Below are 72,089 nucleotides of genomic sequence, written 5' to 3'. Positions count from 1 at the left end.
ATCCACGATCACCCATATAGTATCATTCCCACGCTGGGATCTGGGTAGGCCTGTAACAAAATCCATGGAAATTTCTTCCCATTTCCATTGTGGTATCCTGGGTTGTTGAAGTAGACCCGTTGGTTTCTGATATTCAACCTTGACTCTCGCACAGGTCAAACACTTGCCGACGTAAGTAGCGATGTGGGCCTTCATGCTAGGCCACCAATATGTCGTTTTGATGTCGTGGTACATTTTGTCCGACCCTGGATGTACCGAGTAGCGAGACTTGTGTGCTTCGTCCATCACAAGCTCTCGTAAACCGCCATAAAGTGGGACCCAAATACGCCCCGTTACATAGTAGGCGCCGTCTTCCTTTTGTTCCATTCGTTGCCTTGAACCGCGTAAGGCTTCAGCCATGATGTTTTCGGGTTTCAATGCTTCTATCTGAGCAGCTCGTATCTGTGCAGGAAGACTGGACTGAATAGTAAGCTGTAGCGCTCGCACGCGCTTAGGTAGAGTGTCCTTTCGACTGAGGGCGTCGGCCACAACATTGGCCTTGCCTGGATGATACTTGATGGCGCATTCGTAGTCGTTCAGTAGTTCAACCCATCTCCGTTGATGCATGTTCAAATCCTTTTGCTTAAGAATATGCTCGAGACTCCTGTGATCGGTGTAAATCGTGCACCTGGTACCGTACAGGTAGTGTCGCCATATCTTAAGCGCGAAAACAACAGCTCCCAGCTCTAAATCGTGCGTCGTGTAGTTCCGTTCATGAATCTTGAGTTGACGAGAGGCGTAGGCAATAACTTTATCCCGCTGCATCAATACACAACCAAGCCCCTGTATCGATGCGTCACAATAGACTACAAAATCGTCTGTGCCCTCTGGCAATGAGAGAATAGGTGCACTGCAAAGCCTATCCTTTAGGTACTGGAAAGCGGTTTCCTGGGAATCTCCCCAACGGTAGGTGACACCTTTCTGTGTCAGCATAGTAAGCGGATGCGCGATCTTCGAAGAGTCTTTAATGAATCGTCTGGAATATCCCGCCAAACCCAAGAATTGTCGTATTTCCGTCGGTGTACGCGGTGCAGGCCAGTTCTTGATCGATTCCACCTTGGATGGATCAACATGAATCCCATCCCTGTTCACCACATGGCCTAAGAAGTGGACTTCACGTAGCCAGAAGTCGCATTTTGAAAACTTTGCGTACAGTTGCTCCTTTCGAAGAAGTTCCAAGATAAGACGTAAGCGCTGCTCGTGCTCCTCCTGACTCTTGGAGTAGATCAGAATGTCGTCGATGAAGACAATCACGAACTTGTCAAGATAGGGTTTGCACACCCTGTTCATAAGGTCCATAAATACGGCAGGTGCGCTCCATAATATCAAACCATCCATCATATCAAACATAAAGTATAGTAGTTAAAATAATTCATAAAACCCAATACAATTGATGTTCAAACCAAACTTTGTTTGAGTAGCGGAAACATAATAATGAAAACCCAAAATAAGTTATAAGTTCAAATATCGTTCATTGCGTCTCCTCGTCCTAACACGAAAACTCGACCTCTTGCCTCGTTGCCATTGTTGTTGTTGTTTCCCCCGTTGTTGTTGTTGTTCCCGTTGCCCTGGTTATTGTCGTGGTTCTGATTCTGGTTCAACTGAGGACAATCGCGTTTGTAATGACCTTCTGCCCCACACTGGAAACATCCCCGGTTTCCACGCTGTGGTTGCTGCTGCTGGTTCTGTGGAGCTGGCGGTGGGAGTTGCTGGTTCTGATTTGCTGGCCGTGAGCTTCTACAATCCTTAGCCTCATGACCCATCTTGAGGCATCTTTGACAACGTTCCCTGCGACATCTTCCGCTGTGGTGTCTGTTGCACTTATTACACAGTGGGTGAATTCCCCGATATCCACCCTGCCCCTGACTGCCAGATGATTGCTGACTCGAATTCTGGTAGTCATTTGTCTTGCGCTGCTGAGACTGAACAGAAACTGATCCCTTGCTGGAATCCCCCTACCATTTTCTCTTGTTGTCACTGGGAGTAACAGAAGTAGTGACAGCAGCAGTGGTAGCCTTGACACGTTTTGGCAGTCTATTCTGTTCCACTGCCTGATCTGTGATGCGATGAGCGAGGCGTTGAATAGCCTGGATGTTGTCAAGATTGGCCGATGTTACGTGGCTCTGGATTTCTGGCGCCAAACCCTTGAGGTACAACTCGATGCGCTTGTATGGAGGGTCCACCATAGTTGGACACAGAACGGCCAGCTCGTTCGACCTCTTAGTATAAGCTTCAATCTCTGACCCAACCATTTTCAAGTGATACAGTTCATCTTCCAGCTTGTGAATGTCTTCACGAGTGCAGTATTCCCTTTTGATCAATTCTTTGAAATCATTCCAAGGGGTGGCGTTAGCAGCTGCCAACCCTAGGATCTGTACTTGCGCGTTCCACCAAGTCAACGCGATTCCTTCCAAAGTGCCAGTGGCGTACTTGACCCTGCGAGCCTCAGGGCATTCACACATTTCAAACCCAGATTCCAACTTCTCAAACCAATGGAGGAGTCCCACTGCCCCCTCGGTGCCACTGAATGAGCTTGGATGACAGTCCATGAAGTTCTTGAAAGTGCAGACGGGCTGCTGAGCGTGTTGACCTATTGTGTACGAATAGGACAAGGTTAATCACAAGAGTTAATGTAGGATCTAAAGATCCTAGTGTGTGTCTATACTGCAGGGTATACTACCTGCTTGAGCAGCTGCAAGTGCCGCAGCAACTTGAGCTTGAACGAGAGCCTCTAGCTGGGCTTGAGTCATGTTAATTCGTCCGGCCATTGATCTTCACATCAAAGGCAACATAAGTGAGAAAGGTTCGCGAATAGTGCGATGACAGAAGAGTGTAAGCACGTAAGTGTTCTCAAGCAATAACAAGTAGTGAGCAAAGTAATGTAAGCATACTACGAGCAAAGTTCTATGCAGTTCTAGCAAGAAGGTAATAAACATAAACCTTATTACCTAGTATGTCGAGTCTTGCACGTGGAGCGAAGCGTCGTTGTGGATCGTTGAGAGCACTGTTCTGGTTATAGTCTGGTTTTAATAAAAACGTTTTCCCCATATTAAAACCAAGTTCTCTATAACCAATGGCTCTGATACCAATCTGTCACACCCCCAAAATCCACACGCGGAGTACCACCGCTTGGGAGCGTGACTGACCAGGATCAAGCCACCAATCATATTGAACATGTAATTAATATCAAGTATCATAAATGTAAACCAATCATTCAGTACGATAGGGGATCAATATATAATCATAGTTTTAAAGTATAGCGGAAGCATAAGTACGAAAACCCAAATGTGTAACATAAGTTCAATAAGTTTCAAAACATAATCCATGCTCCACAACGACCTGTTCCTCCCTGTGCAAGCTCCATAAGAATCTAACGACCTGCAAGGCATGTAACAGAGGATCAACAACTAGTTGAGCGAGTTCACAGTTAACAGTTCAGTAATAGTACAGTGTGAGTAGTAGTATGTTCGTTCGTTATGTCATGTATCGTATTAGTTTCCATCGCGGCCTCCCAGGCAGGTATGCGAAGATATTAGGGGATGTTCATCCCGTGTATTCTAGACTAGGTTTATCTGTATCGCGGCCTACCAGGCAGGTGTGCGAAGATTAGTAAATTCAGTTCGCGGCCTTCCAAAGGCAGGTGTGCGAAGTCAGTCATAATATCGCGGCCAACCCTTGGCAGGTGTGCGAAGATCAGTTCAATAAGTGTTACTAGTCTAGTCGTAGTTAAATCAGCGGAGTATGTACCATAGTTCATCAAATCACATCACTACGTTCCAGTATAGATAAGTACCAGTAATTAATCAAATCCCATTCCCACCCTGGGAACCCCATGCCTTGGCTGTGTGAACTCACCTTGGTTTGCTCGGTATGTTATTGCTTCTAGAGTTAGTTAAGTGTATAGGTCCGCTACACACGACCTAGGATGCATTGCACGTGATTCAATGTAAGTGTTACATTCAAGTAGGGTTTACATGTTACTTATGTCTAAACAGTTGTGATCTGTGTGAGGGTTGTGTACAGGATGAGATGATAAGAATTGTTCACACATATAAGATCATGTAGTACCATTCAATAGCATATAGTCACATATAGTACATGCAGTAAGCTTTAACTGTTTGTCCTAAACTCAGGCTACACATCACTTATAAAGTTCAGACAACATTATTCAAATCGTGTGCTCATCATCATCAAACTCGTTATTGATTATTAGCAGTTTATTATAATCGTTTTCTGCATGCATATCAGGAAACCGTATATATATATATATATATCATTCAGTATTCGATCATCAGAACAATCAAAACATCATTCTAAATGCAATACATCCATACTACATTATGAACCTCACACCAAGAGTTGATGTAAAGGTCAGACAAGATGTTCCTAACCCCACCAGAAAGTCGGACTAAGGAGCTCCCCCCCTTTAAACTCGGACAGGGGAGTCCCCATACAAAGCTCGGACAAGGAGGGGGTGGGGTCTTGGGCCATAAAGCTCGGACATGATCATTCCTGGCAAACTCGGACCAAGTGTGGGGGCTAGGAAACTCGGACTACATGATGTTTCATCAACAAACTCGGACAATACTTGTGCATAAGAAAACTCGGACATCTAGACATATAATAAAGAAATTCGGACCTAATACATCATGTATGAAACTCGGACTAGTGGGGCTGCCATGTTAAACTCGGATCAGGTAAGGGTTTCATGAAATTCGGACATGTTTGCTTCAAGAAACTCGGACCTTGTGCATGTATATCAACAAACTCGGACCTTTATACAACAAACTCGGACCTTTATACAACAAACTCGGACCTTGTGCATGTATATCAACAAACTCGGACCATCATGCACATCATATACAATTCGGATCCTTGATGCATTTCATAAACTCAGACTAATCATGAATCCCAAAAACTCAGACAGCCACATTAGGGTTACGAAACTCAGACATACATAGTCATTCACAAAACTCTGAGAACAATTCAATCATTCGCTCTTTGAGATTAAAGCAGTTACGTTTCTTGGTTTCTAACCCTAATCTCATACATTTTGATGGCAGAACCAATCATCAATCAACCTATGCTTAACAACAACAATCATCACAAAGATAATCTATCGAGCATGCAACCAAGCATCATCACAATCACAATTATCCGGAATCAAAACAAAATCACAGAATATTATATGAGGAACTAGGGTTTTCATGAACACATAATCAAGAATCAAAAGTTAATAAGAATCAAGCAATCAATACACAATAATCATTTACCTTGTGTTGATTCTAGAGAAATGTGGAATCGAAAGTGACGAATAGCTTGCCAAATGATAATGGTGATGATTGCTAGGGAATTAGAGGATGTAGTACGTGTTTTGATTTTGAGAGAATGATTAGTGAAAAGGGGATTAGGGTTAAGTATGGTTTAATTTTCACTAATTACCCTATACACCCTGAATTATTATATTTTACACAAGCATACCATCTTACAAGCATTTCACAGTTTCACCACCAAGTTCACATAATTGACAAGTCTATCACAATTAATCAAACAACCATGCACAATCACACAATACGATTTATTGCATCAACACGAATATCATTCCATAGCAATCAATTGTGCAACTAATTAACTACACGAACAATGAACGTGCAATAAATGCGAAATAGAATCTTGGAAATTCGAGTTGTCACATTATCCCCAACTTAGAAGAAATTTCGTCCCGAAATTTGGTACGCACTCACTGAGGAAGCTAGGTAAGTTATATCGTTCACTGGTTTTCCTGGGGTGTCACATTCGAGAAATTCTTAACTGACAACGAGAATTAAAGATAATCGTCCACTAGGGTTTACCTCCCCGGGTTTTAGGGGCCCTGATCCAGATTCCGATTATTCTGAAATTTTTAGAGTTTGTGCAGAATTACTTGGGTGTCTCAATTAGGGTTTCCTTATTGGATAATTATCATATTAAATATTATTTTTAGTGAGAGATGTTACACAATGTAAATAAAAGATTTATTTATAAACAACGATAACAACCGTTTCTTGGACCTTGACAACAAAAGAAAATAATACATAAGACGTGATTATTTCTAAACGATGTTGTCTTCTAGTCAGTCAGATGCTCATCCCTGTGCTGGATTTGCATTAGCAAGCTTTGGGCAATTTCTTCGGAAATGACCCATCTCGCCACAGTTGAAACAAGAACCTGGTAGAAAACGACCTTGAGCAGGATTGTTGCCAGCTGGGTTTGGCGCAGCTACAGCTGGGCAGACTCTTGCTGTATGGCCTATAAGTCCACAAGTCTGTCATTTGCGGCACATTACATTGGCATGATGATGGAGGCTACATTGGTTGCACAAGGGTGCAGTTCCATTGTATGGTTTCCTAGCAGGGGGTTGAGCTGGTTGGTTGGGGACGGCTTGACCATTGTGAGTAACCATGGCGAAGTTCCGAGAAGTCTTTCGCTTCTTTGACTTCTTAGAGGATCCAGTCTGTTCATCCATGGTCTTTGATTCCTCGATTGGCTTCGATTCCTCGACCGGTTTCTTGTCACCTTTTCGGAAAAATTTACCTTTCCTGATCTTTGATTCAGTCAAGGTTGCAGATAGCTCAATGGCCTGTCTAACTATAGTAGGGTTGCTACCAGTCACAATGTCTTGTATTGAGTCAGGGAGGCCATCAATGTACTTTTCGATTGCCTTATCCAAAGGCGTAACCATATCCGGGCATAACAAACTTAACTCCTCATAACGATCCGTGTAGGCTCGATGCTCACCGCTAACTTGCTTAAGATCGTCGAACTCCGTTTCCAAGGCCCTGATCTCGTGACGAGGACAGAATTCCTTCATCATCAGAGCTCGAAGCTCTTGCCATGTTTGAGCCAGTGCCACATCGGCACCCCTATCTCTCATCACACCATTCCACCACGTCAAAGCTCGTTTCTCAAAGACGCTAGATGCAAATTCTACCTTTCGCTCGTTTGGACATTGAACATGTCTGAAGGTGCTCTCTAAACTCTCGAACCATTGCAGAAGTGCAGTCGCTCCTTGAGACCCAGAAAACTTTGATGGCTTAGCCGAGTTGAACGTCTTGAAGTTGCAGGGGGCATTATTGTTGTTGTTGGCTTGGTTCCATTGAGCAAAGAGGTTTGGGAATTGAGCAGCCATTTGCTGCGCAATGATTTCTGCCAGTTCGGCGGTCGCTATCTGGTTTTCGCGTCGAGGAGGCATTCTAAAAGAGAAACAAGAAAGAAAACAAATGAAATGGCATTGGGTAAGAATAGGACGTTACAATGACCATAATCATGGTTGATGGTCATTTGTTTGAACCACGAAGCGAACAAACAACACAAAGGCTGAATCAAAGCAAATAGATCCTCATAGTGTGTCGCGGAGACATGCTCGCCTATAAGTGGACACTCACCCCAAGAGTTCCCAGGTAAGAGTGACTGGTCCGATTATGTGGATTTGTACGAACACTCTAGCCTTAGACAGAAAACCCAGGGTACAGGCATTCACTCTTCCAGTTTGCACGTGTTCACACTATTTAGGACCCAAAACTTTGACGAGAGTTTTGAAAATTCAAAGGGGTTCAAAACCTTATAACAGAGGGTTCAAAACCTAGTAATCAATCATCCTAGAACAGATGATTAGTTTTCTAAGCGGTTTTGAAATTTATGTTCTTGTTGTGGTCGTCGCCTAAGGATAGGTGACGGTATTGTTTTATGACTAAACGCAAGTAAACTCGCGTTAGGGTCCTAGGAAGGTTATAGACTAGGTCAAAGCATTACTAATAACCTAATTCCCTATACCCATTGGCTCTGATACCAACTTTTCTGTCACACCCCGACCACGAAGAACATACAAAACATGGCGGAAACGTCGGGGAGTGTTGTAACAGAATTAATTGTTTCAAATCCATGGCAATTGAAGTTTCGTTTTATTAATCAAACATAAAAGTTTACATTGTTTTAAACAAGAACCAAAGAGTACATAACATAAATTAACTAGTTCTTGTCTCGTTTTAAGTCACTAAGGCACAGGTCCGCCTAAGTATGTCTTGATAAGTCCTATGCATAATCTCCTGAAAACACATGTGAAAATAGGTACGTCAGCATAAAAATGCCTGTGAGATACATAGGTTTTGGGAAAACAGAATTCATGACTTATGTTTGAGAAAATGTTTAGTCATGAACCTTGTAATTTGCTTTGTCTTGTAAATCATTTGAAAAACGATAAGATCAGATGATATGTTTAAATAAGAGAATAATGTATGGTTAAATGAATAACCATGTAAAATGAGTTTTGTCACACCCCCAAAATCCACCCGCGGAGTACCACCGCTTGGGAGCGTGACATGACCAGGATCAAGCCATCAATCATATCAAACCATAGCAATTAATAATAGAAGTAGTTAATATAAGTCACCATGACATGATTGATGTTTCAAAAACCAAACACTGTTTTAAGTAGCGGAAGCATAGTAAAGTAAATCCAAATAGTTATACGAGTTATGAGTTCAACATCATTAACGATCCATCTGCCCACAACGACCTGCTCTTCCCTGTGCAAGCTCCAAGTATACCTAAGGTCCTGCAAGGCATGCAGCAAATAATCAACAAACTAGTTGAGCGAGTTCACAGAAAGTAAGTTCATAGTGTAATGCATAAGTATAGCTAGTGGGGGCTTCCCATACTAGTGTGTAATAAAGGTGGGGGCTTCCCATGTTCATCCTGGTTAATGAGGGCTTCTCATTAACGGTACTTACTAGACTAACTTCCGACCATGTGTTCTTCTTTACCGAGAACAGGAAAACGTACAGGGTCACGTAGGCTTTACGTGACGTGCCCTTCCCCGAGGACAGTGGTACGCGTGGGGGCTACGTAGGCTTTACGCAGCGTGGCCTTCCGACCTGGAAGCCAGTAGATGGTATTGGGTTACGTAGGTTTTACGTAACGTGTCCTTCCCGACCCGGGAGACATATGGCAAATATACTGGGTTACGTAGGCTTTACGTAACGTGTCCTGTCTAACCTGAGGACGATGGTCTATAGTCTGGTATATGCGTAAGTACGAGTATCTCCTTTTACAATAACATATCCAACCCAATTCCCAACCCGGGAATCCCATGCCTTGGCTGTGTGAACTCACCTTGGTTTGCTCGGCAGATACACAGAAAGTACAAGTAGCAAGTAAATGGTCACTCACGTCCTATCATGGTTATTATACGAGTCAGGTTCGTATATAGCACGTATATAGTAATCACGTATAGTCATGGCAAACATGTACGCACGTAAGCAGATAAGACATAGCATGCGAGGATTCAATTGTCTAAGTCCAAACAATACCCGGCCCAAATAGTAAACGTATACTGGTCCAATATCAAACAGTCCACAATTCAAATCGTTGGGCTCGATAGATTGGGCCCGTGACAGTGAAGGCCCAACAGTGTGCGTGTAAACGATGGTCTCGAGTCGCAACGGAGATCTCGAGTCGCAACCGGAGATTACGAGTCGCAACAGCTGGTTGCGAGTCGCAATGGAGATCTCGGTTCATCATGGTCTGGTTACGAGTCGTAATCTGACTCGCAACCGTGGTTGCGGTTCGTGCGGTTTGGTCTCGAGTGGGGTTCCGACTCGCAACAAGCGATGCCGAGTCGCAACCGTGTGTGTAACGACTTTCCTGATTTCATGCAATTCATTTAGGCAATTCAATCATCGTTGACAGTTTCCAAAAATCAATTATCACTAACAGTTTGCCATTCAAGAATTCATCGATCAAACAGGGAAATAAATCATCAATTCTTATGAACCCTAATAATCCCACTTATGAACAATAACAATATTCATAACACTCAATCATATTATGATCCGATTTCATGAACATTAAACCCGAATTGCATAACTTCACAGCCAATCAACAAGACATTATCATTAACAACATCAACAACAAATCCGATTATATAACAATCAACACGAGGACCAACATAACCACAATATCTAACCGGCCCTAGTTCATCACCATGCAAATTCTAATCGGTTCGATCTAAGCATGTAATCAAAACATCACTTAACACACAAGCATAAAACATCATACTAACCGATTACAAGAAGGAGAGTGTGACCCGATCGAGATGATGGTCCTGCCGTCGAGTTCCAAGCAAGCCGAGAGGGAGAGAGCAAAGCTTCTAGGGGTTGTGTGTGTTTCCTTGTGTTGTAACAAATGAGAGGAAAACAAGACCCTTAGTTTTGGTATAGTGGTTGCGAGTGGGGAGTGGGCCGAGCCCACTCGGTTACCTAATGGACCGAATGTAAGGTGTAAAGCCCAAAGGCTTGTGTGACCGGTTATCGTGTGCAGTTTGGGTTCGGTTCAATTAACATACAAATATATATCACACAATACACATAACGACATCTCATAAATCACGTAATATTCATTAGCTCAAAATGTCACATAAACACGTAACGTTACATCAAGCAAGCCTAAAGTTCGAGTTGTCACATTATCCCCAACTAATTGGAAATTTCGTCCCGAAATTTGGTATGCACTCACTGAGGAAGCTAGGTAAACTGTACTGTTCACTGATTTTCCTGGGGTGTCACATCCTCCCCCCGTTGATCTGGAATTTCGTCCCGAAATTCCGAAGTAGTAGCTTCAGCCTCAGTAGTGGTTGCCTTGTTCCCGAATAACTGGGGGTACTTTTCTGTCATCCTGTCTTCGCGTTCCCAGGTGTACTCTGGGCCACGTTTGGAGTTCCAACGAACTCGAACAAGAGGGATTCTCTTGTGTTTGAGGACCTTCACATCCCGGTCCGTGATTTCGACTGGTTCCTCAACGAACTGTAACCGCTCGTCGATAGTGAGTTCCTTAAAAGGAATGATGAGATTTTCATCTGATAGGCACTTCTTTAGGTTCGATACATGAAAGACATTGTGAACTGCCCCGAGTTCAGCTGGTAGGTTCAACTTGTAGGCTACCTTGCCAATCTTTTCTATGATTTCGAATGGTCCGACGTACCGCGGATTCAGTTTGCCCCGTTTGCCAAAACGAACCACACCCTTCCAGGGTGAGACTTTCAATAAAACCCGGTCCCCGACCTCAAATTCCAATGGCTTTCTACGCTTATCCGCGTAGGCTTTCTGACGGTCGCGTGCTGCCGCCATGCGTTGTCGTATCTGTGCAATCTTTTCTGTGGCGTCCACTACAATCTCTGGACCCGTGATCTGACTATCCCCCACCTCTGCCCAACAGAGAGGTGACCGGCATTTACGCCCGTACAATGCCTCGAATGGAGCGGCTTGAATGCTGGTATGGTAACTGTTATTGTAAGAAAACTCCACCAAAGGGAGATGCTTTTCCCAGCCGTTGCCGAAATCGATAACGCATGCCCGAAGCATGTCTTCAAGCGTTTGAATCGTACGCTCAGACTGCCCATCCGTCTGAGGATGATATGCTGTGCTCATGTCCAATCGTGAGCCAAAGGATTTATGCATTGCTTGCCAAAGTTCTGACGTGAATCGTGCATCGCGATCCGAAATGATGGACGTGGGCACCCCGTGCCTCGAGACAACTTCTTTAAGGTATACGTCTGCAAGAGTGGAGAACTTGTCCGTTTCCTTTATAGGTAGGAAGTGTGCAGACTTAGTGAGTCGATCAACTATGACCCATATTGTATCGTTCCCACGCTGAGATCTAGGTAGGCCTGTAACGAAATCCATGGAAATTTCTTCCCATTTCCACTGTGGTATCTTAGGCTGCTGAAGTAGGCCAGCTGGTTTCTGATATTCGACCTTGACTCTTGCACAGGTCAAGCATTTTCCAACGTACGTAGCAATGTGGGCCTTCATACTAGGCCACCAATAAGTAGTGCTGATATCGTGGTACATCTTATCCGACCCTGGATGTACCGAATAGCGAGACTTGTGAGCTTCATCCATTACAAGTTCGCGTAAACCGCCATAGAGAGGGACCCAAATCCGGCCCGTTACATAATAGGCGCCGTCTGCCTTCTGTTCCATCTGTTGTCGTGAGCCGCGTAAGGCTTCAGCCTTGACGTTTTCGGGCTTCAATGCTTCTACCTGAGCATTTCGTATCTGTGCTGGAAGGCTAGACTGAATCGTAAGCTGTAGCGCTCGCACGCGCTTCGGTAAAGTGTCCTTTCGACTAAGGGCATCAGCCACAACATTGGCTTTGCCTGGATGGTACTTGATAGCGCATTCATAATCGTTCAGTAGTTCAACCCATCGCCGTTGACGCATGTTCAAATCCTTCTGCTTAAGGATATGCTCGAGACTCCTGTGATCGGTGTAAATCGTGCACCTGGTACCGTACAGGTAGTGTCGCCATATCTTAAGCGCGAAAACAACAGCTCCCAGCTCTAAATCGTGCGTCGTGTAGTTCCGTTCGTGAACCTTGAGTTGACGAGAGGCGTAAGCAATAACCTTGTCGCGCTGCATTAACACACATCCCAATCCCCGAATGGATGCATCACAATAAACCACAAAGTCATCCGTGCCCTCTGGCAAAGAGAGGATAGGTGCACTGCAAAGTCTATCCTTCAGGTGCTGAAAAGCAGTCTCCTGGGGCTTTCCCCAGCGATAGGTAACACCCTTCTGTGTCAGTAGCGTAAGCGGCTGAGCAATCTTCGAAAAGTCTCTAATAAACCGTCGGTAGTAACCTGCCAGACCCAAGAATTGACGTATCTCTGTCGGTGTACGCGGTGCAGGCCAGTTCCTGATCGAATCTACCTTGGATGGATCGACATGGATCCCATCCTTGTTCACTACATGGCCTAAGAAGTGGACTTCACGAAGCCAGAAGTCGCATTTAGAAAGTTTGGCGTACAACTGTTCCTTCCGAAGGAGTTCCAAAATCAGGCGAAGATGTTGCTCGTGTTCCTCCTGACTCTTGGAGTAAATCAGAATGTCGTCGATGAATACTATGACGAACTTGTCGAGATAGGGTTTGCACACCCGGTTCATAAGATCCATAAATACAGCAGGCGCGTTCGTTAACCCGGATGGCATGACGAGAAACTCGTAGTGACCGTAACGAGTTCTGAATGCAGTCTTGGAGACGTCCTCATCCCGGACTCTCAGCTGATGATAACCAGACCTCAAGTCTATCTTCGAGTAGTAACACGACCCTTGCAACTGGTCGAATAAGTCGTCGATGCGTGGAAGAGGATAACGGTTCTTCACCGTCACCTTGTTCAGTTCACGGTAGTCGATGCACATCCTGAACGTACCGTCTTTCTTCTTCACGAAAAGCACTGGAGCTCCCCAAGGCGAAGAGCTTGGTCGTATGAAACCCTTTTCCAAGAGTTCTTGCAGTTGCTTTGACAATTCCTCCAATTCCGATGGAGCTAGACGATACGGTGCGCGAGCTATGGGTGCTGCTCCCGGAGCGAGCTCGATTTGGAATTCGACCTGACGATGAGGAGGTAAGTCAGGTAAGTCTTCAGGAAACACCTGAGGGTAATCACGTACAATTGGAATATCTTCCAATTTCTTTTCCTTTGCTGATGCGTCTGTAACGAGTGCCAGAATGGCTGCGTGACCTTTACGTAAGCACTTCTGAGCCTTCAAGAAAGAGATGATGCCAACCACAGCACCACTCTTGTCACCTTGAACTTCTAGAGGTTCCTGACCCGGACGAGGAATGCGAATAACCTTTTCGCTGCATAAGATTTCTGCCTGGTGTTGGGATAACCAATCCATCCCAATCACGACGTCGAAGCTACCCAAAACTATGGGAATGAGATCAATAGAGAAGGCTTGGCCAGCTAGGATAAGATTACAACCCTGAACTACGTGCGTGGCTTCTAAACTTTTACCGTTAGCTAACTCTACTACATGCTTGGTGGGTAAAAGTGTTGGTGCACGTTTTAGCAGTTGACACATTTTCACAGACATATAGCTTGTATCCGCACCCGAATCAAATAAAACAGTAACGTAAATATTGTCGAGGAGGAACTTACCCATGACAACGTTGGGATCGTTCACTGCGTCGCCTCGACCTAGCACAAAAGCGCGACCACGAGCTTCATTGCCGTTGTTGTTGTTGTTTCCACCGTTGTTATGCCCATTGCCCTGGTTGTTGTTGTTGTTGCGGTTCTGGTTCAATTGAGGGCAATCGCGTTTGAAATGACCTTCAGCCCCACACTGGAAACATCCCCGGTTTCCACGCTGTGGCTGCTGCTGCTGCTGGTTCTGTGGAGCTGGTTGCTGAGGCTGCTGGTTCTGATTCGCAGGCCGTGGACTCCTACAGTCTTTGGCCTCGTGACCCATCTTAAGACACCTTTGACAACGACCCTTGTTACATGGGCCGTGGTGATGCCTGTTGCAGTTGTGGCACCTGGGTTGACTACCCTGATATCTCCTCTGTCTGTGACCACTAGAGGATTGCTGACTGGGACTCTGATAGTGATCGATCTTCTGCTGCTGAGCTTGTGGCTGAACAGATGCTGAACCTTTGCTGGAATCCCCATCCCATTTTCTTTTACTGTCACCAAATGTAGCAGGAGTAACTGAGGTGGTGACGTTAGCAGTAGCATTAACACGCTTGGGCAGTTTATTCTGATCCACTGCCTGATCAGTGATGCGATGAGCGAGGCGCTGGATTTCCTGTATGTTTTCGAGATTGGCCGACGTCACGTGGCTCTGAATTTCTGGCGCCAATCCCTTGAGATACAACTCAATGCGCTTGTATGGAGGGTCCACCATAGTAGGACACAGAACGGCCAGCTCATTCGACCGTTTGGTATATGCTTCGATTTCTGACCCAACCATCTTCAGATTGTACAGTTCGTCTTCCAGCTTGTGAATATCCTCACGTGTGCAATACTCACGCTTGATGAGTTCCTTGAAATCGTTCCATGGGGTGGCGTTAGCAGCTGCCAACCCTAAGATCTGAACTTGGGCGTTCCACCAAGTTAACGCTATTCCTTCCAAAGTGCCAGTAGCAAACTTGACCTTGCGAGCCTCAGGGCACTCGCACATTTCGAATACTGATTCTAACTTTTCAAACCAATGGAGGAGTCCCACTGCCCCCTCTGTGCCGCTGAAAGAGTTTGGACGACAGTCCATGAAGTTCTTAAAAGTGCAGACAGGCTGCTGCGCGTGTTGACCTATTGTGTACGAATAGGACGAAGTTAAATACGAGAGTTAATGTAGGATCTAAAGATCCTAGTGTGTGCCTATACTGCAGGATATATTACCTGCTTGAGCTGCTGCAACTGCCGCAGCAACTTGAGCTTGAACAAGAGCCTCTAGCTGGGCTTGTGTCATGTTGATTCGTCCAGACATGATCTTCATAGTAACAAGTAGCATACATAAGAATGGTTCGCGAGTAGGGCGATGACAGAAAAGCGTAGGCATATAGGTGTTCTCATGTAATCAAAGTATGTGTATCTAAGCGTAATGCGAGCAAAGTTCTAAGCAGTTCTAGCAAACAGGCAATAATCATAAACCTTATTACCTAGGATGTCGAGTCTTGCACGTGGAGCGAAGCGTCGTTGTGGATCGTTGAGAGCACTGTTCTGGTTATAGTCCGGTTTTAATAAAAACGTTTTCCCATATTAAAACCAAGTTCTCTATAACCAATGGCTCTGATACCAATCTGTCACACCCCCAAAATCCACCCGCGGAGTACCACCGCTTGGGAGCGTGACATGACCAGGATCAAGCCATCAATCATATCAAACCATAGCAATTAATAATAGAAGTAGTTAATATAAGTCACCATGACATGATTGATGTTTCAAAAACCAAACACTGTTTTAAGTAGCGGAAGCATAGTAAAGTAAATCCAAATAGTTATACGAGTTATGAGTTCAACATCATTAACGATCCATCTGCCCACAACGACCTGCTCTTCCCTGTGCAAGCTCCAAGTATACCTAAGGTCCTGCAAGGCATGCAGCAAATAATCAACAAACTAGTTGAGCGAGTTCACAGAAAGTAAGTTCATAGTGTAATGCATAAGTATAGCTAGTGGGGGCTTCCCATACTAGTGTGTAATAAAGGTGGGGGCTTCCCATGTTCATCCTGGTTAATGAGGGCTTCTCATTAACGGTACTTACTAGACTAACTTCCGACCATGTGTTCTTCTTTACCGAGAACAGGAAAACGTACAGGGTCACGTAGGCTTTACGTGACGTGCCCTTCCCCGAGGACAGTGGTACGCGTGGGGGCTACGTAGGCTTTACGCAGCGTGGCCTTCCGACCTGGAAGCCAGTAGATGGTATTGGGTTACGTAGGTTTTACGTAACGTGTCCTTCCCGACCCGGGAGACATATGGCAAATATACTGGGTTACGTAGGCTTTACGTAACGTGTCCTGTCTAACCTGAGGACGATGGTCTATAGTCTGGTATATGCGTAAGTACGAGTATCTCCTTTTACAATAACATATCCAACCCAATTCCCAACCCGGGAATCCCATGCCTTGGCTGTGTGAACTCACCTTGGTTTGCTCGGCAGATACACAGAAAGTACAAGTAGCAAGTAAATGGTCACTCACGTCCTATCATGGTTATTATACGAGTCAGGTTCGTATATAGCACGTATATAGTAATCACGTATAGTCATGGCAAACATGTACGCACGTAAGCAGATAAGACATAGCATGCGAGGATTCAATTGTCTAAGTCCAAACAATACCCGGCCCAAATAGTAAACGTATACTGGTCCAATATCAAACAGTCCACAATTCAAATCGTTGGGCTCGATAGATTGGGCCCGTGACAGTGAAGGCCCAACAGTGTGCGTGTAAACGATGGTCTCGAGTCGCAACGGAGATCTCGAGTCGCAACCGGAGATTACGAGTCGCAACAGCTGGTTGCGAGTCGCAATGGAGATCTCGGTTCATCATGGTCTGGTTACGAGTCGTAATCTGACTCGCAACCGTGGTTGCGGTTCGTGCGGTTTGGTCTCGAGTGGGGTTCCGACTCGCAACAAGCGATGCCGAGTCGCAACCGTGTGTGTAACGACTTTCCTGATTTCATGCAATTCATTTAGGCAATTCAATCATCGTTGACAGTTTCCAAAAATCAATTATCACTAACAGTTTGCCATTCAAGAATTCATCGATCAAACAGGGAAATAAATCATCAATTCTTATGAACCCTAATAATCCCACTTATGAACAATAACAATATTCATAACACTCAATCATATTATGATCCGATTTCATGAACATTAAACCCGAATTGCATAACTTCACAGCCAATCAACAAGACATTATCATTAACAACATCAACAACAAATCCGATTATATAACAATCAACACGAGGACCAACATAACCACAATATCTAACCGGCCCTAGTTCATCACCATGCAAATTCTAATCGGTTCGATCTAAGCATGTAATCAAAACATCACTTAACACACAAGCATAAAACATCATACTAACCGATTACAAGAAGGAGAGTGTGACCCGATCGAGATGATGGTCCTGCCGTCGAGTTCCAAGCAAGCCGAGAGGGAGAGAGCAAAGCTTCTAGGGTTTGTGTGTGTTTCCTTGTGTTGTAACAAATGAGAGGAAAACAAGACCCTTAGTTTTGGTATAGTGGTTGCGAGTGGGGAGTGGGCCGAGCCCACTCGGTTACCTAATGGACCGAATGTAAGGTGTAAAGCCCAAAGGCTTGTGTGACCGGTTATCGTGTGCAGTTTGGGTTCGGTTCAATTAACATACAAATATATATCACACAATACACATAACGACATCTCATAAATCACGTAATATTCATTAGCTCAAAATGTCACATAAACACGTAACGTTACATCAAGCAAGCCTAAAGTTCGAGTTGTCACAAGTTTGTATAAGATAAGTTGTTTGTAAATCAATGTCTAGTGAAAAGTATGTTATTTGTATAAAATGTTATATGTCTCAAATTGAAATGATTCAAATAACACTACGATATGTAATACCATACAAACTCTTATATATAGGAAGTACCGGCGGCGTATCCACCATGCTTGTATCATATTACACACGCCTCATTACTTAGATCACTTACTCAAACCAAACCATCAAGATAAAATGTTTAACAATTGTAGAAATGTTTATTTATAGTCAAATGTCTATTGTCAAATGTAAATCATGTCAACAGATACAACTGGTTCACACGGTTCAATGGTTAGAAACGGTTCATATAATCAAAGGGTTAAGACGGTTCACATAGTCAAATGGTTACAACGGTTCAAAATGTAGTATAATGAGTTCATATGCTGGATGAGCATATGCAACAGAAATGCAATGTAAAACAATGTACTAAGTATGCACACAATGGGCGTACGTAGCATGAAATGTATTGTAAAGTGATGTACTAAGTATGCACACAATGGGCATACATAGCAATAAATGTAATGAAATCATGTACTATAAATGTACTAATGAACATAGCAAGTATATGATGTGAAAACAAGAAAGCATGAAAGTAACAAGTAGGCACATGTGTTTCACCCCAAAACAGTTTGGAAAACAGTAAAAGAGGGGTCTATGTACTCACCTGAGATTGCTTTGAAGTCCTTGTATAACAACCAAATAATGCTAGAGATCACGGATATCAAGCGGCACCTAATATAGGTAACTATGTTAATATACCGGACCTAAATCAGAGGATTGGATAGGATGCGGGTTCGTAAACCAAACGAGTATGGAGACTCGTGTAATATGGTTTAACAAAGCCCACATACTAAAGTGAAACTTAACCTAAGTGCTTACGACCCATTACGACCCGTTTTGGTAGCTTATGCTACCTTAACGCGTCGTTCGCGTAAAACGCGCTTGGAACGCCTAACGTCGTGACCATAAAGTATAACCTCGGAAGGTTATTCCCAATACAACTATGGTCACCTAATGTATTTGGTCGGATCCTAAAGATCGACCAAATGGGTCGGGTTCGAAAGTATAAGCGATTGTTTAGATCGCTTACCTTACGACCCTATATAAGCACTATACTAAAAGTGACGAGCTAAGCGTGTTAGAACATGCTTAACTAAGTTTAGAAAACAGGTTTGGTATCAAAACAAACGGTTTTGTTACCTATGTGTAGTTTGGTTACAAAATACTCAAGAATGCGCATTTTGGCCGAACTACGACTCGTCACTGAGCCTAGATAACATGGTAATCAGTAGGTGTAGTCACTAGGGACTATAACCATCGTGATCACGCTCACGTTATGAAGTTCGAATGAACTTCGTGTTGACCATAACCTGGTCAACGCAGAAAGTCAAACAAAGCTTGACTTTCGAACTCGAAAAGCGAATAAAAGAACAAAAGAACACTTACGAAGGGTCCCCGAAAGCTAAACTTGATCCAGGAGCTCAGGTATGAAGCAATGGCATCAACTTAGAGCTCTTTGATCAGATTTGTGGGTTTTACACCAAATGGGGGGGGGGTATTTATAGGATATGCAAGACCGTTAGGATCATTTCTTGAATATCGTGCCTCGATCTAACCCGTACACTTGTTATAATGTTGTGGTGGCTTATTTTGCCCCCACCATAGGGATTTGACACGTGGGGTTGCCCTTTAGAGGTTTGAAAGGTTGCTGCAAGTGGATTAAAACATTGAATCTGGTCTGGGAGGCTGACGCGGCCCGTGTAAGAGTTCACCCTGGGCTTACGCGGGCCGCCTGGGGGTCCAGATCAGAAAACAAGTTTCAGAAATGACAGTTTAGGTCCCTGTTGTGGTTTAGGGCCATTTCCGACATGTTTAAGGCCCATTAAGCCATCTTTAAGGCCCTAAAATGATTCTTAAACATTGAGGACATGAAACATGCTAAAAAATATGCCGGATGTTGGTTCGTTTGGCCGTACGATCGCGATGTTCGCTTAATTACGACGGAATGCGCATAAGCGCGAAAAACGATCCAAATTGCGCGACGAATGGATTTTTCTCATGCCAAACACTAAGGCATAATATTATAATGCTTACTTAAATTTTTGGATGTCCGGATGTATTTAGAACGTAAGTTATGCGCGAAAGTGCAAACTTATGCACTTTTTGACACTTTTAGTCCCTGAATGATCCAAAAGTTTATTTTAGCACACCGAACACCTCAAAGCCTATTTCTAAGCTATGTAAAGGATTTTTAAGGTGTGTTTAACTTATGGTCATGTTCCGAAATGTCTGTTACAGTTCAAATTGGCATACTTTCGCAGTTTGTCAAATTTAGTCCCTGTAAGCGAATTAACTTGATTTTGCCATATACCAAAGCCTTCAAAACTTATTTCTAAGTTATGTAAAGGTTATTTAAGGTATGTTAAGCCTATTTCACTATTCCGGAGTGTTTGTTGCATTAAACTGGTTATATTTACGCATCAGCGCGCGTATAACCTTCTAGAAAGCGATTTAGAGCTTAAAATCGAACAAGAGTTGATATGTGCAAAAGATACACATTTTTATACAGATCCCAAGTATGAAATACAATATTTCACTGGCTTTGTATTTGTTTGATGGTCTCAGTGACCCAGGTGTTACACAGAATGGTTGTTTTACGAATCGTATAGCATCCAGAGTCGACTATTTTAAGTTAGCATCCATACTCAGTTGAATTCAGATCCTGTAACATCACCTAATCAGAAGGACTCATAATGGGTGGTATCCGGATTCTGTTTCATCCAGATTCGGTTTAATTTGGATCATTCAACTTCCCTGGCATGCGAGATTCAGAATGGTTGTTTTACAAATCATATAGCATCTAGAGACAGGTACATTCAGATAGCATCCATAAATGGTTGAACTCGGATTCAGTAACATCACTAATCAGAAGGACTCACAATGGGTGGTATCCAGATTCTATTTCATCCATGCTCGGTTTAATTTGGATAATTCAATATCCCTAGCTTGCGAGATTCAGAATGGTTGTTTTAAGAATCTTATAGCATCCAGAGTCGGCTACATTCAGATAGCATCCATACTCAGTTAAATTCGTATCCTGTAACATCACTAATCAGTAGGACTCACAATGGGTGGTATCCGGATTCTGTTTCATCCAGACTCGGTTTAATATGGATCATTCAACTTCCCTGGCTTGCGAGATTCAGAATGGTTGTTTTATGAATCGTATAGCATCCAGAGTCGGTTATATTAAGATAGCATCCATACTCGGTTGAATTCAGATCCTGTAAAATCACTAATCAGAAGGACTCACAATGGGTGGTATCCGGATTCTGTTTCATCCAGACTCGGTTTAATTTGGATCATTCAACTTTCGTGGCTTGCGAGATTCTGAATAGTTGTTTTACGAATTGTATAGCATCTCGAGTCGGCTACATTAAGATAGCATCCATACTTGGTTGAATTCAGATCCTGTAACATCACTAATCAGAAGGACTCATAATGGGTGGTATCCGGAAGACTCGGTTTAATTTGGATCATTTAACTTCCCAAGCTTGCAAGATTCAGAATGGTTGTTTTACGAATCGCATAGCATCCAGAGTCGGCTATATTAAGATAGCATCCATGCTTAGTTGAATCCAGACCCTGTAACATCACTAATCAGAACGACTCACAATGGGTGGTATCCGGATTCTGTTTCATCCAGACTCGGTTGAATTTAGATCATCAGAAGGACTCCTTTGTAAACAGGTATGAAAAGCGTGAATGAACATGAATGTTTTACAAGGACTTTAAGGCATGTGAGGACATAGGAAGCACTCGTAATGGCTTATACCCTTGTCTATTTTCCTCGACTATGTCGATTAACCTCGATTGTGTCAATTTACCTTGACTATGTCAATTTCCCTTGACTATGTCGATTACCCTCGACAGTGTCGATTAACCTCGACTGTGTCGATTAACCTCGACTGGGACTCCGAAGCACTACTTGGTACTAGTTGTGACCATGAGTGGGGTTCGGCCATACCCGTTAGATCTAACCCTCGTCCCTAATTAAGTGTTAATGGCATTTCAGTATTAAGTCTATACTTACATGATCTAGTATTTCATAGGCATTTCATACCGTTTAAGCATTTGTAACATGTATTACACCCCTGAGAGTTATAAAACCAAAAACAGTTAAAGAAAAGGGGGAGCATGAACTCACTGTTTTGCGTCTTCAGTACTTGTAACTCAAATCTCGTCAGTAAATGCGACTACCTACAATGTGCTAGGGTTTATTAGACGAGCGGGTCGTGCCTTGCCTTATTATTCATGTTTTGAGTTTCGTTTCCTTTATGTCTTTAACATTATCCAATGTTACAATACTTTTCAAGTATTTATTTTCGTATTTCCTTCCCAAGGATGGGAGTATTTCATACATGTGTATTTGTATTCTCGTATTTGTAGTTTCCAAAATATATTTTCAAGTCTTACTTCAGAAAACATATTTAAACTTGTTTTGTCCCAAAAATAATGTACTTCAAGGAAATATATTCTTACTTCCAAAAATGATACATTTTCTCTTTGTCGAAAACATGATATACTTTGTAATAATAACGGAAATCATAGTTTCATTTCTTGTATCCAAAATAATATTTGCCAAAAATATACTTACAAATGTAGTTTCCGGAATATCTTGTAAGTTACGTTTTTGCGTTCAAATTCGCAATATTAAGTGTGTAACTTATATATTTATTCCTTGTGATTTTTGGTATTATTTCGGATTGTAAATTCTTGGTATTTGTAAGTTATAGTATTTTACCCTAAAATAATATATTTATTCCACAAAGTATACAAATATTCACACAAGTGTCTTTACCATAAAATATATATTCTAAATATATATTTATTCATTTTTATTTACAAAAACCAACTTCCAATACTTGTATTTTTGTTACAAAAATTTATGGCAAAATTTATGTTATAAATCATAATTTAAAACACTCTTGTGAACACTTGTTTAGAAAATATTTTCTAAGTGTTGGAATTTGTAGCAACTCTCACTAAAAGTCCTATTTATTATTAGTCTAATTGGAAAACCAAATTGAGAAACCCAGGTGATTCTCCACAAACCCTGAAAGTTTCATAACAATCAGAATCAGGATCAGGACCCTTAAAACTCAAGGGGGGTAAAACCTAGCTAATAATTATCCTCAAAACTCGTTGTTTAACTTTGATTGGTGGAAATTTTCAAGTCAGCAAGCCTAGTCCCGAACTTAGCCGCCTTATAATTAGACTGCTTCCCTTACGGACCGTAAGGGATATGGCATACGGTCCGTAAGCAAGACCAAAATTCGGCTATAAATAGCAGGCCTTGGGACTTGCCTGAGGAAGTTACAACGACGCACAAACTCTCTGTGTACGTCGAATTACAGAGGAAACAGTCCAAAAACACACACAATCACTAAGTGCTGCTACGATTCAGGGTATTAATTCGATCGCTATTACGATTCAACGTCCGATCGATTGAAACTATCCAACGTATGATTAAGTGCTGCTCAAATTGAGCTGATACTTTATTGATTCGTCGTGATTTCGACTTGAATATTTGAGTGCTATTCGAATTCGGACTATGCTCTGTTATTCGTTGTGAATCCGCTGAATTGTTAAGTATTGCACTTTGTTAATCGTTGTGAGGGTTTAATCTCGTGAATTGTCGTAAATACTGTATTGATTATTTACCTAATTTAGTGTGCATTAGATTATTAGGCTTATCAGTAGGCTAAACTCTATCCCATACCCTTACAATCAAGGAAGATAAGCAAACCGAGCAAAGCAAAAGCAAAGGTGAGTTCACAAACTTTCTACAAGGCACGGCCATCCTCCAGAGGTAGGATGCCACTCCACTAATCTTCGCACACATGCCTGGAGGGCCGCGATGTAATTATATGCGATGCGACGTTATACGGATACTAACCTTCGCACACATGTCTGGGAGACCGCGATACGGGCTAGTAAGCCAGTGAACCAACCGTGAATTCACTCAACTTTGTTGTTGACTCGTTGTTACATGCCTTGCAGGTTGTTAGGTCCCTAGCTTAAGGAGCTTGCACTGGGAGGCGTGGTCATTGTGGGAGAACTTATATTAAACTTATGTTTTGCTTCCGCTATAAACTCAAACTATGTTTTGACACCAATTGTATTGTGGTTGGTTTTTATAAATAAACTACATGTTTGTTCAATATGATTGGTGGCTATGATCCTGGGCATGTCACGCCTCCAAGGCGGGGTGGGGTCTTGGAGGGGTGTGACAGAATTTTTAGAAAATTTCGCCATAGTTTCCTTTGTAAATGGAGGTGTCCATGCTATTTCGCATATCATTTTCTTTTCAAAAATCATTCAAACAATCAACAACAAATCACTAATCATCTTACACTTACCAAGTGCAAAGACTATTCAATTTACAATACAACATGAACTTGATCTTTCACAAAAATGCGTAGTAACTTGGTAAAGTGTTTAGTAGCCTTAGTTACCCTCCAAAATATATTTACTACTTGGTAAACTTCATTCTTGAAGATTTTAGATGTTTACAACTTGTAAACATATTTTACAAAGATGTTTATTTATTAAACCTTCTTGTTTCAAAAGTATTCCTACACTTATTTTGTCACTAAAAATAGTGTGGGTTTAATAAAAACCATGACCTTTCAAAAATCATCTTTTTAAATTTGGTTTTCTTGGAAAATTATTCACAAGTTTAATAGTTCACTTTGTTTGTCATTTTACAAGAAATTATTTTATGTTCAAGTTCATGTCTTTACTAGAATATGATTATCTTATGTAAACACATAATCATCTCCTAACTTGCTAAATCATGTTTTTAATCATAATATAGCAAGTTCCATGTAATGATCAACATCAATATCTCTAGTAATCAACAAGCAAACATCATCTATACACTAAACAACATCATAACAACAAGGTTTCATCATATGTAGAGCTTTATGTTCAAGATTCAAGTTCAAGTCTTTTAGTGTTCTTATGATTTTCATCACAATATATCTTTTAACCACTAAAAATGTAACACCCCAACCCGGAAGGGCTGACGTGTCACAATAACGGTAACATAACCAAAAGTCATAATTCCGTTTATTTATTTGATAAGGATACAACCACACGACCATTAAAATTAAGATTAATATACAAGCGGAGACATTCATCTTAATTAACTAACATCTTCAGATTTATTCCTAGGCTTTATTCTTCTCTCTTTTCCCCTCCCAAAATAATCCGTGGACCTGTATATACAAAAAAATTACGGAATGAGCCGAATGCTCAGTACGGAATTTTAGGCTCAAATAACAAATAACGCTTTATATGAAATCTTATCCGGATGGAACTTTATGCGAAAATAATACGATACAAGAACATAATTTCATAATTATATCTTACGGATGTACCCATGAGCAAACTTAAAACGTGACAATACATAGGTAGCTACTCCTGCATAATTATCACATGAGATGGCGAATTGGCATACCCGTTATCCACCTCCTTATACTTAAATCCTAGGATCGATCCATACGCCTCCTAATAGTCTTATGTACCACACTTGTACTTAAGAGACGCCGTGAACTGATCTCTCTGTCACGGATGGAGCACATGATGTCGATGCCGCAACAACATGCTCGTGGGACACTCCACGAGAAGCGATACTCAGGGTATCAGAGTACAAATGGTCTTATTCACATGACTTATAAAACTTATTTTCATAACAAAACGGAACATATATTGGAACATGCGATAATGAGTATAACATAATACTATCGCATGACATGAAAGCTAAATCAAATGATTAGGATAGGAATCGAACGGACTGTCAAATGAATCGATAATCAAAGACGTGAGGAGTTTTTAACAGATATAGTAATTTAGTGGTTTTATAACAATTTGAATATGAAGCAATAAAGAGTGGGGTAAGGATCCGTACCTTAATAACTCCAAAGTGAAGCTACCTTGTGCTAATCTTTTAGATTTATATGGGCAGAGTTTAGACTACTGATTAATCTTTTAACCTAATTTAAATAACATGCACACAAACTAGGTTAGTAACTTAATACAGCATTTACGATAACTCACGAGATCAAATTCTCACAACGAACGACAAAGTGCGATACTTAAACATCCATCGAATTAACGACGAACGACAAAGTACGATACTTAAACTCATCCATCGAATTAACGACGAATGACAAAGTACGATACTTAAACTCATCCATCGAATTAACGACGAACGACAAAGTATAATCCTAATGTGGGCAGCACTTAAACATCCATTGGATATATTGATCGATCGGACAATGAATCGTAATAGCGATCGAGTTATTACCCTGACTGCGGCAGCACTTCGTGAATTAGTGTGTGTTGTGGACTGATTTAACTATAACTCGACGTACACAGAACTTATGAGCGTCGTTTCAACTTCCCATATCAAGTCCCAATGTCCTCTATTTATACTAATTTTTGGGACATGCCTACCTACCTGCTTGACATGCCTACCTACTTGCTTGACATGCCTACCTACCTGCTTGATTGACATGCCTACCTACCTGCTTGACATGCCTACCTACCTGCTTGACATGCCTACCTACCTGCTTGATTGACATGCCTACCTACCTGCTTGATTGACATGCCTACCTACCTGCTTGACATGCCTACCTACCTGCTTGATTGACATGCCTACCTATCTGCTTGACATGCCTACCTACCTGCTTGACATGCCTACCTACTTGCTTGATTGACATGCCTACCTACCTGCTTGATTGACATGCTTGGGTGTCTTAATTAGGGTTTTCTAGTGGTTTATATTTACTATTATTCTTTTTTATTTCTAGAATAATGATTTTAAATTTATGGGTATTACAACTATTACCCCCTTAAAAGAAATTTCGTCCTCGAAATTCTTCAAATAAGAATATAACCTATCGCATAAGTAACAGAAACGAAACTTTTATAGCAGAGTTACTAACTTATATAACCAGAATCTCCTAACCACACATGTGTATCTGAAATTCATAACTAAGGTCATGACTATACTTGTCAATTACCTTATATATGTGCCCTTATTGTCCTTTTATAACGTATCTTAATAAAATATCTTACCGTACGAAAAGTCAATAGAGACTTACAGATACTTAGAGTGACTATTAGTACTGATATTTCCTACATAGACATCTATAAGAATAGACATAGGAGTTAAACCAAATAAGAGATCAAGTTGAATCCTATCATAGATATCTACCCATTCCTCACAGGTCTTAATTATTATCTTCAAGTTTTCTACAGGAAAGAGCCTTTTCTCTGATACCATAGCTGTAACACCCCAACCCGGAAGGGCTGACGTGTCACAATAACGGTAACATAACCAAAAGTCATAATTCCATTTATTTATTTGATAAGGATACAACCACACGACCATTAAAATTAAGATTAATATACAAGCGGAGACATTCATCTTAATTAACTAACATCTTCAGATTCATTCCTAGGCTTTATTCTTCTCTCTTTTCCCCTCCCAAAATAATCTGTGGACCTGTATATACAAAAAATTTACGGAATGAGCCGAATGCTCAGTACGGAATTTTAGGCTCAAATAACAAATAACGCTTTATATGAAATCTTATCCGGATGGAACTTTATGCGAAAATGATACGGTGCAAGAACATAATTTCATAATTATATCTTACGGATGTACCCATGAGCAAACTTAAAACGTGACAATACACAGGTAGCTACTCCTGCATAATTATCACATGAGATGGCGAATTGGCATACCCGTTATCCACCTCCTTATACTTAAATCCTAGGATCGATCCATACGCCTCCTAATAGTCTTATGTACCACACTTGTACTTAAGAGACGCTGTGAACTGATCTCTCCGTCACAGATGGAGCACATGATGTCGATGCCGCAACAACATGCTCGTGGGACACTCCACGAGAAGCGATACTCAGGGTATCAGAGTACAAATGGTCTTATTCACATAACTTATAAAACTTATTTTCATAACAAAACGGAACATATATTGGAACATGAGATAATGAGTATAACATAATACTATCGCATGACATGAAAGCTAAATCAAATGATTAGGATAGGAATCGAACGAACTGTCAAATGAATCGATAATCAAAGACGTGAGGAGTTTTTAACAGATATAGTAATTTAGTGGTTTTATAACAATTTGAATATGAAGCAATAAAGAGTGGGGTAAGGATCCGTACCTTAATAACTCCAAAGTGAAGCTACCTTGTGCTAATCTTTTAGATTTATAAGGGCAGAGTTTAGACTACTGATTAATCTTTTAACCTAATTTAAATGACATGCACACAAACTAGGTTAGTAACTTAATACAGCATTTACGATAACTCACGAGATCAAATTCTCACAACGAACGACAAAGTGCGATACTTAAACATCCATCGAATTAACGACGAACGACAAAGTACGATACTTAAACTCATCCATCGAATTAACGACGAATGACAAAGTACGATACTTAAACTCATCCATCGAATTAACGACGAACGACAAAGTATAATCCTAATGTGGGCAGCACTTAAACATCCATTGGATATATTGATCGATCGGACAATGAATCGTAATAGCGATCGAGTTATTACCCTGATTGCGGCAGCACTTCGTGAATTAGTGTGTGTTGTGGACTGATTTAACTATAACTCGACGTACACAGAACTTATGAGCGTCGTTTCAACTTCCCATATCAAGTCCCAATGTCCTCTATTTATACTAATTTTTGGGACATGCCTACCTACCTGCTTGACATGCCTACCTACTTGCTTGACATGCCTACCTACCTGCTTGATTGACATGCCTACCTACCTGCTTGACATGCCTACCTACCTGCTTGACATGCCTACCTACCTGCTTGATTGACATGCCTACCTACCTGCTTGATTGACATGCCTACCTACCTGCTTGACATGCCTACCTACCTGCTTGATTGACATGCCTACCTATCTGCTTGACATGCCTACCTACCTGCTTGACATGCCTACCTACTTGCTTGATTGACATGCCTACCTACCTGCTTGATTGACATGCTTGGGTGTCTTAATTAGGGTTTTCTAGTGGTTTATATTTACTATTATTCTTTTTATTTCTAGAATAATGATTTTAAATTTATGGGTATTACAAAAAGCATGAAGTAACAAGAGTTAATAAAGATCTTACTACTAGCTTCAAGCTAGGGAAGAACAATGGTGGAGATGAAGTGGATAAAAGCTTGTAAAGAAGGTCCTTGATGATCCAAGAGTTCCACACCTTCTTAATCACCTTGTTGCACCTTGTGATGACCTTGGAGTGGGTGAATGAAAATCGAAAATGGTGGTGGTGGTGAGGGGGTTTACGACCGTGGACAAGAAGGAGAGGGAGAGGAAATGTTGTGAAGTGATGATGTGATGAAGATGGTCTCTTATAACTCCCTAATCTTTAGTATCCATTGGTTAAAGTGTCTCCCATAGTACAACCAAGATCCTAATCAAATCCCGATGAATATTTTGGAAGATTTAGCAAGATTAGATGAATCTTGTGGTGGGGCCACCATAAGTGGGCCGTAAATTATATGGGGGAGGGGGGTAATTTGTAACTTCAAATGGTAAGTAGGTTAATTAGTGGAAGGTTAAGGTAAAAGTCTAGTGTTTAGTGTGTAGAATGCAATATGTAGTATGTTAAAGTGTTCGGGAACCATAACTAGCTCAGAAAAAGTAAAACAATGTTTTTAACAATATTTTGGTGTTCCGAGTAATGTCCGGTTGTTCGGTTAGATACCAATTCGTTAAAATGTCAAGTTATACCGTATAGTGTCCTTTATGTAACTTTTGTGACACTTTTAATTCCCGACACTTAGGAAAGCAAACAGGACCATTTTGCCATAGTTTGCATGCAATAATCTTGTTAAATGCTGAATTTTTGCTGATTTGTGCAGAATTCTGCACTTTATGTGGGTTTTAGGCACTTTCCGGCACTTTATCTATCACTTAGGCATGCAGTTTGTGGTCCTTACTTCCCTACACACTATACTAGTGTAATACATCATCTCTGGCTCATACTAGGCCTCAAAATACTGTCTGTCTATGTACTGAACTTAGTCAGCATTTTTAGTTTGTCTGATAATGGTGCCAATTCTGTTCTGTGTATCATTAGAACTATCTCGTGTTGCATGTAGCAACGAATAAAGTCTTGCAACATGAAATGCCATTGTATGTATATAACGGTAATAAAAAATTCATTTGTCTTGTAAACTAGATCATGCACAATTTTTTAAGCACATATTACTGTTCAATTAGTGTATGGAATGTACGGAAAAGTGACGGTTGTCACAGTCTCCCCCCGTTAAAAGAATTTCGTCCCGAAATTCAAGCGATGTCATCGGTCGCAGGGGAGTTGTGAATCAAATGTGGTCACTTAGGTTCAAGATTTGTCTTTATGTTCCCATGTACTCTGGGTCATATTATGAATTCTATCGTACTCAAGTAATTCAATTATGTCTTCTCTATACCCCGTGGACTTTTGGTCCGCAACCTTAACAGGTTCTATAGTAATTTTATCATTTGTCATTGACGTGAATCTTATTTGTGGGAACAATGACTGTTCCTTGAGTCAGACTCCTTTAAAGACTAGACACATGGAATGTGTCGCGATCACTACTGATCTTTTTCTGAAAGTTTTATCTTGTGAGCAATGGTTCCGATCCCTACATCGGGGTCCAACCTTTACGTTTTCCAAATCATACCACGCCTTCTCTAGGCGAGGCTCCCATTAAAGTCATACAGTTTATTTAAAATTCCTACGATTTCTGCCGCTCGACGGCTCAATCTTTCTGTACTCTGCGGGCTGTCTTGATATGATCACATATCTGAACGATCTTGCCTCTAGTTTTTCCTGGACCAATTCGGGCCAGTAGATTGTTTATCGCTGGTCTCCGTTCAACACGACGGGGATCGTCTTATTATGTTCTATCTAAAGCTTTACACGAAGCGGTTTAAACAGCGATGTGATAAATACTGTTGTAGGAAAACTCCATTAAGGGCGAGTGAGTGTTCCAACTTTTCATCAAAGTTTGTCACACAAGCATGTTTCATGTCCATACAGTCTGCATCGTTCAGTAGCTTAGTCCATCTGCGTTAATATTCAAGTTCTTACGATCAATGGTGTGCTGCAACCTTTGTGGTCAGTAAAAGTCGTGCAGCGTTTTCTTTCCGGTAATGACATCAAATTCGCGGCGCGCAATTACTGTGTCTAGATCAAGGCTTCTTCTCATGATCTCTTAATCAACGTGGCGCGTATGCAATGTCGGGATCTCGTTGCATCGACGTGCAATCGAGACTTTGTCGAGGAGCGTTACATAATTGCAACTCTAACTCCTTAGCTCTTGATTGCAGGGTTGGCATGAATCTCGTTTTTATCCACCATGTATCTTAAAATTCTCACTTTGCGAATTCGAAATCCGCTTTTCGTCATCATAGCACATAACTGTTCTTTTTTTAAGAGTTGCAAGGTAAATTGCAGTTGTTGCTCACGACCTTCCTTGGTCGTTGGCCATATAAGAATGTAGTCAATAGATAAAATCATGATCTATCCAGGTATGGCTTACACGTTCGATTCATGATGTCCATGAATATTGTCGATGCATGTGTTAAGCCAAATGGTATGACAAGGAACTCGTAATGCTCGAAGCGAGTCCCAAAGGTCGTTTTAGGGATATTTCCATCTTGTATTCACAGTTGAGGACATCATGTCCTCAAGTCGATTTTCGAATGGTATCTATAACCTGACGATTGGTCTGTTCATGTCATCAATCCTTGGCAAAGAATACCACTCCTTGATATCCAATTCTCTGGAATTTATGCAAAATGGAAGCTGTCAACTTTCTCTTTGTGCCCTTAACTAAGGGTGTCATGTCCTTAGTTTCCTTTGTCTAGCAGCTCTTGCAGTTATATCGGAGGCTCATGCTTCGCGGACGAAGCTGTCACACCCCCAAAATCAACACGCGGAGTAACACCGCTTGGAGGCGTGACTGACCAGGATTAAGCCACCAATCATATTGAACATTGTAAGTAATAAATAAAGTTGGTCTTCTGTGTTTATTTTGCCGAACCGGGTGATTCAAAAGCTGGAGGCTTTGATGCGGAATTTTTTATGGTCTCATGATAGTGCGTTTCAAAAAGGCCGCTCCAAGGTTTCTTGGAAAACGGTGTGTGTTCCTAAGTTTGAGGGTGGTTTAGGTATTCGTCGGCTCAGTGATGTTAATGTAGCCCTTATGACAAATCATGTTTGGAGCATTCTCTCGAGGCGTTATTCCGTCTGGGTTGAGTGGGTTCACTCTTATAGGTTGAGAGGTAAGAGTTTTTGGGTTTGTAAAGTTCCGGCTTCCTGCTGTTGGTCTTGGAGAAAGCTTCTTCAGCTTCGGCCGATTGTTAGGAAGTTTTTCTGGTCTGATATTGGGAATGGTTCGGCTACTTCTGCTTGGCACGATAATTGGAGTGAGTTAGGGCCGCTGGATCAGTATCTTCCCCCCAGAATGATTGCTAACGCGGGATTTAATATGGAGTTGAAGGTGTCTGATGTCTATTCCGATACGTCTTGGAACTGGCCGGTTGCGTGGCGGGATTTGTACCCGGTTCTTATTCAACTTGATAGTATTTCTTTGCAGCCGAATAAGTCTGATAAAGTATTGTGGCGTCAAGGAGATCAAAAACATGTGTTCTCGTCGTCTAGAGTGTGGGACTCGATTCGGTATCATGCTGTGGAGGTGGATTGGTGCCGTATTGTGTGGTTTGGTCAGTGTATTCCGCGACATGCTTTTTTATTATGGCTTATCATGAGAAGGAAGCTGCTTACTCAAGATAAGATTTTGAGTTGGGATTTCTCGCGCAGGAAAAATATAAATATGATGTGCTGTTTGTTATGCTATGCTAACCATGACTCTCATACTCATTTGTTTTTTGAATGCAAATTCTCGATGCAAGTGTGGCTGCTGGTTAGACAAAAAGCGGGTATGGGTTCGGTGCATGCTAAATGGGATGACATTGTTAACTGGTTACTTGATCGGTCCAATTCAAAATTGGCGTCTGTTTACGTCGCTAAGCTGATTGTGGCGGCTACAGCTTACTACATTTGGCAGTAGCAGAATGCTAGATTATTTAGGAACCAGGTGAGGCCCCCGGAATCTTTAAGTGAAACCATTATTCAACAAGTGAGGTACAAGCTGATTGGAGCAAAGTTGAAGAAATGTGAAAATGTTCGTAAGCTGTTAAGGGCGTGGGATATTGAAGATTCGGATGTGCACGATGATGGCGGTTGATGATCTTTTGTAGTTTGTTCATGTTGAGTCTGGGTTTGTAGCCTAGTGGTCGTCCGATTGTTTGGTTGTCGTTTGTTTTGTTTGTTTCTGGTTTTCACTTTCATAGGGCATGTCCTATGATTGAACTAGTGTAGGCTCTCTACACTACTTGTGTTTTTTGGTTGTGAATATATAGAATCACCGGGATAACCCTTTACCCAAAAGTTTAACCCATTAATACAAAAGGTGTTCAAAACAAAACATAGTTAAGTGTTTAGCGGAAGCATAAATGTGAAAACCCAACATAAGTATTAAGTTCGAAACGTCCTAATGTTTTTAACATGGCATCCACTATCCATGTCCCACAACGACCGCGCCTCCCTGTGCAAGCTCCATGAGTACCTATCGACCTGCAAGGCATGTAACAACGAGTCAACAACAAAGTTGAGCGAGTTCACAGTTGATTATTCAGTTATTGAGTTCGCTTCTAAAAATCGTAAGTTTGTTTCATAATCATGTGTTAACCAATCCTTTACGATATTTAGTGGGGGCTTCCCATGTGAATTACCAGTTTACCCTGTTTCCCAAACATATCCATAGTAGGTGGGGGCTTCCCATGTTGTATATTACTAGACTAGTTGTATCTATAGGTGTCCTTCCCAATCCGAGGACAGTGGTAAGTATTAGATTACGTAGGTTTTACGTAAGTGCCCTTCCCAATCCGAGGACAGTGGTGTGTATGAGATTACGTAGGTTTTACGTAAGTGCCCTTCCCAATCCGAGGACAGCGGTACGTATCGAGTAAGTAGGTTTAGCGCAGGCATCCTTCCCAATCCGAGGACGGTGGTAAGTAGTCTACTAGTGGTAAATGTACAAGTTCTGTTGTAGTTATTCAATCCCATTCCCAACCCACCAGGAATCCCATGCCTTAGAAGTGTGAACTCACCTTGGTTTGCTCGGTATGCTAACTATGTGCTCACAATCAATCAATCAAGGCCTATATTTGGCACGTACACACAATTAGTTGACATTCACAAAGTTTGACTAACAGTCAAGATCATCACGTCATGTAGGTAACAACTAACACATAGCATTTATCAGTTATACAGGCTCATGCAACCATACTTTACATTTAACAGTACATGACTAACCTAGTTAATCCTTAACAGACTTAGCTGAGTTTACTGTGCAGTTTAATAACTCGACAAAACACACTTGTTTCGTTGGGAATTGATGTGCGTGAAGTGTGTTATATTTTTGATGTATATTTTAAGCCCTTTTTACACTTTTAGCCAAGTTTTAAATTTATAAAACACGATATTTACTAACACTAAACACACATATGGGCAAGTGCACCCATCGTGGACGTAGTATAGTGTTGGTAAGATACCGAGGTCGTCCAAGGACAGAAGAGCTTTTAGTACCGGTTTATCCTCAACGTCTAATCAAATCAAAAAGTTAGAAAAGGTTTTTAAACTAAGAAAATAAAAAACTAACTAAATGCTGAAAAATAAAATAAAAATAAAAACAGATAGACAAGATGAATCACTTGGATCCGACTCGTGTATTAGTATAACCTTTGATTATTTTCGCACTTTTGCACTTGTTTAAGAGATTATCTTAGTTATTGTAGTAGGCCCCTCTTTTGAAGGCGACGTTACCCTCAACCCAGTAGTTTGAGTCAGCAAGGATACAATCCTAAAGGGTTGGATTATTGGAAGATAATGAGTTAAGTTATTAATGCAAATTATGGTAGGCCCTGCTTTTGGCGGTGACGTTACCCTCGACTAAGTAGTCTGAGTTAGCAGGGATACAGTCCTAAATAGCCGGGTTATAGTATTAATAGTAGTTAACTTATGAGGGGGTCAAAGAGTTTGGATCCCCGCCATCCAATACCTATGGGCATTGAAGGAGATCCTACTAAATTTGACCCAGGTCCCTTGCAGGACCTCTAAACGCTGAACAAGGGCAAGACCCTTACCAAACTGTTCCCTTAACCCCCGACCAGCTAGCCAACATACCTCCATATAGACCATGGAGATATGAATGGTGAAAATCTTTTATTTTATATAGACAGTAAAATAATGCCAAGACACCACAGACAAACGATAAGGAAAGATCACCTTCAACATAAGCAACTAGTTATTAAAGTCATTAATACAAAACCAAATAAAAAGTGCAAAAGATTAAAAATAAAAAGTATTATACTAAACACTTGTCTTCAACAAGTGATGTAAGAGACTTAGGCAAACATGGCCTTGATTATCAAGAACTCTTACGATCAATCTTGGATCCCGAGACGACTCACACACTCTATGATGGACAATGGATGATGGTGGTGGATGATGGTGTTATGGTGGTGGTGGGTGGTGGATGAAGTGTGAGAGAGGTGGTGTGCCAAGGGATGAGTTGCAATGAAACCAAGCACTCCTATTTATAGGCTGAACAGAAGCCTGGGCATGGCCCCGTGTCCACTGGACACGGCCCCGTGCCCGTCTGACACTCTCTCTCTTCATTAATTGTAATTCGCAATTACAATAAATGCACCTACAGCACTCTGACCACGCCCCCGTGTCCGCTGGGCACGGCCCCGTGGTGGGCAATAGAACCTTCTACCACTTTGTCTTTTGTGCCAGGGCTGACCATCCTGGACACTGCCCCGTGCTCGCTGAGCACGGCCCCGTGTTGAGCTGGACACACCTCGTGCTGAGCTGGGCACACCCCATGTTCAGCTGGGCACAGCCCCATGCTCAGCTGGGCACAGCCCCATGCTCAGCTTTCTTCTTGTTTTTGCTTTGGGAGATGTTGTCGAGGAGTCGGGCATGCCACGTTTCTTCCTTTTCTTTGTATTTATGTTGGATCTGGCTTCATTTTTGCTTCTTTTGTTCATTTAAGCTCTTTTAACCCTGAAAATACAAAAGGAAGACAAAAGCACACTTTTTCCAACATTAGTACTTAAAAAGGGTTAGTTTTATGCCTCATTTGATGTAATTTATATGTTGCATTTTACACACATCAAATACCCCCACACTTGAATCTTTGCTTGTCCTCAAGCAAAACTCTTTAATATGTGGCTTACACTCCCAAATGGAATGGGTAGAAGAGAAGGTTTTGGGCTTGTCTTTGAGTGTCGGGAATCCAAGATCTTTATTGGGTTTTATTTTTATACTATTTACAGTCCTATTCGTTATGATTTATTTAGAACGTTTCATAAGAGAAATTACTTATTTGGGCATAACATGCCTCTTTAAAATTTCATTTATATACAAGTTCACATACCTCACGGGGGATCACTCAACACTCGGCCGAAGGTGTATTTTTAGTGAATCACTCGAGAGCGGCATGGAACTTACTCCTACCATAAGCTTGCCAAGCAATCAATCCTCCTCCTTTTTAACTATATACCTTTGTAAATATCAAGAGGACTTTTTTGGGGGAAGGGTTAGGCTGGGGTTAAAGGTAGGTGGTTGGGTTAGTGGTTAGTAGAAAAGGGCGAAAGGCGTAAAAAGCGTCGGTTTTCGTAAGACTTTATTTTTTTTGACTTTTTAATGAAGCAATTTTTTTCAAACAAAGTTCTTTTTGATAACCTTGTTTGTTTATTTCTTTTGGCTTCATTATTATCATCATTTTTCTCTCTTTCTTTTTTTTTTTTTGATAAGGAAGTCATAAGAAAAACCGCGCTTTGTTACTAAAATAAAGGGTTTAAAATGAAAAAGGGGTTTTGGTGGGAAAAAGGGTGTTTGTATTGGGTTAAGAAATGAAAAGGTTTAGGCTCAAAGGGGTTAACTAGGGGGATTTTGGGTAGGTGGTAAAAAAAAGAAAAATAATGGTGTAGAAGTAAAAAGGGGTTAGTCCTAATGCCTCCATCATTTACTTACTCGGGTTTAAGTTGGTAAGGACCGGGAATGTATCGTCGTGGCAAGTTCTAGAGTTGTAATAAACCAAACGGCTATTCACACAAGAAATGAAAAATGAGCATTTAATCTAAAGATATGTATTTGTATGCTCAATAAAGGCTCAAAACTCACTTATTGTGGGAATGGGTTTATAATGTGATCAAGTATATATAATTAAATTTTAACTAGATTTGTCATGTCTTTTCATAATTTTCTTATGTTGGTTCTTTTTATCACGACGCTATCGGTTGTAAATTTGTAAAAATCTAACCTTTTTTAGAACTTGTTATTCCCAAATTAAACCAAGACAAGTAAAAAAAAACGACAAGTTTTTGAAAAAAATTTGGGGTGATTAGCGGTTCAAATAGAGTTTTGTGTAAGGCTTGTAATTAGGACTTGCAAAATTCAAGGTTTTAGCATCCCCCCACACTTAAATTACACATTGTTCTCAATGTGTCCCAAAAATAAGTTTTTCGGTTGATTAAAATGTGTAAAAGTGGGTTAAAAACAAGATTTTATAGTACTGGGTAGCTGAACACGGGGTGGTGTTGGCTGAGCACGGCCCTGTGTCCAGACTGCCAGTACCAAAAGTAAACAGAAGGCTGGGCACGGGGGCGTGTTCAATGAGCACGACCCCGTGTCCAGGTACCTGAACTGGGCATTTATGCAGATTTTTGGGCACGGGGGCGTGTTGGGTTGAGCATGACCCCGTGCTGAACTTGCTGTAATGAAGAAAAATTGTCGAGAGGCTCTGTTTTTGTGCATGGGGTGTTGGTTCAAGCTTCCCTTAGTATCCATCACCATCCTGAGTGTGTTTTATTCCTGCAAATTAAAACTAAACTAGAAAGCATAAAAGTTAAACTAATCTAAAACTAAGGATAGTTCCGCGGAATGCCTCCGTGGTGCGCCACGTTTATAAGGGTCCTTGGCTAGACCCTCCTTATCGGGTGGTTCTGGCTCATCTTCAATTAGGGGGTCATTATTGCCAAAAGGATATTTCATTGAGCGCTCAAGATCTATGCTCCTTTTGAATGCCCCTAATTGAAGAGGTAGATTATTGTACTTCCGGTTTTTCAAAGCTTCATGAGTTTTTACAAAAGGCCGTCCCAACACTAGAGGAGCGTCATCAAGGATGACAAAGTCGGTTGGGATTACCATTTGATTTGTTTGAACCAAGATATCCTCAACTACACCGATTGATTTTATTACTTTCCGAATAGATAGAAAAATGGGTATTTCAAGTGGAGAAAAATCACTAATACTTAATTTTTCAAAAATATAGTTAGGCATTATGTTAACACAAAGATCTTTATCAATGGTGATATTACTAATAAAGGAATTTTGAAAGAAACATGGAACCGGTGTGATGTTAATTTCAAAAGGATCTTCTTTTATTAGCGAGGTTTGATCATTAGCTAACTTAACACTTACCATTTCTTTAATTTTAGTGTTCGTGCTTAACTCTTTTAAAAACGTGGCATGAGGGGTTACTAAACAATGATTTTCGAAAGAAGGTGACAAGAGATTAATTTCTTTAAAATTAGACTCTTCTTGAATTTTAACATTATCGGCCTCACCTTTTTCGTTGTTTAACTCATGTGTCGGTTTTTCACTTTCTTGTTCTTCCATTTTTACATTTTCAACTATCTCTACGTTATTATTAAAATTTAATTCTTCTCTTGCGTGGGACTCCTCTTCCCTTGCGCGAGATTCTTTTATGCAACGTTCGATAGTTTTAATGTGTTCTAATATCCTATTGGTCACTTCGGTGAGAGAGAAAGAATTGGGATCCTCAAAGCTTGAATCCGGTTGTTTGATCCTTGGCTCCTCATAGTACCCATGTGAAGTAGATGGTTCACACCATTGTTCTTCATTGTAAGTATATGATGGATAAGGGTCGAAACTTTGTTCTTCATAGTACTCATATGAGGTGGGTTGTTCACGCCATGGTTCCTCATAATAAGTGTATGAAGGTGGTGGTTCATATCTTGACTCCTCAAAGTATGAGTATGAAAAGCTGATGTTGATCTACCATCCCCAAGAGACGTCCAGTGTTCTTCTTTACAAAACCCTAATGCTCTCTCTCCTATGGCGATTTTCGTGTTCTTCTTGAAACCTGAATTTTCTTCGTGATCTGATGTATAACAGTCTGTGATTAGAGTTTTGATCCTTTCAATACTCTATAACGAACTCGTTAGCAATAGTGATCGATCTAAATTAGGGTTTTATTCTTTTCTGTTGATTTAATCGCCGCCTTAGGTATCAGTGTTGAATCCTTGATCTATTACGTTGGTTGTTGTTGATTGCGGTTAACTGAGTTTAATTTAGCTAGATTGATAACTCCAACTTAATCGGTTAAGGGTGGCAGACTGATTCTAGGGTTCTAAGAATTAGGGTTTATCGTTTGTTCCTGCTTTCGTTTGTTGCGGCGTTAGGGTTTTGGGTTTTCGAGTGCATGGTTGTTTAAGTTTCGGGTTTCACGTGAGAGTTGTTTTGATTTGCTATGGATGTTCATTCCAAGTCTGGTGACACTACTGCTAGTGTCCTGCATGACCGCGGTAAGCCGCCTGACCCGCATATTTGTTTTGCTAATAAACCGATCAACGTAGAGGGAGCTGATAGTATGAATGAACCTGTTGGTGAGGAGTTGCCGACACCTGGAACAGCACCTATTCGTGGGATCGGGTTACGAGTTACTAACATTGAAGGCAATCCTTTAATTCCGAGAAGAGGTATGTTTTCTACGTCCAATGCATCGGTTTTGGATGGGCTGATGAGTATTTCCAAACCGGTTGAAAATTTCTCCAATGGTGAATCTTCCAAGATGGCTAATAAGGATACTGGGGCTGTTGTCAAGCCCTTGTCATATGCTGAGTCGGTAAGTGCAAATAATGGGAAGAAAGTGAATTTTCGGTCGCTTGCTAGTTCTGTTAATAAGGAGGGTTGTGATGTTGTGTTACCGAGAGAATCTGTACGTATGGTCCAGGATAAGTTGGCTAACACCCTTTATGGGTACTTTTTGGGGGATCGAGTTGCCTTCCCAGTGGTTGACTACTTTGTACGGATGAATTGGAAAAAATATGGGTTACAAAAAACTATGATGAACGCAAATGGTTTTTTCTTTTTCAAGTTTAGAGATGAGGCTGGAATGTCGAATGTTCTTCAGGATGGGCCATGGATTATACGTTCTCAGCCTTTGTTTCTTAATTATTGGACTCCAAATACTAAACTCGAAAAGAAAGAGGTAACGAAAGTGCAAGTGTGGGTTAAAATTCACGAAGTTCCTATTGCGGCATACACGGAGGATGGTCTCAGCTTGATTGCAACAACTATTGGCGAACCAAAGATGTTGGACTCGTTTACCACGTCAATGTGTATGGACTCATGGGGTCGTAGTAGCTACGCTAGAGCGTTGATTGAAGTTTCAGCTGATAGAGACTTGCGAGAGGAAATTACAATGGCGATACCTGAACTTGAAGGAGAGGGTTTTACCAAAGAAACGATGTATGTGGAGTATGAATGGAACCCGCATCGATGTGCTTCATGTTGTGTCTTTGGCCATACGTCCGAGACTTGCCCAAAACTTCCTGTGAGAAAGACTAATAACATGTATCAGGTGCAAAATCGGAATGTTCCAAAGAACCCGCAAGGTAAAAAGACTCCTGTTGTGGATCAGGAGGGATACACAGGTGTTTATGGGAAGAAAGCGGCTAAGAAAACTGGGATACCCGTGAATACACAGAAGCCTAAATTTGAATATCGTCCGGTGGGGCAAAAGCCAAAAGGAGATTCTAATAAACCTAAGTCTCAGAACGGTAGGGATGGTACTTCCAATACTAATTCTTTTCGGTCAGCGAATCCGTTTGATGTGCTTAATGAGGTGGAGGACGAATCTGGGCCTAGTAAAAGGCAATCGGACTTGAATGATGGGGATTCGGATGATGACGATGTGGAGGAAATTTATGATGAAATGGATGGGTTTATAATGGATGGTACTCGGAATATAAAGAACCACAAAGGGGCAAGCACTCCTTCTCCGAAAGTTACCAATGGTTAGTATCGCTGCATGGAACATAAGGGGGTTGAACCGCCCTCTCAAACAAATGGAGGTTCGGCAGGCAGTCAAGGATTTCAATTTGAGCTTGTGTGCTATTCTAGAGTCTCATGTGGATGTCGGTAAGTTGGGCAATGTGTGTAAAGCTGTGTTTCGTTCTTGGGATTGGACTTCAAATGGCGGGTGCTGTAACAAAGGCACAAGGATAATCATTGGGTGGAATCCAGCTATTTTTGATGTTATGATCGTTGCTCAATCTCCTCAGGTTATGCATTTACAGCTTGTGTTTAAATTGGATAAGAGAGTGCTTTTCTGTTCTATTGTTTATGCCGATAATTATTATGTTACGCGGAGGGAGTTATGGCATCTTCTGTCTATGCATAAGGTTTTTGTTGCGGATCGGCCATGGTGTATTATGGGTGATTTTAACTCGGCTCTTAACATAGAGGATAATTCGATGGGTTCTTCATCCATTTCGATTGGTATGAGGGATTTTCAGGAATGTGTTGATGACATTGAAGTGGTTGATATTAATCGTTCAGGTATTCATTTTACGTGGAGCCAAAAACCTAAAAAAGGTGTGGGATTACTAAAGAAAATCGATCAGGTAATGGGAAATACTCCGTTTCTTACTGAATACCCGAACTCGGTTGCCATGTTCAAGCCCTATAGACTTTCGGACCACTGCCCTTGTATCTTGTCTATTCCGGAAGCGTTGAAACTCAAACCAAGGCCGTTTAAGTTTGCTAATTTTCTGGTTTTTAAACCAGAATTTTTGGAGATTGTTAATAAACATTGGATAATTAATGTTGATGGGGTTCACCAATTTCGAGTTGTCAAGAAATTAAAGTCTCTTAAACACCCTCTTCGTTCGTTGCTGTTTAAACAGGGTAATCTCCACAAGAAAGTTGAAATTATCCGTTTGAAGTTAGATGCTATTCAGCAAAAGATTGACCTAGAGCCGCATAATGCTGATTTGCGAATCGAGGAAGCTTCGGCTAGCCGTGATCTTCAAGATGCTCTGTTGGATGAAGAGCGTTTTCTGAAACAAAAAGCTAAGGTAGATTGGCTGAGTGCGGGTGACATGAATACGGCTTTTTTTCATTCCTCTTTGAAAATTCGAAATCATTGTAGTAGGATCGATATCATTAAAGATACTCAAGGGAATCTCTATGAAGGTGATAATGTGTTTAAAGCCTTTGTCCAACATTATGAGAAATTTTTTGGCAACAAAGATGATATCTCGTTACAACCAACTCCAGATTTATTTCCGAAAGTTTTATCCCACAATATTGCTACGAGTATGGTTCGGCCGGTTACGGAGGAGGAAGTTAAAAAGGCGATGTTCTCCATTGGCAATGATAAAGCTCCGGGACCGGATGGTTTTACGGCTGCGTTTTTCAAGAATGCTTGGCCGCTAGTTGGTAATGATATCGTTAATGCTATTAAAGATTTTTTTGATACTGGTAATTTGCTTCGGGAGCTGAATCATACGCTTATAGTTCTTATTCCAAAAGTGTCAACGCCTATGGTTGTTACTGATTTTCGCCCGATTGCTTGTTGTAACGTTCTGTACAAGTGTATCAGCAAGATAATTGCTGATAGGATAAAGGGAGGTTTGAATGAGATTGTTAGCATAAATCAATCGGCCTTTGTCCCGGGCAGGAAAATTTCGGATAACATCTTATTAACGCAAGAGTTAATGCATAACTATCATCGAAATGTGGGGCCTCCAAGATGTGCGTTTAAGGTTGATATTCAGAAAGCATACGATACGGTGGACTGGAGGTTTCTGAAAAGTGTGCTTCGTGGGTTTGGTTTTAACGATAACATGGTGAAGTGGATCATGATGTGTGTTTCCTCTACTTCATTTTCGGTTTGTGTTAACGGCATGGTTCATGGGTTTTTCAGAGGTAAACGGGGGTTAAGGCAAGGGGATCCTATCTCTCCTTATCTTTTCACTCTTGTCATGGAGGTGTTGACGGGTATTCTTCAGCACTCTGTTCGGATAGATTCCTCTTTCAAATTTCATAACAGATGTGATAAACAGCAGATTATAAATCTTTGCTTCGCGGATGATCTGTTCCTTTTTGCTATAGGGGAAGTGAACTCGGCCAATTGTATTATGGCCTCTCTTTCAAAATTTTCTAAGATGTCGGGCCTAGTGCCTAACAACCAGAAAAGTACGGTCTTCTTTTGTAATGTGAAAGATCATGTTAAACAGGAGATTCTGGACATTATGCCTTTTGTGGAAGGTAAGTTACCGGTCAAGTATTTGGGTGTCCCTCTTATTTCCTCTACGCTTAGGTACAATGATTGCCGTGTGCTTGTGGAAAAATTAGAGAAACGTATTATGCACTGGAAGAATAAATTATTATCGTTTGCGGGGCGGCTTCAACTGATTATCTCAGTTCTCTCTTCAATGCATATTTATTGGTCCTCAGTGTTTTTGCTTCCTGTGCGGGTTGTTAAGGAGCTTGAAGCTAGAATGAGAAATTTCTTATGGTCTCAAGATGTGTCATTCAATAGAGGTAAAGCTAAAGTTTCGTGGAAAGTGGTTTGTACTCCTAAGTATGAAGGTGGTTTAGGCATTAGACGTATTGGGGACATGAATACAGCCCTGATGGCGTCTCATATTTGGAGTATTGTGATGAAGCGGGATTCCCTTTGGGTCAAGTGGGTTCATTCTTATCGGCTTAAAGGAAAGCACTTCTGGGTTTGCAAAGCTACTTCAAATTCTACTTGGTCATGGAGGAAACTTATTCAGTTGAGGCATATTATTCGGAAACACGTTTGGTCCGATGTGGGTAATGGCCGCAATACATCAGCTTGGTTTGATTTTTGGAGTGATTTAGGTCCTCTTGGTGATTTCCTGTCACCAAGGACTATTACGGATGCTGATTTTCGGTTAGATGACACTGTTTTCAATATTTTCTCTAACGATACTTGGAATTGGCCTGTCGCATGGAGGGATCTTTTCCCTGTTCTTATTCAGCTGGATCACTTTCGCTTAGACCCGTCAAAATCTGACCATTGCTATGGAAAGATGGGAACGACTGTCAGGATTTCTCTTCGTCAGCCGTATGGCACTCGGTTCGGCATAGAGAATCAGAGGTTGATTGGAGTGGTATTGTTTGGTTTGCTCAATGTATCCCTAGGCACGCGTTTATGATGTGGCTGATTATGAAGAGAAAGCTTCTTACTCAAGACAAGATTCTGCAGTGGGATCTCTCAAGGCGGAAAAACATGAATATGATGTGCTGTCTATTGTGCTATGAGAACTATGATTCTCATCATCATCTATTCTTTGAATGTAAATTTTCGGATGAAGTTTGGAATATGATTAGGGGTAAAGTGGGAATGGAGGCCGTGTGTTCGAGATGGGCGGATATCACCGAGTGGTTATGTGCTCGTATTCGGTCAAAAAAAGTGGAGATTTATGTCGCGAAGCTTCTAGTTGCGGCTGCTGCGTATACTATTTGGCAAGAGCGGAATGCAAGACTATTCAGAAACCAATTGCGTCCACCAGAAATGGTGAAGGATGCTATTCTGAAAACTGTGAGATACAAGTTGATGGGAGCTAAGCTAAAGAACAATGCTAGGGTGCGGAAGCTGCTTGGGGATTGGGATATTGCAACCGAAACGAAAGATGACGGAGGCTAATTAGTTCTTTGTAGTTTCGGTTCTGTCTAGATGAGTGTCTAGGAGTTTATGTCCGGTTGTTTTTTCGGTTTTTTTTTTTTTTTTTGGTTTTGTTTCCTGGTTTTACTTTCATGGGGCATGTCTCATGATTGAACTGGTGTAGGCTCACTACTCCACTTGTTCTTTTTTGGTTGTGAATATATAGAATCACCGGGGTAACCCTTTACCCAAAAGTATGAGTATGAAGGCTCATACTTTGGTTCATCAAAATATGAGTATGAGGGAGAAGGTTCATACCTTGGGTCTTCATAGGATGTGTATGAAGTTGATGGCTCGTACCTGGGCTCCTCATAATGGTTGTATGAATTGATGGTTGAAACAAGTTACAATATTGTACCGAGTGCGGGTTTCCACAATTAGTGCAATAGTCTCTCATATAATCATCCTCTTCATAGGTGTAGTTGTAACCTCCTGAGTATTGATCCATAAGAATCACTCAGCAGACCACAACTGAGTCTCGGGACCAGAAAACAAAAACAAAGACGGAAACAGAAGGCTGGACACGGCCCCGTGTCTGGTGAACACGGCCCCGTGTTCAGACTCTGTATCTGGGTATCTAACTAAAAAATATGCAGCACGGGGGCGTGTTCAGTGAGCACGGCCCCGTGTTCAGGCTACTGTAAATGCAAACTAAACTAAAATGCAGAAAAATGTGCACGTGTTTTAAAAAGGCTTTGAAAAACTGATTAGTCCGTCGATTTTAAGCTTTCTTAAAATCCTTGTGTCCCCGGCAACGGCGCCAAAAACTTGATGTGCGTGAAGTGTGTTATATTTTTTATGTATATTTTAAACCCTTTTTACACTTTTAGCCAAGTTTTAAATTTATAAAACACGATATTTACTAACACTAAACACACATATGGGCAAGTGCACCCATCGTGGACGTAGTATAGTGTTGGTAAGATACCGAGGTCGTCCAAGGACACAAGAGCTTTTAGTACCGGTTTATCCTCAACGTCTAATCAAATCAAAAAGTTAGAAAAGGTTTTTAAACTAAGAAAATAAAAAACTAACTAAATGCTGAAAAATAAAATAAAAACAAAAACAGATAGACAAGATGAATCACTTGGATCCGACTCGTGTATTAGTATAACCTTTGATTATTTTCGCACTTTTGCACTTGTTTAAGAGATTATCTTAGTTATTGTAGTAGGCCCCTCTTTTGAAGGCGACGTTACCCTCAACCCAGTAGTTTGAGTCAGCAAGGATACAATCCTAAAGGGTTGGATTATTGGAAGATAAAGAATTAAGTTATTAATGCAAATTATGGTAGGCCCCGCTTTTGGCGGTGACGTTACCCTCGACTAAGTAGTCTGAGTCAGCAGGGATACAGTCCTAAATAGCCGGGTTATAGTATTAATAGTAGTTAACTTATGAGGGGGTCAAAGAGTTTGGATCCCCGCCATCCAATACCTATGGGCATTGAAGGAGATCCTACTAAATTTGACCCAGGTCCCTTGCAGGACCTCTAAACGCTGAACAAGGGCAAGACCTTTACCAAACCGTTCCCTTAACCCCCGACCAGGTAGCCAACATACCTCCATATAGACCGTGGAGATATGAATGGTGAAAATCTTTTATTTTATATAGACAGTAAAATAATGCCAAGACACCACGGACAAACGATAAGGAAAGATCACCTTCAACATAAGCAACTAGTTATTAAAGTCATTAATACAAAACCAAATAAAAAGTGGAAAAGATTAAAAATAAAAAGTATTATACTAAACACTTGTCTTCACCAAGTGATGTAAGAGACTTAGGCAAACATGGCCTTGATTGTCAAGAACTCTTACGATCAATCTTGGATCCCGAGACGACTCACACACTCTATGATGGACAATGGATGATGGTGGTGGAAGATGGTGTTATGGTGGTGGTGGGTGGTGGATGAAGTGTGAGAGAGGTGGTGTGCCAAGGGATGAGTTGCAATGAAACCAAGCACTCCTATTTATAGGCTGAACAGAAGCCTGGGCACGGCCCCGTGTCCGCTGGACACGGCCCCGTTCCCATCTGACACTCTCTCTCTTCATTAATTGTAATTCGCAATTACAATAAATGCACCTGCAGCACTCTGACCACGCCCCCGTGTCCGCTGGGCACGGCCCCGTGGTGGGCAATAGAAGCTTCTACCACTTTGTCTTTTGTGCCAGGGCTGACCATCCTGGACACTGCCCCGTGCTCGCTGAGCACGGCCCCGTGTTGAGCTAGACACGCCTCGTGCTGAGCTGGGCACACCCCGTGTTCAGCTGGGCACAGCCCCATGCTCAGCTGGGCACAGCCCCATGCTCAGCTTTCTTCTTGTTTTTGCTTTGGGAGATGTTGTCGAGGAGTCGGGCATGCCACGTTTCTTCCTTTTCTTTGTATTTATGTTGGATCTGGTTCATTTTTGCTTCTTTTGTTCATTTAAGCTCTTTTAACCCTGAAAATACAAAAGGAAGACAAAAGCACACTTTTTCCAACATTAGTACTTAAAAAGGGTTAGTTTTATGCCTCATTTGATGTAATTTATATGTTGCATTTTACACACATCAAATACCCCCACACTTGAATCTTTGCTTGTCCTCAAGCAAAACTCTTTAATATGTGGCTTACACTCCCAAATGGAATGGGTAGAAGAGAAGGTTTTGGGCTTGTCTTTGAGTGTCGGGAATCCAAGATCTTTATTGGGTTTTATTTTTATACTATTTACAGTCCTATTCGTTATGATTTATTTAGAACGTTTCATAAGAGAAATTACTTATTTGGGCATAACATGCCTCTTTAAAATTTCATTTATATACAAGTTCACATACCTCACGGGGGATCACTCAACACTCGGCCGAAGGTGTATTTTTAGTGAATCACTCGAGAGCGGCATGGAACTTACTCCTACCATAAGCTTGCCAAGCAATCAATCCTCCTCCTTTTTAACTATATACCTTTGTAAATATCAAGAGGGCTTTTTTGGGGGAAGGGTTAGGCTGGGGTTAAAGGTAGGTGGTTGGGTTAGTGGTTAGTAGAAAAGGGCGAAAGGCGTAAAAAGCGTCGGTTTTCGTAAGACTTTTTTTTTTTGACATTTTAATGAAGCAATTTTTTTCAAACAAAGTTCTTTTTGATAACCTTGTTTGTTTATTTCTTTTGGCTTCATTATTATCATCATTTTTCTCTCTTTTTTTTTGATAAGGAAGTCATAAGAAAAACCGCGCTTTGTTACTAAAATAAAGCATTTAAAATGAAAAAGGGGTTTTGGTGGGAAAAAGGGTGTTTATTTTGGGTTAAGAAATGAAAAGGTTTAAGCTCAAAGGGGTTAACTAGGGGGATTTTGGGTAGGTGGTAAAAAAAAGAAAAATAATGGTGTAGAAATAAAAAGGGGTTAGTCCTAATGCCTCCATCATTTACTTACTCGGGTTTAAGTTGGTAAGGACCGGGAATGTATCATCGTGGCAAGTTCTGAGATCGTGGTACATCTTATCCGAACCAGGGTGTACCGAGTAACGAGACTTATGTGCTTCATCCATTACAAGTTCTCGTAAATTGCCATAGAGTGGGACCCAGATGCGTCCTGTTACGTAGTACGTGTCGTCTTCCTTTTGTTCTAACCGCTGCCTTGAACCGCGTAGGGCTTCAGCCCTGACGTTTTCTGGTTTCAATGCTTCTACCTGAGCATCTCGTATCAGGGAAGGAAGAATAGATTGAATGGTGAGTTGTAAAGCTCGCACACGCTTAGGTGTAGTATCCTTTCGACTGAGGGCGTCGGCCACAACATTGGCTTTGCCCGGATGGTACTTGATGGCACATTCGTAATCATTCAATAGCTCAACCCATCGACGTTGCCGCATGTTCAATTCCTTTTGCTTGAAGATATGCTCGAGACTCCTGTGATCGGTGTAGATGGTGCACTTGGTACCGTACAGGTAATGTCTCCATATCTTAAGTGCGAAAATAACAGCTCCCAGCTCCAAGTCGTGTGTGGTGTAATTTCTTTCATGAACTTTAAGTTGGCGTGATGCGTAGGCTATGACCTTGTCACGTTGCATCAACACACAACCAAGTCCCTGGATGGACGCGTCGCAATAAACCACAAAATCGTCTGTGCCCTCAGGCAATGAGAGAATAGGTGCGCTACAAAGTCTACTCTTCAAATGTTGGAACGCTGATTCTTGAGCATCACCCCAACGATAGGTGACCCCCTTCTGAGTCAGTAGAGTAAGCGGTTGCGCAATTTTCGAGAAGTCTTTGACGAACCTTCTGTAGTAGCCCGCCAAACCCAAGAATTGGCGGATTTCTGTTGGTGTACGCGGTGCAGGCCAGTTCTTGATCAAGTCGACTTTTGATAGATCAACGTGAATCACATCCCCGTTTACCACGTGGCCTAAGAAATGGACTTCCCGAAGCCAGAAGTCGCATTTGTAAAACTTAGCATAAAATTGCTCTATTCGAAGAAGTTCCAAGATAAGTCGCAAATGTTGCTTGTGCTCCTCCTGACTCTTAGAGTAGATCAGAATGTCATCAATAAATACGATAACGAACTTATCCAGGTATGGTTTGCACACTCGGTTCATAAGATCCATGAAAACCGCAGGTGCATTTGTTAACCCGAATGGTATGACCAGAAACTCGTAGTGGCCGTAGCGAGTTCTGAATGCTGTTTTGGAGACGTCCTCGTCCTGGACTCTCAGTTGATGGTAGCCTGACCTCAGATCAGTCTTTGAATAGAAGCTCGACCCTTGCAACTGGTCGAATAAGTCATCAATGCGTGGAAGAGGATAGCGATTCTTCACGGTCACCTTGTTGAGTTCGCGGTAATCTATGCACATACGGAAGGTACCGTCTTTCTTCTTCACAAACATCACTGGAGCTCCCCAGGGCGAAGAGCCAGGACGAATGAAACCCTTATCTAGAAGTTCTTGTAATTGTTTGGACAGTTCTTTTAGTTCGGTTGGAGCTAAGCGATAAGGTGCTCGAGCTATGGGCGCTGTTCCAGGAGCTAGCTCGATTTGGAATTCGACCTGGCGATGAGGCGGTAGCGCAGGTAAATCTTCATGAAACACTTGAGGAAAGTCGCGTACTACTGGAATATCCTCGATTTTCTTCTCTTTCGATGATGCGTCAGCAACAAGTGCTAAAATAGCGGTGTGGCCCTTTCGCAAACACTTCTGGGCCTTAAGAAAGGAGATGATGCCCACTACAGCACCACTCTTGTCGCCTTGAATTTCGAGAGGTTCTTTACCAGGACGGGGAATACGAACAATCTTCTCCTTGCATAGGATCTCTACTTGCTGTTGGGATAACCAATCCATACCAATAACGATGTCGAAACTACCCAGAACGATAGGAATGAGGTCGATAGAGAAGGTCTGACCAGCTAAGATGAGAATACAACCCTTAACTATGTGCGTGGCTTCAAGATTTTTACCGTTTGCTAGTTCTACCATGTGCTTGGTGTTTAAAAGTATTGGTGTGCGCTTGAGCATTTGACTAACTTTTAGAGACACATAACTGGTATCGGCACCGGAATCAAATAAAACAGTAACATAAAAGTCGTCGAGAAGGAACTTACCCATCACTACGTTAGGATCATTCCTTGCATCACCCTGACCCAGTACGAACGCACAGCCCTGGGCGCCATTGTTTCCATTGTTTCCCCCGTTGTTACCCCCATTGTTGTTTCCGTCTCCCTGATTGTGGTTCTGATTCTGATTCTGATTCTGATTTAACTGTGGGCAGTGCCTCTTGAAGTGACCTTTAGCGCCACACTGAAAGCATCCCTTGTTGCCCTGTTGCTGTTGCTGATTCTGCGGTGCTTGTTGTTGCTGCTGACGATTCTGATTTGCAGGTTGTGAGCTCCTGTAATCCTTGGCTTCATGACCTATCTTGAGATACCTCTGACAACGTCCCTTGTTGCACTGACCACTGTGGTGTCTGTTGCATTTGTTGCACTTTGGGTGGTTTCCTCGATACCCACCCTGCCCTTGACTACCAGAAGATTGCTGACCAGGACTCTGGTAGTCATCGATCTTTCGCTGCTGTGCCTGGGACTGAACCGTAGTCGAACCCTTGCTGGAGTCTCCATCCCATTTTCGCTTGTTGTCACTAGGAGTAGCAGAAGTAGTAGTAGTAGTAGCACCTATCCGCTTGGGCAGCTTGTTCTGTTCCACTGCCTGGTCTGTGAGACGATGAGCAAGATGAGTAACATCCTGGATGGTAGCAAGGTTGGCAGAGGTCACATGGCTTTGAATCTCTGGTACTAAACCTTTAAGATACAGCTCGATACGCTTGATGGGAGGATCCACCATAGTTGGGCATAACACTGCCAGTTCGTTGGATCGCTTCGTATATGCCTCTATCTCTGACCCCGTCATCTTCAGGTTAAAGAACTCCACTTCCAGCTTGTGGATGTCATCACGATTACAGTATTCTCGCTTGATCAGTTCCTTGAAGTCGTTCCATGGGGTGGCATTAGCAGCTGCCAGCCCTAACATTTGAACTTGCGTGTTCCACCAAGTCAACGCAACGCCTTCGAGAGTACCAGTGGCATACTTCACCCTACGAGCCTCAGGGCATTCACACATTTCGAAGACCGATTCGAGCTTCTCGAACCAGTGGAGGAGTCCTACGGCTCCTTCAGTGCCACTGAATGTACTAGGACGACAGTCCATGAACGTCTTGAAAGTGCATACAGGTGGTTGAGCGTTCTGACCTGTTGTGTGTGTAATAAGAGATAAAGTTAAGCACAAGTGTTGGGTTACGAGGGTAGGATCTAAAGATCCTAGAGTAAGTTGCAATGGCAGGTTATACCTCCTGCCTGAGTGGCTGCTAGTGCTGCAGCAACTTGTTCATTGATTAAAGCCGTCAGCTGGGCTTGAGTTAGGTTAACGCGTCCACTCATGATCTTCATACCAAAGGAAACATGAGTGAGATAGGTTCGCGAAAGTGCGATGACAGAAGAGAGTAAGCACACATGTGTTTTAAACAATAGTTGCTACGTTTATCTAAGCATACCATGCACAATATTCTATGTAACTAACAAGTAGGTAATATAAACATGAGTCACATCACCTATAGTGTCGAGTCTTGCACGTGGAGCGAAGCGTCGTTGTGGATCGTTGAGCACTGTTCTGGTTATAGTCTGGTTTTATCCAAAAGTTTTCCCCTTTTTAAAACCAAGTTCACTATAACCAATGGCTCTGATACCAATCTGTCACACCCCCAAAATCCACACGCGGAGTAACACCGCTTGGAGGCGTGACTGACCAGGATCAAGCCACCAATCATATTGAACACTGTAAGTAATAAATAAAGTTCAACCCATCAATACAAAAGGTGTTCGAAACAAAACATAGTTAAGTGTTTAGCGGAAGCATAAATGTGAAAACCCAACATAAGTATTAAGTTCGAAATTGTGACAACTCGTAATTCGGACCTACTTTTGTGTAACGTTAAGGGATTATGTGAACTTTATTTGAATATCATGTTATACGTGCCTTGTGTGAAATTGTGAATGTTATTTTTATATGCTTGCATGATCCGATCGCACAAGCCCACTCGGACTTTACACTTGGACTCGAGACCTTTAGGGCAGCCCAAGTGAGGGTTCGGCCCATCCCTCCCTTAACCGAATTATACCTAGAATGTTAGTAACATTCTCACAACTTGCAACATTAGGAAAACACACACAAACCCTAGAACACACACTCTCTCTCTCGATCGGAACCAAAGGCAGCCGAACATCCCGTCCATCGAAGCTTTGGATTCGGATCATCCTCTTCTCATCTTGGTTAGTATTAAGTTCGCCGATTGCATGTTTAATATGTATGATTATGAGATGATATTGTTATTTATCGGATTACATGATCTAGGGTTCTTGTTAGCATGATTTATTATGTTGTTGATTCTTAGTGTTCATGAAATCGGCTGATTAAATCAGATTGGTAATATGCTAATCGGTTCGAATGTGTGCTTGTTAATCGGCTGTGATATTATGACTTGTGATTGTGATTTAGGTTGCATGATAGTTAAATGATTCGGTTTATGTTTGTATGATGATCCGATTGTTTGTTCTTGATGACGATGATATGAATGTTCATAATTATCGAATAATAGCTGATTTGATCTGATTATGAAACTGCTAAATTTGTTGACTGATTTTACGGAACTAATTGAGCTGCTAATAAGGAAACTGTTAATTGGGTCAAACGAATTGAATTATGATTGGTAACTGATTGCATGAAATCCGGAATTTAAAACTAATCGCACAAGACTTCTTGGTCGTACAAGAAGTCCAGTCGCACAAGAGGATCCAATCACACAAGATATCTTCAGTCGCACAAAGCTTGCTGGATCGCACAAGTTGTAATGTTGATTTAACTGTTGGGCCGTGCATATCATGCTGGACTGGACCAGCTCCAATCGCACAATCCGCAATGCACACGAGCCGCACAAGACCAAAGCATTTTAGTGTTGGGCCTCGGAGCCCAAATTGGGTCGCACAAGACGAACTGGACCGCACAAGATTATTTAAATCGTTTTGTTGTTGGGTCGGGTATATCTGTTTGGGCCGGGCTAGTTCTAATCGCACAAGAGATCCATGTTTAAACCAATTGGGCTGTTATTATGTTGGGCCGACTATCTTTGGGCTTAGACACTTAAATCGCACAAGCTGAATGTATTGCTTGACTGTTTAAAATGTTGCCATGATCTCTACGTGCTTGTAACGTGTTAACTTGTGTGAAACATATGTGCAATGCTTGAATCAAAACCTGACTTGTATGGTAATCCTGTTAGGACGTGATTGACCACTCTTAGTTCAAGAAAAACCCGTTTGTGTATCTTCCGAGCAAACCAAGGTGAGTTCACACAGCCAAGGCATGAGATTCCCGGGTGGGAATTGGGTTGGAAGATTTGAATTGGATAATTACTCGTACTTACGCTATTGCTAGACTATAGACCATCGTCCTCAGGTTAGTCAGGACACTTACGTAAAACCTACGTAAACTAGTATCTACCATTGTCTCCCGGGTCGGGAGGACACTTACGTAAAACCTACGTAAACTCATACCTACTACTATATTCCGGGTCGGAAGGACACTTACGTAAATCCTACGTAAACCCCACACGTACCATTGTCCTCGGGGAAGGGCACTCACGTAAATCCTACGTGACCTTGTACGTATTCCTGTTCTCGGATTAAGAAGAACACATGGTTGCAAATAGTCTAGTAAGTATAAACATGGGAAGCCCCCATTAGTAAGGATAAACGTGGGAATCCCCCACTGGAAGTTAATGTAAACATGGGAAGCCCCCATTAGTAATAAATATAATCATGGGAAACCCCCACTATTAGTACATGCTTACATGGGAAGCCCCCACTAAATGCATATATGATTTGTTATAACGAACTTACTTTCTGTGAACTCGCTCAACTAGTTGTTGACTCTCTGCTGCATGCCTTGCAGGACCTTAGGTACTTATGGAGCTTGCACAAGGAGGAGCAGGTTGTTGTGGACAAAGATTCGTGAATGCTTGTTAAACATTTATGACATTACACACTTAATACTTATGTTTGGGTTTTTACATTAATGCTTCCGCTACTTGAATAAAGTTTGGTTGAACATCAATCGTATTGGTTTGGGTTTTATGAACTACTTTAACTATTATACACTATGTTCGATATGATTGATGCCTTGATCCTGGTCATGTCACGCCTCCATGCGGTGGTACTCCGCGGGTGGATTTTGGGGGTGTGACAGATTGGTATCAGAGCCATTGGTTATAGAGAACTTGGTTTTAATATGGGAAAAACGTTTTTATTAAAACCATACTATAACCAGAACAGTGCTCTCAACGATCCACAACGACGCTTCGCTCCACGTGCAAGACTTGACATCCTAGGTAATATGGTTTATGTTTATTACCTGCATGTTAGAACTACATAGAACTTTGCTCGTAGTACGCTTAGATACACATGACTCTATTACATGAGAATACCTATGTGCTTACACTCTTCTGTCATCGCACTACTCGCGAACCATTCTCACTTATGCTATGAAGATCATGTCTGGACGTGTTAACATGACTCAAGCCCAGTTGACGACTCTCATTAACGAACAAGTTGCTGCGGCATTTGCAGCCGCACAAGCAGGAGGTCAACACGCACAGCAACCTGTCTGCACTTTCAAGAACTTCATGGACTGTCGTCCAAGCACATTCAGTGGCACAGAAGGAGCAGTGGGACTACTCCATTGGTTTGAGAAGCTCGAGTCAGTGTTCGAGATGTGTGAATGCCCTGACGCTCGCAGGGTCAAGTAAGCCACTGGCACATTGGAAGGGATTGCGCTAACCTGGTGGAACGCGCAAGTTCAGATTCTAGGGTTGGCAGCTGCTAACGCCACCCCTTGGAACGACTTTTTTTTTTTTGGGTAAAGGGTTACCCCGGAGATTTTATATATTCACAACCATAAAACACAAGTAGTGTAGATAGCCTACACTAGTTCAATCATAGGACATACCCTATGACAGTAACAACCAGAAAAACAAACCAAAAACAAAAGCAACCACTAAACAGAAAACCACTAGACAACCACTATCTAGACAAAACTAGCGCAAAACTAACAACTAATCAGCTGCCATCATAATGCATTTTGGAACCCTTAATCTCCCACTCCCCTAGCACCCTTCGAACATTGGCACAATCCTTCAGCTTTGCTCCCATAAGTTTATACCGCACTTGTTGAGTAATAAGTTCACTAATAGCTTCCGGAGGACGCAATTGATTCTTGAACAATCTAGCATTACGCTCCTGCCAAATGAAATAAGCACTAGCCGCCACTAACAGTCTCGCAACATAGTCATTTACGGATTTCGACTTGGCACGAGCACGCAACCACATAACAACTTCATCCCACTTTGGCTGAACCAAATCCATGCCAACCTTATGCCTAACCATAACCCACACTTGAGATGAAAACTCACATTCAAAGAATAGGTGATTATGAGAGTCGTGGTTCGCATAACATAATAAACAACATATCAAGTTCATGTTCTTTCTTCACGACATATCCCAGCTCAAAATTTTGTCTTGAGTAAGCAATTTTCGTCTCATGATCAGCCACATTAAAAAAGCATGACGAGGGATGCACTGAGAAAACCACACAATACTACACCAATTAACCTTCTCTTCCTGATGCCTTACCGATTCCCATGCACAAGTGGAAAAAAAACTCATGTTTATCATCACCATGACGCCACATAATTTTATCAGGCTTGTTCGGATCCAAAGACAACCGATCAAGCTAATTTAGAACCGGGAAAAGGTCCCTCCACGCATCTGGCCATCTCCATAAATTATTAGAATAAACATCGGACACTTTAGAAGTCATGTCAAACCCCGCATTAGCAATGAGCCGAGGAGAAAGAATCTGCACGAGAGGGCCTAATTCGCTCCAAGTATCAAACCAAGCAGATGTGTTTAAGCCATTACCAATTTCGGACCATATGAAGTTTCTCAAAATAGGACGAAGCTGAAGCAATTTTCTCCAAGACCAACAGCAAGTAGATGGAACCTTGCAAGCCCAAAAACTTTTGTCCCTTAGCCTGTACGCGTGAACCCACTCAACCCACAAGGACCGACGGTTAGTAAGGATACTCCAAACATGCGTAACCATAAGAGCAGTATTAACGTCACCTATCCGACGAATCCCTAACCCACCCTCATGCTTTGGAACACAAACCGTTTTCCACGAAACTTTTGCACGACCTTTCTGAAAAGCACTATCTTGGGACCATAAAAAGTTACGCATCATAGCCTCCAAATTAACAATAACTCGGTTCGGCAACATAAAAACAGACGACCAGTAGATATGTAGAGAAGACAAAACTGAGATAATAAGTTGCAACCTGCCCGCAAAAGAAAGTAACTTATTCCTCCAATGCATGATACGTTTTTCCAGTTTCTCCACCAAGATTTGACAATCTTTGTAAAGAAGCCGCGAGGATATGAGGGGCACACCCAAGTATTTCACCGGCAAACAACCTTCCTTAAAAGGCATAAGGTTCAAAATAGCAGTCTTCACATAAGATGGCACATTGGAGAAAAAAACTGTACTCTTTTGAACACTTGGAAACAAACCGGACATTTTAGAAAAAGTGTCAAGCGACTTCATTATGCATCTAGCCGAAGCAATCTCACCTTTCGAGAAGATAAACAAGTCATCCGCGAAACAAAGGTTGATGATTTGTTGACGTTCACACTTGTTATGGAATTTGAAAGAAGAGTCAATCCTTACCGCATGATGTAAGATGGCCGTTAGAACCTCCATGACCAGAGTGAATAAGTAAGGAGAAACCGGATCACCTTGTCTTAACCCATGACTACCCTTAAAATAACCATGAACCTCCCCATTAACACAAACCGAGAAGGTGGTAGTGGAGACACAAAGCATAATCCAGTGAACCATAGTATGATGAAACCCGAAACCAACCAAAATACTTTTGAGAAACTTCCAATCAACAGTGTCATAAGCCTTCTGAATATCAACTTTGAAAGCACATTTAGGAGGGCCGATGTTACGATGATAGTTATGCATCAATTCTTGGGTTAACAGAATATTATCAGAGATTCTCCGACCAGGAACGAAAGCTGATTGGTTAATACTAACGATGTCATCCAAAACCACTTTAATTCTATCAGCTACAATCTTGCTAATGCATTTATATAAAACATTGCAACAAGCAATGGGACGATAATCAGTAACCATTGTCGGTGAGGGTGACTTAGGAAGCAGCACAATAAGCGTATAGTTTAATTCCCGAAGAAGCTTACCGGTATTGAAAAAATCAATGACAGCCTTCGTCACTTCACTACCCACAATCGGCCATGCACCCTTAAAGAAACCCGCAGTGAAACCATCTGGGCCCGGAGCTTTGTCTGAACCAATCGAAAACATGGCATTCTTTACCTCCTCTGAGGTGACCTGACGGACCATATGAGATGCTGCATTCAAATCCAACGACTTTGTGAATAAATCTGGAGCTGGCATAAGAGACGAGCCATCTGTGCCACCCAAAAAATTCTCATAGTGTTTAACAAACGCTACGTGAACCAAGTCATCCTCATACTCCTTGCCACTAGAATCATGAATAACATTGATACGGCTATGATGAATTCTGTTTTTAAGAGACGAGTGAAAAAACGCGGAATTCATATCGCCGGCTGCCAACCATTCCACTTTAGACTTTTGCTTCAAAAAGCGCTCTTCATCTAAAAGAGCTTCCTGATAATCACGTCGGGTACTAATTTCCTCTTCTCGAAGCAACGCAGAAAACGGATCATTATCAATGCTACGCTGAATCCCATCCAACTTAACCCGCAAGTCTTGAACTTTTTTTTTTTGGGTAAAGGGTTACCCCGGTGATACTATATATTCACAACCAAAAAAACACAAGTAGTGTAGAGAGCCTACACTAGTTCAATCATAGGACATGCCCTATGAAAGTAAAAACCAGAGAAAAACCAAACAAACGACAACCGAAACTGGACTAACAAACCACTAGGCTACAAACCTAGACTCAACAAGAAAAAATACAAAAGCATCATCAGCCGCCATCATCGTGCAGATCTGAAGCTTCAATATCCCAAGCCCTTAAAAGCTTTCGAACATTATCGCACTTTTTCAACTTTGCACCAATCAGCTTGTACCGCACTTGTTGTATAATGGTGTCACTTAATGATTCCGGGGGCCTCACCTGATTTCTGAATAATCTAGCATTCCGCTCTTGCCAAATGAAATAGGCCGTAGCAGCCACTATCAGTTTAGCAACGTAAACCGACGCCAATTTTGAATTGGATCGATCAAGTAACCAGTTAACAATGTCATCCCATTTAGCATGCACCGAACCCATACCCGCTTTTTGTCTAACCAGCAGCCACACTTGGGACGAGAATTTGCATTCAAAAAACAAATGGGTATGAGAGTCATGATTGGCATAGCATAACAAACAGCACATCATATTCATATTTTTCCTGCGCGATAAATCCCAACTCAAGATCTTATCTTGAGTAAGCAGTTTCCTTCGCATGATAAGCCATAAAAGAAAAGCATGACGCGGAATACACTGACCAAACCACACAAGACGGCACCAATCCACCTCCACAGCATGAAACCGAACCGAATCCCAAACTCTAGACGACGAGAACACATGCTTTTGATTACCATGACGCCACAAGACTTTATCCAACTTATTTGGCTGCAAAGAAATACCATCGAGCTGAATAAGAACCGGATACAAGTCCCGCCACGCAACCGGCCAGCTCCAAGACGTATCGGAATAGACATCCGACACCTTGGACTCCATATTAAAACCCGCGCTAGCAATCATCCGGGGAGAAAGAAACTGATCGAGCGGGCCTATCTCACTCCAATTATCGTGCCAAGCGGAGGTAGCCGAACCATTTCCAATCTCGGACCAGAAAAACTTCCTAACAATCGGCCGGAGCTGAAGAATCTTTCTCCAAGACCAACAGCAGGAAGCTGGAACTTTACAAACCCAAAAGCTTTTACCTCTCAACCTATAAGAGTGAACCCACTCAACCCAAACTGAATTACGCCTCGAAAGAATGCTCCAAATATGATTTGTCATAAGGGCGACATTAGCATCACTGATCCGACGAATACCTAAACCACCCTCATACTTAGGAACACACACCGTTTTCCAAGAAACTTTGGATCGGCCTTTTTGAAACGCACTATCATGAGACCATAAAAAGTTTCGCATCAAAGCCTCCAGCTTTTGAATCACCCGGTTCGGTAAAATAAACACAGAAGACCAGTAAATATGCATGGACGATAAAACCGAATTTATAAGTTGCAATCTACCTGCAAAAGATAGAAGTTTATTACGCCAGTGCATAATACGATTTTCAAGCTTCTCTACTAACAGAAGACAATCCTTTTGGAGCAAACGGGTCGAGATAAGCGGCACTCCCAAATATTTCACAGGCAACGAACCTTCCTTAAAAGGCATTAACTTTAGAATAGCAGCTTTCACATACGATGGAACATTCGAGAAGAAAACAGTACTTTTCTGAACACTAGGTAACAAACCCGACATTTTAGAAAATGAATCCAGCGCCTTCATAATACATCTAGCTGAAGCAATCTCACCCTTCGCGAAGATAAACAAATCATCGGCAAAACACAAGTTGACAATTTGCTGACGTTCACATTTATTATGAAATTTAAACGAATTGTCAATCCTGACCGTATGCTGTAAGATGGCCGTAAGAACTTCCATGACGAGCGTAAATAAATAAGGAGAGACCGGATCACCTTGCCTCAATCCCCTTCTACCCTTAAAGAACCCATGAACCTCGCCATTAACACACACCGAGTACGATGTAGTGGAAACACATAACATAATCCAGTGAATCATTGTAGGATGAAAACCAAAACCCATCAAAATACCCTTCAGAAAGTTCCAATCGACAGTGTCATACGCCTTCTGAATATCCACTTTGAAAGCACATTTCGGAGGGCCAACATTACGATGATAGTTATGCATCAACTCTTGTGTAAGTAAAACGTTGTCCGATATTCTCCTACCTGGCACAAAAGCTGATTGGTTGATACTGACTATATCATTCAAGCCCACTTTTATTCTATCAGCTACAATCTTGCTAATGCATTTGTACAACACATTGCAACAAGCAATCGGACGATAGTCCGTAACCACTGACGGGGAGGACGTCTTGGGGAGAAGAACAAGAAACGTGTGGTTCAATTCCCTAAGGAGTTTACCTGTCACAAAGAAATCAATCACAGCATTCGACACTGCACTACCAATGATAGGCCAAGCACCTTTAAAAAAACCAGCAGTAAAACCATCAGGGCCCGGGGCTTTGTCTGACCCAATCGAGAACAGCGCCTTTTTAACCTCATCATGCGTAACCGGACGCACCATAAGACCCGAAACTTCACTCGATAATCTGTTTGTGAATAAATCTGGAGCCGGGCTAAGCGAAATGTCACCTTGATTACCCAAGAAGTTCTCGTAATGATTAACGAAAGCAAGCTGGACATGCTCATCCTCATACACCTTACCATTAGCGTCCCGAATAACACTGATACGACTAAAATGAACTCTATTTTTAAGGGACGAATGAAAGAACGCTGAATTCATGTCTCCGACCGTCAACCAGTCCACCTTCGACTTCTGTTTCAAGAACCGCTCTTCATCCAATAAAGCTTCCTGATAAGAACGGCGAGTAGTAGTTTCCTCCTCACTAATTGCCAAACTAGCCGGATTACTGTCAAGCTCTCGCTGAATTTGATCAAGTCTCTCACGTAAATCTTGCACTTTTCTATGCAAATTTCCTTGCTGAAAGAGTAAAACCCGAAGAGGAGACTTTAACATCCGAAGCTTCTTCACAACCGAGAACTGATACACCCCTCTAACATCCGTCTCCCAAATACGCTTCACAATGTCTAAAAATTCAGGCTTATGAACAAGAAAATTAGCAAACTTGAACGACTTGTGTTTAAGTTTCCCAATAACCGGAATTTTGAGAACACTTGGACTATGATCCGATAACCGAGCTGGACAAAAAACAGCCACCGCATTCGGGAAAAGGGTTAAAAACTGAGAATTCCCCATGACTCTATCTATCTTTTTCATTAAACCAATCCCCTTCTTTGGTTTTTGACTCCACGTAAAATGTAAGCCGGACTGATTCAAATCCAGCATCTCAATATCATTAACACACGCTTGAAAGTCTCTCATGCTAGCCGAAATTGACGAACATCCCATAGACTTATCTTCAAGATACAACGCTGAGTTAAAATCACCTAGCATAACCCACGGATCATTACGAACAAGCGACTTATGCAGGCCGAGGTGGTTCCATAACTCCCTACGAGAGATATAATAGTTTGCAGCATAAACGATAGAACAAAAGAGCATTTTTTTCTCGTGTTTAAAAAACAACTGCAAGTGCATAACCTGATCTGACTGAAAGAGCACCATAACATCAAACACTAACGGATTCCAACCAACGATAATTCTCGTACCTTTATTACAAAGAGACCCATTAGAAGTCCATCTCCACGACCGAAAGACCGCCTTACAAATTTTAGAAAGGTTACTCGGATCAATGTGAGACTCAAGAATAGCACATAAGCTTAAATTAACATCTTTGATAACTTGCCGAACCTCAGCTTGCTTAATGGGGCGGTTCAAACCCCTTACGTTCCAAGAAGCTATACTAACCATTAATAACCGACGAAGAAGGAGTGCTTGCCCCTTTACTATTAGTGCTTTTAAACGTACCTTGCCGTAGGTAATCATCAAGCTCATACTCGTCTCCTTCAACATATCCCTCCTCCACCTCATTCTCCTCCTCGTCTACAGGAATCTCACCCGAATTATTGCCATCCCCATCCTCATTAACACTAGGATCATTTAGAACCTCAAAAGGATTAGCCGATTGAAACGTGGGCTCAGACGACCCATTACCCGAAGCATGATTCTTCTTAGAAACCACAGGCCGATATTCAAACTTTGGTTTAGAACCTCAAAAAGGATTACCCGAAGCAAGTCTTGAACTTTATTATGCAAATTTCCTTGTTGATACAGTAAGACTCGAAGAGGGGCCTTTAACATTCTTAGCTTCTTCACCACAGAAAACTGAAACACACCGTTAATACACGTATCCCACCTTCGCTTAACAATGTCTAAAAGCTCCGGCTTATGCACCAACAAATTAGCAAATTTGAAAGACTTGTGCTTTAGATTCCCCGGATCTTGAATTTTCAACACACACGAACAATGGTCCGACAACCTAGCCGGATGAAACAACGCCACAGCATTCGGAAAAAGAGAAATGAACTGCGAATTCCCCATGATTCTATCGATTTTTTTCATTAAACCAATCCCCTTCCTCGGTTTTTGACTCCACGTAAAGTGGATGCCCGAACGGTTCACGTCTAGCATCTCTAAATCAGCAACACAATCCTGAAACTCCCTCATACTAGCCGAAACAGAAGAACAACCCATAGATTTATCCTCAAGGTGCAAAGCAGAGTTAAAATCACCAAGCATGACCCAAGGAGCGTCACGGACCAACGCTTTATGTAACGAGAGCTGACTCCATAAATCCCTCCGAGATACATAATAGTTTGCAGCATAGATAATCGAACAAAACATCATTTTTTTCTCCTGTTTAAAAAACAATTGCAAGTGCATAACCTGGTCCGTCTGCGAAAGCACCATAACATCAAAAACAAAAGGATTCCAACCAACAATAATTCTTGTACCTTTATTGCAACGAGCCCCATTAGAAGACCAATGCCACGAACGAAACACCGACTTACATATAATAGAAAGATTACACGGGTCAACGTGAGTTTCAGGAACATATGCGGATTCACTCCTTGCAAATAAGTCAGTGAAGCTGAATTTCCGGTCTCTCGTGAGTGAAAACGTGCATGAGGGTTGTGATGTTGTTCTCCCAAGAGAATCTGTCCGGTTAGCTCGGGATAAGATGGCAAACACGCTGTATGGTTATTTTCTGGGGGATCGAGTAGCGTTTCCTGTGGTGGAGTATTTTGTGCGGATGGAACGACTTTAAGGAACTCATTAAGAGGGAATACTGCACGCGTGATGACATTCACAAGTTGGAAGATGAGCTTTATCATCTGAAAATGACGGGGTCGGAAATTGAAGCTTATACGAAACGGTCGAACGAACTGGCCATCTTGTGTCTAACCATGGTGGACCCTCCAATCAAGCGCATCGAGTTGTACCTCAAGGGTCTAGCCTCAGAGATTCAGAGCCATGTGATATCGGCTAACCTCGACAACATCCAAGACATCCAGCGTCTTGCCCATCGCCTCACGGATCAGGCGGTGGAACAGAACAAGCTGCCCAAACGCATCAGTGCTACCACTTCAGCCGCTACTCCTACTACCCCCAGTGATAACAAAAGAAAGTGGGAGGGGAATTCTAGCAAAGGTTCAGCAACAGTTCAGTCTCAAGCTCAGCAACAGAAGACTGACCACTACCAGAGTCCTAGTCAGCAATCTTCTGGTAGTCGTCGACAGAGAAGGTATCAAGGATTTCACCCCAAGTGTCACATCTGCAACAGACACCACAGCGGCCAGTGCAACAAGGGTCATTGCCAAAGGTGTCTCAAGATGGGTCACGAGGCCAAAGACTGTAGGAGCCCACGGCCTGCGAATCAGAACCAGCAACCGCAACTACCAGCTCCACAAAACCCACAGCAGCAGCAGCCACAGCGTGGAAACCGGGGATGTTTCCAGTGTGGGGCTGAAGGTCATTTCAAACGCGATTGCCCTCAATTGAACCAGAACCGGAATCGCAACAACAACAATCACCAGGGCAATGGGAACCACAACAACGGGGGAAAGAACAACAATGGCAACGAAGCAAGGGGACGTGCATTCATGCTGGGACGAGGAGACGCAATGAACGATCCCAATGTGGGTATGGGTAAGTTTCTCCTCGACGACATTTATGTTACTGTTTTATTTGATTCGGGTGCGGATACAAGTTATATATCGTTGAAAGTCAGTAAATTGTTAAAACGTGCACCAACACTCTTAACCACCAAACATGTAGTAGAATTAGCTAATGGTAAGAGTCTAGAAGCCACGCATGTAGTCAAGGGTTGTAGTATTGTCTTAGCCGGTCAAGCTTTCTCCATCGATCTTATTCCCATAGTCTTGGGTAGTTTCGATATCGTTATTGGGATGGATTGGTTATCCCAACATCAGGCAGAAATCTTATGCAGCGAGAAGATCATTCATATTCCCCGTTCTGGTCAAGAACCTCTCGAAGTTCAAGGAGACAAGAGTGGTGCTGTGGTTGGCATCATCTCTTTCTTGAAGGCTCAGAAATGTTTGCGGAAGGGTCACACCGCTATTTTGGCACTCGTTACTGACGCATCAACGAAAGAAAAGAAATTGGAAGACATTCAAGTTGTAAGCGACTTCCCTCAGGTGTTTCCTGAATATTTACCTGGTCTACCGCCTCATCGTCAGGTCGAATTTCAAATTGAGCTCGCTCCAGGAGCAGCACCCATAGCTCGAGCACCGTATCGTTTGGCTCCAACTGAACTGGAAGAACTGTCAAAGCAGCTACAAGAGCTCTTGGAAAAGGGCTTTATTCGTCCTAGCTCTTCGCCTTGGGGAGCTCCAGTGTTATTTGTGAAAAAGAAGGACGGTACCTTCAGGATGTGCATAGACTACCGCGAACTGAACAAGGTGACGGTGAAGAATCGTTATCCTCTTCCGCGTATAGACGACTTATTCGACCAGTTGCAAGGGTCGTGTTACTACTCCAAGATAGACTTGAGGTCAGGATACCATCAGCTGAGAGTCCGGGATGAGGACGTCTCCAAACAGCATTTAGGACTCGATACGGCCACTACGAGTTTCTTGTTATGCCGTTCGGGTTAACGAACGCGCCTGCCGTATTCATGGATTTAATGAACAGGGTATGCAAGCCGTACCTAGACAAGTTTGTCATCGTTTTCATCGACGATATTCTGATTTACTCCAAGAGTCAGGAGGAGCACGAGCAGCATCTACGATTGATCTTGGAACTCCTTCGAAAGGAACAGCTGTACGCCAAGTTTTCGAAATGTGACTTTTGGCTTCGTGAAGTCCACTTCTTAGGCCACGTAGTAAACAAGGATGGGATCCATGTTGATCCATCCAAGGTAGATTCGATCAGGAACTGGCCTGCACCACGTACACCAACGGAAATACGCCAATTCTTGGGTTTGGCGGGATACAACAGACGGTTCATCAAGAACTTTTCAAAGATTGCTCAGCCGCTTACACTACTGACACAGAAGGGTGTCACCTACCGCTGGGGCAACACTCAGGAAACTGCTTTTCAGCACTTAAAGGATAGACTTTGCAGTGCACCTATCCTCTCATTGCCAGAGGGCACGGACGATTTCGTGGTATACTGTGATGCATCCATCCAGGGTCTTGGATGTGTGTTAATGCAGCGCGACAAGGTCATTGCTTATGCTTCGCGCCAACTTAAGGTTCATGAACGGAACTACACGACGCACGATTTAGAGCTGGGAGCTGTTGTTTTTGCACTCAAGATATGGCGACACTACCTGTATGGTACCAAGTGCACTATTTACACCGATCACAGGAGTCTCGAGCATATCTTCAGACAGAAGGAATTGAACATGCGTCAACGTCGATGGGTTGAATTACTGAACGATTACGAATGCGCCATCAAGTACCATCCAGGCAAAGCCAATGTTGTGGCTGACGCTCTCAGTCGAAAAGACACTCTACCTAGACGCGTACGAGCACTACAGCATACTATTCAGTCTAGTCTTCCTGCACAGATACGAAATGCTCAGGTAGAAGCATTGAAACCAGAAAACGTAAGTGTGAAGCCTTACGCGGCCCGAGGCAACGATTAGAACAAAAGGAAGACGGCGCCTACTATGTAACAGGGCGTATTTGGGTCCCACTTTATGGAGACTTACGCGAGCTTGTAATGGACGAAGCTCACAAATCTCGCTACTCGGTACATCCAGGGTCGGATAAAATGTACCACGACATCAGAACTACTTATTGGTGGCCTAGCATGAAGGCCCACATCGCTACCTATATCAGCAAATGCTTGACTTGTGCAAAAGTCAAGGCAGAGTATCAGAAACCAGCAGGCTTACTTCAGCAACCAAAGATACCACAGTGGAAATGGGAGGAAATTTCCATGGATTTTGTTACGAGCCTACCTAGATCCCAGCGTGGGAACGATACGATTTGGGTGATCGTGGATCGACTCACCAAGTCTGCTCATTTCTTGGCTATCACAGAAACTAACAAGTTTTCCACACTAGCAGACATATACTTGAAAGTAGTCTCAAGGCACGGGGTGCCCACCTCTATCATTTCGGATCGCAATGCACGATTCACGTCAGAACTATGGCAAGCTATGCACAAAGCTTTTGGCTCTCGGTTAGATATGAGCACGACATATCACCCTCAGACGGATGGGCAGTCTGAGCGCATGATTCAAACTCTAGAAGACATGCTACATGTGTTATTGACTTCGGCAACAGCTGGGAAAAGCACCTCCCTTTAGTGGAGTTTTCATACAATAACAGTTACCACACCAGCATCCAAGCCGCTCCATTCGAGGCATTGTACGGGCGTAAATGCCGGTCACCTCTCTGTTGGGCAGAGGTGGGGGATAGTCAAATCACGGGTCCAGAACTCATAGTGGACACCACGGAAAAGATTGCACAAATACGACAACGCATGGCGGCAGCACGCAACCGTCAGAAAGACTACGCGGATAAGCGTAGGAAGCCATTGGAATTTCAGGTCGGGGACCGGGTTTTACTTAAAGTCTCACCCTGGAAGGGTGTGGTTCGTTTTGGGAAACGGGGCAAACTCAATCCGCGGTATGTCGGACCATTCGAAATCATAGAAAGGATAGGCAAAGTAGCCTACAGACTGAACCTACCAGCTGAACTCGGGGCAGTTCACAACGTTTTTCACATGTCGAATCTGAAGAAATGCCTGTCAGATGAAACCCTCATAATTCCCGTGAAGGAACTCACTATCGACGAACAGTTGCACTTCGTCGAGGAACCAGTTGAAATCACGGACCGGGATGTTAAGGTCCTCAAAAACAAGAGAATCCCTCTTGTTCAAGTTCGTTGGAACTCCCCTCGTGGCCCAAAGTACACCTGGGAACGCAAAGATCAGATGAAAGAAAAGTATCCCCAGTTGTTCGCGAACAGTACAACCACTACTGAGGCTGAAGCTACCACGGAATTTCGGGACGAAATTCCAGATCAACGGGGGGAGGATGTGACACCCCAGGAAAACCAGTAAACGATACAACTTACCTAGCTCCCTCAGTGAGTACGTACCAAATTTCGGGACGAAATTTCTTTTAAGTTGGAGATAATGTGACAACTCGTAATTCGGACCTACTTTTGTGTAACGTTAAGGGATTATGTGAACTTTATTTGAATATCATGTTATACGTGCCTTGTGTGAAATTGTGAATGTTATGTTTATATGCTTGCATGATCCGATCGCACAAGCCCACTCGGACTTTACACTTGGACTCGAGACCTTTAGGGCAGCCCAAGTGAGGGTTCGGCCCATCCCTCCCTTAACCGAATTATACCTAGAATGTTAGTAACATTCTCACAACTTGCAACATTAGGAAAACACACACAAACCCTAGAACACACACTCTCTCTCTCGATCGGAACCAAAGGCAGCCGAACATCCCGTCCATCGAAGCTTTGGATTCGGATCATCCTCTTCTCATCTCGGTTAGGATTAAGTTAGCCGATTGCATGTTTAATATGTATGATTATGAGATGATATTGTTATCTATCGGATTACATGATCTAGGGTTCTTGTTAGCATGATTTATTATGTTGTTGATTCTTAGTGTTCATGAAATCTGCTGATTAAATCGGATTGGTAATATGCTAATCGGTTCGAATGTGTGCTTGTTAATCGGCTGTGATATTATGACTTGTGATTGTGATTTAGGTTGCATGATAGTTGAATGATTCGGTTTATGTTTGTATGATGATCCGATTGTTTGTTCTTGATGATGATGATGATATGAATGTTCATAATTATCGAATAATAGCTGATTTGATCTGATTATGAAACTGCTAAATTTGTTGACTGATTTTACGGAACTAATTGAGCTGCTAATAAGGAAACTGTTAATTGGGTCAAACGAATTGAATTGGGATTGGTAACTGATTGCATGAAATCCGGAATTTAAAACTAATCGCACAAGACTTCTTGGTCGTACAAGAAGTCCAGTCGCAAAAGAGGATCCAATCGCACAAGATATCTTCAGTCGCACAAAGCTTGCTGGATCGCACAAGTTGTAATGTTGATTTAACTGTTGGGCCGTGCATATCATGCAGGACTGGACCAGCTCCAATCGCACAATCCGCAATGCACACGAGCCGCACAAGACCAAAGCATTTTAGTGCTGGGCCTCGGAGCCCAAATTGGGTCGTACAAGACGAACTGGACCGCACAAGATTATTTAAATCGTTTTGTTGTTGGGTCGGGTATATCTGTTTGGGCCGGGCTAGTTCTAATCGCACAAGAGATCCATGTTTAAACCAATTGGGCTGTTATTATGTTGGGCCGACTATCTTTGGGCTTAGACACTTAAATCGCACAAGCTGAATGTATTGCTTGACTGTTTAAAATGTTGCCATGATCTCTACGTGCTTGTAACGTGTTAACTTGTGTGAAACATACGTGCAATGCTTGAATCAAAACCTGACTTGTATGGTAATCCTGTTAGGACGTGATTGACAACTCTTAGTTCAAGAAAAACCCTTTTGTGTATCTGCCGAGCAAACCAAGGTGAGTTCACACAGCCAAGGCATGGGATTTCCGGGTGGGAATTGGGTTGGAAGATTTGAATTGGATAATTACTCGTACTTACGCTATTGCTAGACTATAGACCATCGTCCTCAGGTTAGTCAGGACACTTACGTAAAACCTACGTAAACTAGTATCTACCATTGTCTCCCGGGTCGGGAGGACACTTACGTAAAACCTACGTAAACTCATACCTACTACTGTATTCCGGGTCGGAAGGACACTTACGTAAATCCTACGTAAACCCCACACGTACCACTGTCCTCGGGGAAGGGCACTCACGTAAATCCTACGTGACCTTGTACGTATTCCTGTTCTCGGATTAAGAAGAACACATGGTTGCAAATAGTCTAGTAAGTATAAACATGGGAAGCCCCCATTAGTAAGGATAAACGTGGGAATCCCCCACTGGAAGTTAATGTAAACATGGGAAGCCCCCATTAGTAATAAATATAATCATGGGAAACCCCCACTTTTAGTACATGCTTACATGGGAAGCCCCCACTAAATGCATATATGATTTGTTATAACGAACTTACTTTCTATGAACTCGCTCAACTAGTTGTTGACTCTCTGTTGCAGGCCTTGCAGGACCTTAGGTACTTATGGAGCTTGCACAAGGAGGAGCAGGTTGTTGTGGACAAAGATTCGTGAATGCTTGTTAAACATTTATGACATTACACACTTAATACTTATGTTTGGGTTTTTACATTAATGCTTCCGCTACTTGAATAAAGTTTGGTTGAACATCAATCGTATTGACTTGGGTTTTATGAACTACTTTAACTATTACACACTATGTTCGATATGATTGATGGCTTGATCCTGGTCATGTCACGCCTCCATGCGGTGGTACTCCGCGGGTGGATTTTGGGGGTGTGACAGAAATGTCCTAATGTTTTTAACATGGCATCCACTATCCATGTCCCACAACGACCGCGCCTCCCTGTGCAAGCTCCATGAGTACCTATCGACCTGCAAGGCATGTAACAACGAGTCAACAACAAAGTTGAGCGAGTTCACAATTGATTATTCAGTTATTGAGTTCGCTTCTAAAAATCGTAAGTTTGTTTCATAATCATGTGTTAACTAATCCTTTACGACATTTAGTGGGGGCTTCCCATGTGAATTACCAGTTTACCCTGTTTCCCAAACATATCCATAGTAGGTCGGGGCTTCCCATGTTGTATATTACTAGACTAGTTGTATCTATAGGTGTCCTTCCCAATCCGAGGACAGTGGTAAGTATGAGATTATGTAGGTTTTACGTAAATGCCCTTCCCAATCCGAGGACAGTGGTGTGTATGAGATTACGTAGGTTTTACGTAAGTGCCCTTCCCAATCCGAGGACAGCGGTACGTATCGAGTACGTAGGTTTAGCGCTGGCGTCCTTCCCAATTCGAGGACGGTGGTAAGTAGTCTAGTAGTGGTAAATGTACAAGTTCTGTTGTAGTTATTCAATCCCATTCCCAACCCACCGGGAATCCCATGCCTTAGAAGTGTGAACTCACCTTGGTTTGCTCGGTTTGCTAACTATGTGCTCACAATCAATCAATCAAGGCCTATATTTGGCACGTACACACAATCAGTTGACATTCACAAAGTTTGACTAATAGTCAAGATCATCACGTACATGTAGGTAACAACTAACACATAGCATTTATCAGTTATACAGGCTCATGCAACCATACTTTACATTTACCAGTACATGACTAACCTAGTTAATCCTTAACAGACTTAACTGAGTTTACTGTGCAGTTTAATAACTCGACAAAACACCCTTGTTTCGTCGAGAATCCCCTTCGACGAAACATCCCCTGTTTCGTCGTGATTACACTCGGCGAAACTTCCCTGTTTCGTCGTGTCTGTTTTGTCGTGATTATCCTCCGGCGAAACGCACCCGTTTCGTCATCATCGGCGTTTCGTCCATTAAGTCAGTTACGTCATGTAATTGGTGATTACCCAGAAACCCTAACCGCCGATCATCATCACACAGCAATCATACAATCATACAGCAATCATCGATACCATTTATCATACCAATCATAACAGAATCATGTGTTATAACCTTAAACAATCTAGCATATACGACCATTACATGAGAACAAGTTCACGGATTCAACAATATCAACAACCTATCTCATCGATCAACATCGTATACGGATCAACAGCAACAAGAACCCTAATCAATCAGTAATCAAATCGTCGTGATTACAAACATTCATCACTATTTATCATCATTAAACCCTATTCTATATCGAACTGTTAATAAGCAAGCATACGAGTCATGCATTCCTAGATCATCACGATATACATACTAATGTCATAAGCAATTAGATATTAGCAAATAACTAACCGAAAGGTATAGGGATTAGAACGAAAGGCTTGAAAGTCTCCAAAGATGACAGTGATGGTTGCCGTCGGTTAACAGAGAGGAAAAGAAAGCTAGGGTTTGCAAATCAGCCGAATACGTGTTCTAGAGCTACCCTATATTGTTATATAATCGAGCTGGGCCTTTACTGGGCCTCGGCGTAATAGTGGGCCGGCGAAACGCTGTGTTTCGTCGAGATGAAGATGGCAAAACACTCCCTGTTTCGTCGAAGTGGTTTATGGCCGAAACGTAATTGTTTCGTCGGGTATAGCTTCGAATCTCAAACAGTTTACAAGTTCATGTAACCAAACACTTTAATCACATTAAATAGGTAACATATCAAATAAACATCTCAACATATAAGTCGGCTAAAGTTATTATGGAATCCCTTAATTCGGCTGCATTATAAGGATT

The 72,089-nt window shown here is 42.1% G+C and overlaps 1 protein-coding gene across 1 annotated transcript; it reads left to right on the top strand.

The window, feature by feature from the left end:
• Positions 1 to 44,369: 44,369 nt before the first annotated feature.
• LOC110893381 lies at positions 44,370 to 44,849 on the top strand. The gene has a single exon (XM_022140492.1). The coding sequence runs from the start codon at positions 44,370 to 44,372 to the stop codon at positions 44,847 to 44,849; it is 480 nt and encodes a 159-aa protein (XP_021996184.1).
• Positions 44,850 to 72,089: the final 27,240 nt, after the last annotated feature.

The sequence above is a fragment of the Helianthus annuus genome, chromosome 12 (assembly GCF_002127325.2).
Source record: "Helianthus annuus cultivar XRQ/B chromosome 12, HanXRQr2.0-SUNRISE, whole genome shotgun sequence".
Taxonomy (NCBI): Eukaryota; Viridiplantae; Streptophyta; class Magnoliopsida; order Asterales; family Asteraceae; genus Helianthus; species Helianthus annuus.
This window is presented reverse-complemented; position numbering and strand designations above follow the sequence as displayed.

Coding starts and splice junctions, on each gene's coding strand:
- LOC110893381 (XM_022140492.1), top strand. CDS start 44,370: ATGAAGAGAAAGCTTCTTACTCAAGACAAGATTCTGCAGTGGGATCTC.